General features: G+C 41.1%; 9 protein-coding genes, 1 long non-coding RNA gene and 1 pseudogene across 12 annotated transcripts; 8 read left to right on the forward strand and 3 right to left on the reverse strand.

The window, feature by feature from the left end:
* The first annotated feature begins 1,625 nt into the window (after positions 1-1,625).
* LOC102720590 (chloride conductance regulatory protein ICln-like) lies at positions 1,626-4,635 on the forward strand. Its single transcript, XM_006651154.3, has 7 exons — positions 1,626-1,797; positions 1,886-2,009; positions 2,629-2,746; positions 3,381-3,440; positions 3,513-3,599; positions 3,680-3,762; positions 4,119-4,635. Exons 1-7 carry the CDS (start codon positions 1,637-1,639, stop codon positions 4,185-4,187), a joined length of 702 nt encoding a protein of 233 aa, XP_006651217.2. The 5' UTR covers positions 1,626-1,636; the 3' UTR covers positions 4,188-4,635.
* A 264-nt stretch (positions 4,636-4,899) lies between these two features.
* Positions 4,900-7,961, forward strand: LOC107303864. The gene is made up of 4 exons (XR_001549832.2): positions 4,900-5,403; positions 5,644-5,754; positions 6,873-7,016; positions 7,411-7,961. It is a non-coding gene; the product is annotated as an uncharacterized LOC107303864 (long non-coding RNA).
* Positions 7,962-8,746: 785 nt separating this feature from the next.
* Positions 8,747-10,626, forward strand: LOC102720866 (40S ribosomal protein S20-1-like). The gene is made up of 3 exons (XM_015834799.1): positions 8,747-8,973; positions 9,584-9,697; positions 10,242-10,626. Exons 1-3 carry the CDS (start codon positions 8,847-8,849, stop codon positions 10,382-10,384), a joined length of 384 nt encoding a protein of 127 aa, XP_015690285.1. The 5' UTR covers positions 8,747-8,846; the 3' UTR covers positions 10,385-10,626.
* Positions 10,627-12,640: 2,014 nt separating this feature from the next.
* On the forward strand, positions 12,641-15,851 carry LOC107303961 (UDP-glucuronate 4-epimerase 3-like). The gene is made up of 2 exons (XM_015835747.2): positions 12,641-14,470; positions 15,252-15,851. Exon 1 carries the CDS (start codon positions 12,974-12,976, stop codon positions 14,432-14,434), a length of 1,461 nt encoding a protein of 486 aa, XP_015691233.2. The 5' UTR covers positions 12,641-12,973; the 3' UTR covers positions 14,435-14,470; positions 15,252-15,851.
* Positions 15,852-17,733: 1,882 nt separating this feature from the next.
* LOC102708316 (peamaclein-like) lies at positions 17,734-18,688 on the forward strand. Its single transcript, XM_006649682.2, has 4 exons — positions 17,734-17,801; positions 18,120-18,161; positions 18,240-18,270; positions 18,428-18,688. The coding sequence occupies exons 1-4, from the start codon at positions 17,751-17,753 to the stop codon at positions 18,607-18,609; spliced, it is 306 nt and encodes a 101-aa protein (XP_006649745.1). The 5' UTR covers positions 17,734-17,750; the 3' UTR covers positions 18,610-18,688.
* A 4,071-nt stretch (positions 18,689-22,759) lies between these two features.
* On the reverse strand, positions 22,760-23,585 carry LOC102708596. The gene has a single exon (XM_006649683.3). The coding sequence runs from the start codon at positions 23,397-23,399 to the stop codon at positions 23,007-23,009; it is 393 nt and encodes a 130-aa protein (XP_006649746.1). The 5' UTR covers positions 23,400-23,585; the 3' UTR covers positions 22,760-23,006.
* Positions 23,586-24,901: 1,316 nt separating this feature from the next.
* Positions 24,902-27,573, forward strand: LOC102708876 (transcription initiation factor TFIID subunit 11). 3 transcript variants are annotated; one of them, XM_015835507.2, is made up of 6 exons: positions 24,902-25,319; positions 25,665-25,751; positions 25,831-25,911; positions 25,995-26,120; positions 26,202-26,272; positions 26,970-27,573. In XM_015835507.2, exons 1-6 carry the CDS (start codon positions 24,996-24,998, stop codon positions 27,262-27,264), a joined length of 984 nt encoding a protein of 327 aa, XP_015690993.1. In that variant the 5' UTR covers positions 24,902-24,995; the 3' UTR covers positions 27,265-27,573. The 3 variants fall into 3 exon arrangements, with proteins under 3 accessions (XP_015690993.1, XP_015690995.1, XP_006649747.1); XM_015835509.2 differs by having other exon boundaries at positions 25,998-26,120; XM_006649684.3 differs by having other exon boundaries at positions 24,907-25,319; positions 25,986-26,120; positions 26,970-27,570.
* Positions 27,574-27,686: 113 nt separating this feature from the next.
* Positions 27,687-31,391, reverse strand: LOC102709156. Its single transcript, XM_006649685.3, has 5 exons — positions 30,931-31,391; positions 29,133-29,429; positions 28,803-29,021; positions 28,590-28,718; positions 27,687-28,404 (listed from the first exon to the last, which is right to left on the reverse strand). Exons 1-5 carry the CDS (start codon positions 31,231-31,233, stop codon positions 28,189-28,191), a joined length of 1,164 nt encoding a protein of 387 aa, XP_006649748.2. The 5' UTR covers positions 31,234-31,391; the 3' UTR covers positions 27,687-28,188.
* A 1,416-nt stretch (positions 31,392-32,807) lies between these two features.
* On the reverse strand, positions 32,808-37,011 carry LOC102709442 (HVA22-like protein i). Its single transcript, XM_006649687.2, has 7 exons — positions 36,759-37,011; positions 36,624-36,668; positions 35,640-35,738; positions 35,498-35,554; positions 35,349-35,412; positions 35,054-35,272; positions 32,808-33,628 (listed from the first exon to the last, which is right to left on the reverse strand). Exons 2-7 carry the CDS (start codon positions 36,653-36,655, stop codon positions 33,092-33,094), a joined length of 1,008 nt encoding a protein of 335 aa, XP_006649750.1. The 5' UTR covers positions 36,656-36,668; positions 36,759-37,011; the 3' UTR covers positions 32,808-33,091.
* A 12,462-nt stretch (positions 37,012-49,473) lies between these two features.
* LOC102721436 lies at positions 49,474-50,420 on the forward strand (annotated as a pseudogene).
* Positions 50,421-53,387: 2,967 nt separating this feature from the next.
* LOC107303747 (glycine-rich protein 5-like) lies at positions 53,388-54,152 on the forward strand. Its single transcript, XM_015834347.1, has one exon. It carries the CDS (start codon positions 53,388-53,390, stop codon positions 54,150-54,152), a length of 765 nt encoding a protein of 254 aa, XP_015689833.1.
* The last annotated feature ends 7,935 nt before the right edge of the window (positions 54,153-62,087 follow it).

Genomic DNA, 62,087 nt, shown 5'->3' on the forward strand with positions numbered 1-62,087 from the left:
ATTGTCTTACTCAAAAAATTATGAAAATATTATTTATTTTGTTTGTGACTTACTTTATTATCAAAAGAACTTTAAGCACGCCTTATCATTTTTTATATTTGTCCTAAATTTTTGAATAAAACGAATGATCAAACATTATAAAAAAGTCAAACATCTTACGCTATGAAACGAAGGTAGTATTATTTTAGAAATCATGAGCATGAAAATCGAGAAAAACCGAGAATAGTCTTAGAGCAAGTTCAATAGTACAGCCAACTACTAGCTCCAATTTATTTATAGTCAATTTAATAACCAATTCATACAATAGTTAACTAGTACAAAACATCAATACGTGGTCCCACATACCATATACATATTTTATCTTGGAGTTCGTGTGTAGCTGGCTACAAATTAGTAGCTCACTTCGCTTTTCTCTCCACTCTTTATCTCTTTAAAATATACTTAGAGCAGGTACAATAGCAGGCTATAAGCCAGCTATAATTATATTTTAAAGAGATAAGATGGGAGAGAGAAAGGAGATGTGCCACCAATTTGTAGCCAGCTGCACACCGGCTCCAAGATAAAATGTGTGTATGACATGTGGGACCATGTATTGATGTTTTGTAGGTAACTATTGTATGAATTGATTATTAGATTGACTATAAATGAATTGGAGCCAGCAGTTGGCAGTACTATTGAACTTGCTCTTAGACCATTCCCAACCCAAGAATGACTAGGATGATGTCCATAATATTAAATAAGTTGTCACCTAGGATAAAAAAAATGGTGTCACAAGTGAACAAACGAGAAAAGAGAATGAAACCATTCTTGCATAAGACATGGATGCAAGATATAGTTTGTACACAACATCCAGGATATCATGTGAGATAAGTAGCATTAAATTAAAGTATGGAATAGTAGTGTTTGCATTGAAAGAGTAGTGTCTAGTACTAGTTTTTTGATGATGGGGAGTTTATGAAAACTATATCTAGTCTTATGGGTTGTGAATGCCCTTGGAGCAGGTACAATAACAGGCTATTAGCTAGCTATAAATATATTTTAAAGAGATAAAAGGGGAGAAAAAGAGAGGTGGCTACTAATTTATAGCCAGCTGCATACCGGCTCCAAAACAAAATGTGTGTATGATATGTGAGACTATATATTGATATTTGTAGGTAACTATTATATAAATTAATTATAGATGAATTGGAGCTAGTTGGAGACTATACTGTTAAACTTGCGCTTAGCGGGTGAAAGGGAGCCGTGTTCTGGATTGTTCCCGTGGATCCAACGTCTGGAAATCTGGAATCGGCCGTGTTCTGGATTGGCCGGTTGATACGTGCGGCCGTAAGTTGATGAGCTGGCGGCTGACCGTTAAATAGAGAGACCATTCCAACTCCCATGGCGTGAACACGTGCCGCCTATAAAACGCAGCAAAAGAAGCTTTGCTTGTTGTCTCCGATGACCCGAATCCCGAACATACAGTCGTATGCACGCTCGCACACGCAGCTCCCCCAACACAACTCCGCAGGCCCGCAGCTGCCCATCCACCGCGGCGCTAAACCCTTTCCAAAGAAATCCCCAAATCCCCCCAGGCTCCAAACCCCGAAACCCTAGCGTCCCCCCCCCCCCCCCCCCTCCGCGCCCACTGTTCGCCATGGCGCCAGGGCTCCAGCGTTTCACCGACATTGCCGGGGACGGCGGGCCCCGCCTCGACGCCGCCTCCGGCGAGGAGCTGCTCCGCGTCGACCGCGCCGCCTCCGTCGCCCTCGGCCGCCGCGCGCCGGAGCCCCCGGGCACCCTGTTCGTCACCACCAGGTAGCGAAGCTGATGGTGCCGCCTCCGTGGCCATCTCTTCTTTCTTATGCTTACCGTCTCGTTCGCTTTGCGCGCTTCTCGTTTCCAGGAGGGCGATTTGGCTCAGCGAGGTGGAGAAGGGCCAAGGCTATGCGGTGGACTTCCTCGCTATCACGCTCCACGCTGTGTCCCGCGACCCGGAGGCGTACCCCTCCCCTTGCATCTATACTCAGGTGATTTGGGAAACGAGCTCTCCTTGTTATCTCTCTTGTGTGATTCTTCTAATTGGGCAAATGGTTCATTAAGTGTGGTCCTTTTATTTGCACACTTGTGTTTTGTCTAATCAAAAAAGTGTTTTAATTGGGGTGGGTGTACTGCTTGGAGCCCTGCACTGATCTGGAAATGGTCTGTTCCAGTCCTCTAGTTGGCTGTTTTTAGTTTGGTAAGTAGCGGCGATGGTGGTGGGAATGTGCTCTTTTGATCAACAAATATTATTTTGCTGCTTCCTGTGTACTAGTGCTATTTCTAGAATATCTTGCAGCTTGAGGGACAAGAGCTTTGTTTTGTGAGCCATGAATTATCTGGGATATATAATTTCATTGAGTGTATGATTGGTCTCACATGTCACTATGTCAGTGTGGTCGGCCTTAAATCAGCCCAAATCTTGGAAAAACAAACGTAACTTCTGTTTATGCAACGTTTCATTACGAAGCGTCTTGATTCCTGGGCCATCACGAATTTGCTCTTTGTTGTCAGTGGGTGTACAGTAGCATCTGTCTAGTGTCTTACTTTTCTGATTGATCTCTCTGATGGCAATCCTAATGTCTGATGCTCTGTTTGTTTAACTTGAAGATTGACACGGAAGATGGCTCTGGTGAGGAGGCTGGCGAATCAGATTTGGAAGCAAGTGGTGATTTGCAGCTAGCAAAAATCCCTGAAATGCGCATTATACTGTCAGACCCTGGTCAACGTATCCTTAACAAGCTTATTTGTCACATTCAGATAATTTTCTTTGTCACATTTTTTATCTATGTTGTCTTCTTTCATGAGTTTATATGTCAGCTTATTTATTTTTCAAGTGCTAGAAATATACTTCAAATTTGTTTTCCGGAGAGCTAACTCTTTTTTATAGATCGTGTAGATTGCACTTCTAAGTATTTATTATGCTTTCTCATATAAGTTCAGTTCTTCCCATTACCACATCAATTATTTCATCATTGATCATTTTATCCCTACGTATATGGTTTACAAATAATAACCTGATTAGAGAATTAATTGGAGTTCACTGCTCCCCTGAAGTGTGACAATTGTCTGCCCAGTCATATTCAAGGCGTTTAATAGGAGAAATGTGAATTCGTACAGTTTATTCTTATGAGTTTCAAGGAAAAAAAAGCTTTAGTAGCAAGGCATAACTTTAATCGCTAGGAATTTGAACCTATTTCATGAAAATGATAATACAAAGCAACCTCAAACAAATACAGGTTGTGTTTATAAAACCCAATTCAGTTTCTGTTTATGTTAGCACTTAGCAGAAGACTGGCAATTGTTCCTGATACATCTGCTATGTTTCCCCATATGTTTTGGATCCTTCACAAACTTTTCAGTTGATGCGCTTTTTGATGTCTTCTGCCATTGTGCTGAACTGAACCCTGATCCTAATGCTGGTAAGTATGTAAACTACAGTTAATGCTTAAAAAGAGCTCTCTGGTAAGTTTTGCACTATATTGAATTTCCAGGGCACAATGAAGACAATAGCTGGTTCGGTGGTGATAATTTGGCTTTCGGTGGCGGCTGGATTCATGGTGATGAAGACATGATCGATGGTTGGTATCCATGATAGTACATTTTAACTGCATTTCCTGCTGATGTGCAATGTAGAGTTGATATGTTATCCTTCATGTAGGAAATGATCTTGAAGCCGACATGTTTCATACAAACCTTATAGATCAAAATGGTCTACATGACCTCAATTGTTCTGTACGTGAGGTATGCACTGAATTGGTTACAAGTTTAGTCCATGACTAGGTAGCCTGATGATGAGAGGTGATTCCTGGTTTTATTCAGCTATAATTTTATTCATTTATTGACCTTGTGGTAACACCTTTGTTTAAGATGGTTAATTTTATAGAACTCTTTATCTATCTTGTAATTCAGTGGTACTGAGTACCGACTACTGTACATTTATATATCCGGTTTGGCACTACATGATATATTGTACTGTTTGTCGTTACCAATATTGTCTCATGTTGTCTGTTCTGATTCAGTTTTAATTACAAATCTATTACTGTCTTAGTGCCATTGATTAACTCGTGTAGCATTGTTTTTTTTTTTTGGCTCTGCAGCTTGAAATCGATGACCAGCGTTTTGAGGATGCAGAGGAAGAACACGAGATCCAAGAAAATGGACATTAGAGGCATAATGTTCATTTTACTTACTGTGTTCCTTGAGAGGACTGTCATTGGTTCGTCTGTAGATCACTATTGATGCTGCTTGGTTCGCCTTATACTTTTCTTCCGCTTCTTTCCCCCTTGTTCTATAGGATCAACATCTCTAGGGAACCTTAGAGTTGCATCGATGGTAACTTTTGTGAGAAAAAGGTCTTGCTGCTGGTCAAGAATGTAACTTGTAGAGCATGATGGAGAATCGAGTGAAATTAGTTCGATACTTTTGATCTGACAAATAGGAGGGGAAATAGGGAAAAGGAATTAATACTCTTTTCCCTTGTATATCATGGCACTATTGTGTTATCATTTTAGGATTTCAAGATTTAAATGTTAAACTGGGTGGAAATGGGAAATATTGCTACATCCCCTATCTTAAAATCTGAAACATTGGGTTTCCGGTCCACACGAGGGACTCTGTCGAATGTCATGTGATTATGTGAGGCCGTTAATTATTAGTGGTCCCGAATGATTAACCGAAAGCCTTGACCACCTATATCTATATCTATACTAATCTAAAAAGGAGCAGTTGCTATATCTATACTAATCTAAAAAGTCTAAAAAGGAGCAGTTGCTATATCTATACTAATCTAAAAAGGAGCAGTTGGTTCCTCTAAAAAGTCTAAAAAGGAGCAGTTGCTATATCTATACTAATCTAAAAAGGAGCAGTTGGTTCTTTTCTAGATGTATCAAAAAAAAAAAATGCACACCGAACACTCCAGTGTTCATCAACCGTTAGATCTTTTCATCCGATGGTCCAAAAAAGATGTAATCATCTGTTCTTGTAATGCTTCGATGAACACACTAGATATCCTCTGCCCTCCACACTAACACCGCCACCCATCTTGCTATCCCGCGGCCGTGACATCCGCCCCTACCATAACATCGCAGCCATGAAATCCTCTCCCTGACGACTGCTCCTCCCAAGCATCACCTCACCGCTTCCCTACACACCTCGCTGCACCGCAGCCATCGCCACTCTGTCGCCTATCTGGTGTTGCCTCCTGTGTCCTCCCAGCTGCTGTGTGCATCCTCCCGCCGGGCAGCTCGTCCTCTTGCTGCAAACCGCTTTCTCCCGTAGTAAATGAATTCCTCCGCCATCGCGTTGCTCCGCACTTCCGTCAGCTGGTTCACAGATCAGGTCATGCGTCTGGTGTTGTCGCCGTCGTCTTCGATCACTTTTCTGGTGAGACCTAATTAAGATCCAAGTGACGATCATAATTCCCCATTAGTGCTCTAATTGGACTTTGTTGTTCAGCTGAATGGTATGCGTATAGATGTTAATTTTCCCCTAATGGTTTTGTGTATCAGTTCTTCACCTTGTGCCAATATTTTAATTTAAGCATAGTCGAATATATGATGATAGATAATAATTTGAGTATTATAATTTTTGTCTGGTAACTTTCCCTACATTCTAACACTGCAGGTGCAGGTCTCGAGCAATATCTCGCACCGCCGCAATCACTGTCTTTTATTCTTCCTCAGTTTACTTGAATGGATGTAGAAAGCCCTAGACCACAAATTTCTGCAATGACAGGTAATTAGTCATATGTTTATAGTGTTGTCTGTTAGTTTTTTCTATATATATATTTGAGCACAAATCTGAATTTCTCTGTCTTTTACACTTCTAGATCGAGACATGAAAATTCCTAAACAGTAAATATGTGGTTGGGTTGTATTAGTGTAAATTGTAAGTAATCACTATATTTATCAGTGAAAATACCAATGTTGCTGGAGACCTACAGTTGGTGGTCTGACTTTTGATCCTTATTTGCATATGAAGGTTTAATGTGTCTTGGTGTTTCTGTGAGATGGAGTCAAGATTGTGTTGTTCGAAACATGTAAAAATTTGGATGTCTTGCATTGGTCATGTTAATTGCTCAAAGGTCAAGAAAAGACCATTCTCAATGCTAGAAGGTTCATCGCCAATTTTTGGCTTGATGTAAACTTTGTTGAAATGACCTTAGAACACCATAATTAGTACTGAATGAAGTGGTAATAACCCAAGAAAAAAAATCAAATTCAGAGATTAAAGGAAACTGATGGGGCTTAGTTCGCTCTATGTCGACAGCAAAAACTTTACACTAGATTGGCTCAGGCAAACATCAGTGATGTTCTGTAACAGCTGCACTTTAATTAGAACGCTATATCATACATTTATAAAAAATGGTAGGAAGAAAGCAGGACATAGTAAACTGCAAAAATAACCATTCAAAATGCCAATTATGGGGCTCTCTTTCCTGAAACAGTCATGCCTCTTTTCTTTTGCTGAAGCAATCATCCAATTGTTTTTATTTTTTGATATCAATCAATGATACAATAAAATGTTCAATGGATAAAGAGATAAATATAGCAGTATTGTTTACCGTGTGCATAATGAAAGACCCAAAATTTCATCTGGATGGTCATTACTTACTAATTAGAGAAATCTTTCAAATAGGAAGCAAAATTATCAATCCCATGCTCACATTTCCAAACTCCATCATTTCTCCTGTACACACTTGATATAGAGTAAACAATTTTTCTCAGATGGAAATTCCATAATAAGAAAAGGCGGGCAATGAAATTCATATATATATATGTGTGTGTGTGTGTTTCTATGAGCAACACTGTAACACTGCACAAGTGGTTAAGTAATAACCTGTTTTTTTCCAGTTTACGTCCAAATAGCAGTAGAACCTATCATGGATATACTACGAGGACAAGCATCCAAGCAAGCGTAAAGATGTTTGATTCAGTCGGAAGAACTCAAAAGAGGTTATCCAAACAGGAAATTCCAAATCCTTGCATAATTTCGTGGTGAGTAATTTCCATGGACAACCTATAGTAATGTGCTTTAAAACAACTTCACTGACATCAAGATTTCCTTTATTGCAAAATCAAGAATTGGTTGATTGATTTATTTACACATATGGTTAGATTCTTCTTTGATATCGGTGATGTTAGCTACAGTAAGGAGGTGTGAACCATAAATGTTCAATGACATATATTAGGAAAAAAGAAATTTCAGCAAACATAGCAATAGACTGCAAAAAGTTCTATGGTTTACGTCGTACACAAACATATTAGAACAGAGAAGATGAACAATAACACATGGACCAACAGTTGGTTCAGTTAGTTACCAATGCCAATATGTGGTTCATGAGAAAAAGAGGAATAAAGCGATGGCGTCACTTGCTTGGCGACCTTGCAGTAGCAACGGAATCACGACGGCGATGGCTGCGGGCCGGGATCACCGAAGGAGACGGCCAATTGGGGGTGTGGCCTTCGGTGGAGCACAACGGCAGAATGGAGGGCGGTTGCGTCCGCTGCGGCAACATGGAGGGCCACGGGCCCGCGACATGGAGGGCAACAACGGCACCAGTGGTGTGGGAGGAAGAAGGCAGTTGAAGAGGTAACTTTATCGCGCGGAGATTGGTCTACTAGAGGGCTACAATGTGGAGCCTTTTGTCTTGAGTGGTAGCACCCGTTCGCGGCATGAATCGGGAGTAAGATTGCTACAAAGAAATTTTTATGGATGATTTAGGCCACCAGATCAACTCATGCGTATATTATTATTGGTTGCTACAGAAAAAATTAACTCCTCATTTTTATATCAGTGTAGATAATCTCTCTTCAAATTACACTCCGTCTCCGTGTATTATTATTATACATGATTCATATGTGCACGTATTATCTGTTTGGTTAAGCACAAGCGGTTTGATCTTTTTACACATTGAAGGGTTATAACTCCTTAATTTTATATTAGTGTAGATAATCTTTAATTCTTCAAAGTAGACTCCGTGTGTTCTTGTTATACATGATTCATGATTCATATGTGCATGTACTATCTGGTTAAACACACGTGGTTTGATCATATATACACACTGAACAGTTGATATCATTGTAAAGTTATGTTGAAGCAAGTAATGATACGTATAACGTGTATTGCACGTGCACGATTTCTAGTGTGCAAAAACACTATAGTATAACAACACGATAGCACATTCAATAATTTATTTAAATTTGGTCCTCTGTATTTTTATTTGAATGCCTATCTTAAAAAATATTTTTCATCTATATTTAAATGATACCTGAGCTTAAAAAATATTTTTCATCTATATTTAAATGATACCTGAGCTTAAAAAAATATTTTTCATCTATATTTAAATGATACCTGAGCTTAAAAAATATTTTTCATCTATATTTAAATGATACCTGAGCTGATCGTGTTTTAAAAAAATGAAGAATGTGTTGGAGGAAGGTCTGTTGTATCTCATTTTTTGGATATGCTCTCATTTTTTGGATATGCTCTTACAGTAACAAATCAGTTACTGTTGGGTACACGGTATCAATGCACAAGTATTAAATATAAAGAGCATTTTCTAAGCAGTGAGCCCACGATAACAATCTCAAAATCAATGCAGAAGATTGAAAAATAAAGAGCATTTTTTTCTTTCTAAACGGTGAGGTGAAACATGATGGGGGTGGGCCAAAACTGCAAGACTTGGTTTCAGTTGGGCCGAGACAACTAGTGGCGTGTAAAATACTCTCGAACCAAACCCACGGCGGAAACCCTAACATCAAAGCAGCCGACGCTCCGCGCAGCCGACGGAGACCCTTCGGGACTCGGGAGAGCGCAAGAGCAACATGGCGGCGGCGGCGGTGTACGGCGGCATGAAGGGCGGGAAGCTGGGCGTCGAGGATGCCCGCGAGCTTCAGCTCAACCGCATCCGCATCACCCTGTCGTCCAAGAACGTCAAAAACCTCGAGAAAGGTAAGCCTACCGGCAAACCCCCTCCAGCTTCGACTCCTATGATCTTATCTCGTGAACTGCTCTTAATCAGCCCCGCTGCTTTATTTGCTTATAGGGTGATAGTTTGCTAGCTTTTGTGCACCTGTAGTTTTTTATGAGAATTATAGGTTGGTATGAGAATTGTATGAGTTAACGGCTGTGCTTCGGATCTACGAGTATTTGCCAAGTTGTTCCATACAGTGGTGTAACTGCTGAATTGTAGAGCATGCAAATCTTGTGTAGCTCTCTGTCTCGTCTTGGAGTTTGGTATGCTGATTCCCGAGTGCTGTTCATAATATTCTCCATTGCAAATTGGACCAAGTTGTCATGCGCAATTTTGATGACTTATGTATTGCCGAACATTTTGTTTGTTGAGGTCCCTCCAATCATGGATTGGGCTAGTCATATTAGGACTGATTTGGCGTTTTCCTCACTGTCATTGTGAATTGTGATCGAATACCCTATTACCTCACTGTGTGTGTCCAAAATTTTTGTATAGATGCTTATGTAAGTTTGTATGATATACTATAAAGGTGCTCTGAATTTCTCCTCAGGACTTGATTTGTCATTTCATATATCTATGTATTTGCAGTCTGTGCGGATCTGGTGAAGGGGGCCAAGGACAAGCAGCTGAGGGTCAAGGGGCCTGTCAGGATCCCCACCAAGGTGCTCCACATCACTACCCGCAAGTCCCCCTGTGGTGAAGGTATTATATTATATGATTTCAGCTTCTACATTATTGCCTGTTGTTTTGGGATGTTGATTGATAAGAGTCTTAGGTTTTTTAGGAAAGAAAATAGTCTTAGACTCTTAGTTACTGTCATGTTACTAGATTGAATGATGACAGCATGAACTCAGGCTATAGTGATAGATTATCATGATTCTAACCTTTTACCAAGTTTCTAACATATTTTTGGTGTAGTCTTCCTGTTTTTTATTCTGTAGCTGCCACTTCTTTATTACTCATAATATTCATTGATCGTGTGCATCAATGCCCATTTTGTTTCTATGTGAATTCTGTATTGAAAAGTTTTGGTCAGTGCCTTATGGTCTTCATACAATGCTCTATACCTTTTAGTTGTCCATGTCAAATTGCAGCCTGCTCTCTACTTTAGGCAGTGCTTGAGCTAGCAATGCTGTTTCTAACATTTGTACTTAACCTTCTTGTGAATGCTGATATTGTACGCTTGCCCACTTCGAATTCTCTGGTGTCATGAAGTTGAGCAAATCGCATCTTTTTTGTTGATCAGGAACAAACACATGGGATCGGTTTGAGTTCCGCATCCACAAGAGGGTGATTGACCTTATCAGCTCGCCGGATGTGGTAAAGCAGATTACCTCCATCACTATCGAGCCTGGTGTCGAGGTCGAGGTGACAATAGCAGACGTGTAATAATTCACATATCGCGGTAGGCTATTTATCCTGTCTCTAGTTTTGTACACCCCGTCACATGATTGTAATAGACTTCAGCATTCCAGACTGTTTGTTTTTTTGTGTTTCATGTTAAATTGATCCTTGTACAACGACACTTTTTTTTTTGTTGATCGATCTGTGTTGTTTTCAACACACTTGGAAGGAATCTGACAATATGGCTCCCCATCTTCCGGAATGTGCCGTTATCTAGAGCTGTTTGGTGCTTTAGTAGGATATCTCATGTAGAATATCTCTCTAGTAGGATATCTCATGGCTACAAAAGTGCTCGTGAAGTTGTTCCGATGTGGAGATGATTCTATGCAATGTGAGTGTGACAAGACATAACTGTCTATGAACATAGTAACAATGGATCGTGACTTCGCCAGTGTGGTAAAGTACTGCACAACACAGCCACAGTGTTTTGATTAGACCCAAATCCCTGAACAGGAGAGCAAGCTTCCCATTGGTTATCACTGATTGCCCAGTTGCCATTGACAATGCCGCTGCTGCCATTGCCGTCGCCACGGCGAATTATCTCCACTCTTCCGTACTTCCACAGGTAAACGATGGTGTCTTGCTTTCTCGCCGCGGAGGTTCGTACGGGGCCAATGGGGCCATGCATACGTACCAGCTTCCTTCCTTCCTTGAGAGCGTCGAGAATTCCAGATGCGTTGCCACGGATGTAATAAAGGAACCACGCCGGACCGGGACCGACGTGATCTCGGTGGAAGCTATTTCAATACGCGCGATCCGATCCAGACGATGTGATCTATCGTGGAACTCGGGGTTCAACTTGCTGTGCTGTCCATTGGCATTGGACATCGGCGACGCTTGATGCTCAAGGCAGACTCAAATGGCTTTTACTTAGGCTTGTTTAGTGTCTAAATTTTTTTTCCAAAAACATTATATCGAATTTTTAGACATCTAAATAAAGCATTAAACATATTAAACATAGATGAACCAAAAAACTAATTGCACAGTTATGAATGAAATCTTGAGAAGAATCTTTTGAGCCTAATTAATCCATAATTAGCCATAAGTGCTATATTAACCAACATGTGCTAATGATGGATTAATTAGGCTCAAAAGATTCGTCTCGTGGTTTCTAGGCTAGCCGTAAAATTCGTTTTTTTATTCGTGTCCAAAAATCCCTTCCGACATCCGGTCAAACGTTCGATGTGATGTTTTTACCAAAAAAAATTTTGGCAGCTAAACACCACCTTAGCCTTGCACTGTACTCCAAAACATGACGCACACATTCCATTCCATTTCATTCCCCCCCCAGTTGCATGGAAGAATTTTTAACAACCCCCCCCCCCCCCCCCCCCCCCCCCGCGTCCGTTTACTTCTCCTGTGTTTTTTTTAAGGACGAAAGCCAGAGCGATTGATCGACGCAGACGAATCATAAGAGAGTGTGGTTCATCCGGTTTTAGGGGCATAAGCCAAAGAAAAGAGAAAAGAGCTACCAAGATAAAAGGAAAAAATATATGCTTAGCATTTTTCGAAATAAAAAAGGCCAATCCTTATCTCCGCATCAGCGGCCATCAGGAGAGAGGAGAGCACCATCGTCGGCTCTCCGGGCTTGTGAAATCTCACCAAACGATAACGATTTTTTTTTGAACGCAAACGATAACGATTAGCCTAGCCCAAGAATTTGAGCAAACGGAGCCGTGGCCACAGCCGAGCTCCCCAACAACCAAACCCGCACCAAAATATCACGGACTGGTAGGTCCTCTCGTCACGGTGCCATCCACGGCAAGGCAACCGCAGCAACGGCAAGTCCGCAACTGCACCTGCGCGTATAGTTTCGATTTCGCATCTTCCACAAATATGTTTGACTTTTTGTTACAAAGTTTAACAATTTATTTTATTTAAAAAATTATAAAAATATTATTTATTTTGCTTGTGACTTACTTTATTATAAAAAAACTTTTAAGCACGATATATTATTTTTTATACTTGTACTAATTATTAAATAAGATGAATTGTCAAACGTTGCAACAAAAGAAGTTAAACATTCTACGTTACGATGGAATGGGGTAGTAGCAGTGTATCTGCAATTGTTTTGCGAGGGGCATGGCCTTGTCAGGCTACATCCACCGTGATCGTAGGATCTCACTACTCGTTGTGTATACAACAGCACAAACCTATTTTGAACTGTAACTGGTAATGCTTTTTTAAAAGAATGTAGATATTTGCAAACTAGTTGTAATTTCGATCTGCGAAAGATTTTAAGAGAGGGAGGAATTATTCGGCGAAAGTGCGCGTGAGACACCCACGCATAGAACCGGATCCTGAGAGAGATCTGAAGGGAAAATTGAAAAAAAAAAGAGAGAGAGAAAAGCGCACTATTTGTCCCCAAATGTAGCAGCGGCCGGAAAACCAAATCCCAGCAAACGAAGACGGCGGAACAAATCAAAACAAACCATCGCCTCCTCGTGGCAACGGAGGGGAAAAGCCCTTCAAACACGAGTGCCCACACATCATCCCCAACCCCACCCCGTGAAGGCAAGTCGCGAGATCCGACGAGAAGCCTCTCCAATCCAGCCACATTGCGGCAGATCGGAGATGGCGCCGCAGCTGGCCGGCGCGCCCGGGTCGGCGGGGGCGGCGGGCGGCGGCGCGGCGGCCGTGAAGCCGCAGTTCCACCACTTCCACCACCACCGCCTCGCCACGCGCCACCACCACCACCCCCCCTCGCCGTCGTCGCTCCTCTCCAAGCTCGCCTTCTGGTCGGTCTGCTCCCTCTCGCTCCTCCTCGCGTTCCTCCTCCTCTCCCCCTCCGCGGCCCCCGCCCCGCGCGTGGCGCCCGACTCGCCCCGCCGCTCGCTCCACGCGTCCTCCCCCTCCGCCGCCACCTGGGGCGGCGCAGCCTGGGAGAAGAAGGTGCGGGCCTCCGCGCGCGTCAGGAGGGCCAACGGGCGGGGGCTCTCCGTCCTCGTCACGGGCGCCGCGGGCTTCGTCGGCTGCCACGCGGCCGCGGCCCTCCGGCGCCGCGGCGACGGCGTGCTTGGGCTGGACAACTTCAACGATTACTACGACCCCGCCCTCAAGCGGGGCCGCGCCGCGCTCCTCGCTCGCTCCGGTGTCTACGTCGTCGACGGCGACATCGCGGACGCCGAGCTCCTCGCCAAGCTGTTCGACGTCGTGCCATTCACTCACGTCCTCCACCTCGCCGCGCAGGCGGGCGTGCGGCACGCGCTCGTTGACCCGATGTCCTACGTGCGCGCCAACGTCGCCGGGCTTGTGGCGCTGCTCGAGGCGGCGCGCATGGCAGATCCCCAGCCGGCGATCGTCTGGGCATCGTCGTCTTCAGTGTACGGCCTCAACTCCCATGTGCCTTTCTCCGAACATGACAGGACGGACCGACCTGCGTCTCTGTATGCAGCGACTAAGAAGGCCGGCGAGGAGATCGCTCATGTCTACAACCACATCTATGGGCTCTCGCTCACGGCGCTACGATTCTTCACTGTGTATGGACCGTGGGGGCGCCCCGACATGGCGTACTTTTTCTTCACCCGGGACATTCTTGCTGGCCGGCCAATCACCGTGTATGAAAGTGCAGGTGGAGGCGCGCACCAGACCACCATTTCCCGGGATTTCACCTACATTGATGACATTGTGAAGGGGTGTATTGGGGCATTGGATACAGCAGGGCGTAGCACAGGCAGTGGAGGCAAGAAGAGAGGGCCGGCACCATTCAGGACATACAACTTGGGGAACACATCTCCCGTGCCAGTGACGCAGCTGGTGGATTTACTGGAGAAGCTGCTCAAGGTGAAAGCTGTGAGGAGGATTGTCAAGATGCCAAGGAATGGTGATGTGCCATACACACATGCTAACATCAGCCTTGCTCAGCGGGAGCTTGGGTACCGACCATCAACTGATCTTCAAACAGGCCTTAAGAAGTTTGTCCGGTGGTATCTTGAGTACTACATGCCTGGGCTTGCTGATAAGCAGAAGCAGCATGGCAGTAGCAATGGCAAGGCTTCACGTGGTCGGAGTGGCAGCACAAGCAGCGCAAGATGATTGGATACTCAATTTCTTCATGGCCTTCTTCTGACGGTGTGTATCATTGTTCTAGTTCCAGTGCTTAACTCATCAGATCTGAGGGGCTCGTTTTGCTGAGCACATCCTTCAAATCAAACAAAAACAATCATTAATTAGCTTGTATTGAAGAAACCGTCCGCTCTATTGGCTTCCCATAGCTGAGCGTTCAAATCCTAGTTCCATTAGTTGGTTCTTAGGATGACAATGGTAGGAAGAATTGGGCTGGATTGGGTTTTGGGGGCAGGCTGTGAGTTGCAAAGACTATGATAGATTCTTTTAGTGGCATTTTGTACCACGGGACAGGAGAGAAGGAAGTACATCATGACTGTTTCTTTTGTTCAATTGAAATAGCTCTGATCAACTTGCAACTCTCTGTACTTTGCATTGTCATGTTACTTTTATAGATGCTCCTTAACTGTATTTACCTCACTACCTGGGCTATTCTGATATTATGCATGCTTTCTCCCCAAAAATCTTTAGAAGGTAGTGTTTCATTTGTGATGCAATGAACTAAAATTTCATTTTATGCGGTAGCAGACATCATGGTATTGAATTTAATGGATTAGTTTATCTGGCCATAATGTAGTTCACTTTGGCTGGTCATAACTATCATTGCTAGCGTGACAAGCTTTTGTGAAGTGGGATAGAATTATTCAATCAATATTATCTGATCTAGCTTTCTCATCAAGTGACTCCAGACCATATTTTCTGATCTGTCAAATGAGTGCTTCTGCTTTTGATATCTTGACTTGTTGAACACTTGAATGCACTAGTTTGAGAGTTGTCAAAATTACAGAAATGCCCAATCAGAGCTGGAAGGTCTTTGTGGCAGTGGCAACTGAGATGATTGTTATGCGTTGATTAAAACACCAATGCAGGTTTGTCATGCTCTGTTTTGAACTATTGATGTGTACAAAACGATATCATGTACCAGAATACCTGTAATGTGGTGCCTTTAGCACTCTGTAACAGAAATTTTTGCAAGGGACGGTAATGCAGAAGATCGTTGTAACAAGGCTCTGTGAAAGCACAATCTGAGCTCAAATCAAAAGTGTTTATACTTCATTGTCATGGTGTAGTTCCCTCGTTGTTGCTTGTATGATGGTCAGGCTACTGAGTAATAAGACATGGCATCGCAATTGTTGCTGATATCCCCCCATGGTTTCATGATTGTGAGACTTCAGGCATGTATCTTCGGGTTGTGTTAAACAGGGTCCGTCTTTCAGACGCCCTTATCCAGCATCTTATGATATGCAAATACTATATCAGCTCCAAGTGTTTGCCAGGTTGCGTGAATCGTATGTTTTATAAACAGAACAAGAATGTGTGTATGAATCAGGTCATGTATGGGCAGCTGCTTGTTATCAAGACAACATTGTGCCAAACCTATGGTTCCATCCTGAACAATTGACCACCAGGAGAGACAGCTTTACTGTATTTCTCAATTGCTTGTTTGCTCTGCCCATTTGCATTGTTCTTTATATGGTTTGTGACTGACACGTGCAAGCCGATTCCATATGGATTGTACACCTCAGCCGTGACGTCTCAGTCGAAAGTAGCACGCTGCTCATTGCAAACACGAAACATCAATCGGTTCAGAGAGAAGATCAATAAAAGCATGCGAATTAGATTATCTGAACATACTGAATAACCTCAGGTCTGATAATGCGCTCTTATTTGATTACCACGCTGCTAATCTTCTAATCCATCCGTCTCAAATGTAGTTCAATTAACTGAACTACACAAGTTAGATGTATTTCGAACGGATGGAGTAGAGCAGTAATGAAAACAAGCATAGATAGAATGATTAAGAAATCATCAAAGCATGATAGAAAACAATAACCTAGCATAGATGATCTAGAAAGCATTTGAAATCCTCTACAGTTCGGCTAGGACATGGACATCTACTAATTTACATGGGCCCCGATCTTCTCTAGGACCATATGTCGGCGACCTTTGATGACACGAGGGGTTGATTGTTTGACTTTTTCATAAATAAAACAAATGATGTATTTGAAAAAAAATATTTTGTGAATAAAAATTCTATATATGTATTTTTAGCGATCTATCCAAAGCTAGAAAATAAGCTCCGGTGAAAAAACTGCAAAATCAACTCTAAATTTAAGCTTGTAAATTCAAATATTAACTTATAAGCATAACCATAAGTGAAAAGATGAGGGTGGCAGTGATACTTCAATGACATGGTGATACTGCAGAGGATCAATAGAAGACTAGATAAACAAGTAGAGCTAGAGAATATCAGATTTATTATCTTGTCTTTTGTCTTCACCATATCCATATGAGATTTGTGCCTTAACATGACTAATGCCTAATGGTCTCATGTTTTACATGCCAGTTAGATTCTTTTACGAAAATTTAGTCAAAGCTTACGCTTCAGATTCCAGGTACATACGGAAGTAAATAGCCAATTTGTATCGGATCCCTTTGTTCTCTCCAGCAAATTCAGCTTTCATTACTAGTAAGTCTCGATCAAATTTTCAGGTAAGAGAAGTAGACAAAAATTGACCATCCTAATGTTTAACCCCTCTACATGTTTCTATAGTACCAAAACAAAATGTGATGTCTTCAGTTTGAATCCTAATCGACACAGTTAAATAATAACTTCTACAAATGTGTGAGGCTTGATCGCTTAAGGGAAACCCATAGCTCTACATGATGGATAACTAACGTTGAAATATAAGTGGATTGCCGGCCTTCCCACATTAGTTTCAGCCTTTTGAATTAATTTGGATGGTCATACAACTTAATAGTTAGGTGGGGACACCATAATACAAACATTTCGACATAATTCTTTGTTTTTAGGATTAGACGGAGATGCACGCGCATTAACAACACAATGCACGCACACTACACTCACATATCCGCAAGTGGACCCTCCAACACAAGCTACTTTTTGATAATCTGAACTGAATTAAATTCAGATTAATTTCATTTGGACAACTACTATCATTTAAATTCATTGTTCAGACCTACCGTTTAGTATGTTTCTGTATCCATCCATTAGCATTTAGCAGGCTCTTAAGGGTATATGGACTCCGTTGATAGTCTGGTCCCGACTAATTTATTTGGACAATTACTACCATCTTAAATTTATTTTGGAACGTCCCGTTTAAATTTTCGGTTTCTATATTCACCCGTTTGCTATTTTTGGGCGTTTCGCATGCTAGAGAACTCTGAACTAGACAATATATATATATATGTCGGTCAGAAGCAATAGTTTCTCACAAGAATCACTCTGCAGTAAACCAGTATCTAGTTCAACAAGGAAGCAGCTATGGCTCGTTTTTTCTCCACCATTTTGCTCTTGCTCGCGTTGGCACTTGTGGTAATCCACAGCTTCTCTTTTCGGTTCTTTGAAAATGAAAATCATATTTTCTCCAATCACAAGATATGTATCTATCTTCTGGCTGTTGTTTAAGCTTATAAGCCAAAATTTAAATTTTTAACTTTAAATTTAGAGTTGATTTTAAAGTTTTTTATTGTAGTTTATTTTCTAGGCTTGACTTTTAGTTTGCTATGAACACTATACATAAATGTTTTATTCGTAAATTATTTTCCATTTGCTAACATGATGTATGACCTTTTTACTCAAAAAAACAAAAAGATGACTCCCATTGACTATTTAGATGTGTTTATTTTTCAGGCTGAAGTTTCTGGGAGCACTAATGGAGGACCTTACCAGCTGGTAAGTTATTACTAGTATCACTATTGCCAATTTCTTGCAGTTTTATGATGGTTTGACGTATGATTTTTTGCAATGTAGACTTCTGCAGAAGGCTCTGTCTCCATACAAGGTAATAAAACACTGAAATTCCCGTTCCCTCGACTTGCAGATTATTTGCCAGGGTTTATGTATCTTCTTGTACCATCTCATAATATAATGTCAAGACTCAAGAACGTCAATTACCTCTTACTTTAAATTCTGAATTCTCTCCTGCGATGTATGAACAGAATGCCCACAGAAATGCGACTACCGTTGCTCGGCAACGAAGCACCGGGAACCATGCCTCAAGTACTGCAACATCTGCTGCCAGAAATGCTTGTGTGTTCCGTCCGGCACGTACGGACACAAGGAGGAGTGCCCATGCTACAACAACATGAAGAGCAGCCAGGGCAACCCCAAGTGCCCGTGACGTAGCAATGAATCATAGTTTTTTTTTACCACGTATTAATGTACACAATGGGAAATGAATAAAATTGTTGACGCTGGGCTACAGAATTGTGAAGAGATTTGTGTTAACGTCAGTCGTCAGATCACCTTGCCTCATGAAAGGCTTGAATTCTATTTACCAACAAACCTTTACTGCAATATATCTGTTGCATGTTATAATATATTATTAGCCTCCTCTATATTTATATATTTATATGAATGTTAATGAATAAATCAAACTAGAGCCAAAACATCTTCGGCCCCATCTGTGTTGATCTTCAGTACTTGATTACCACACAATTTTGTTACTGTGCCTAACTGAATTTCTGACGGATGCTATGCCTTCAGAATTTAGATGAACAATCACAGCTGTTTAGATCCTCCAGCTTAGTACTAATATATACTGAATACGTGATTGTGTTTTGAGTACAAATAATCACCTGATTGTCCAACATTATGCTCTTTGTTAAACATGCATTTCCGATGTTTCTGTGGATAGTTTCCAGGGAAATTTTATAGCTAGGAATCCTATGACTCGCTCAACATCAGCAGTTCAAGATCAGAGAGGAATTAATCTGCACTTCCAACTGTGCATCATTAGCCGAGGTCCTCCTTTTTCTTTTCGACGGCGAGTTCAAATAATGCGTAGCTTTTACATATTTATCCGAAAGAAGTAACACAATACATCCATTATTTTACCTATATTTTACAATCACGACTTCACAGTGATTAACAGAGATGGACATTTGGAGCTAGCTCTCCATAGGACAGCAGGTACATCTGAAGTTGTACTCTTGCGTTACACAAGTACTGAACACATACACGGCATTACGCCAGTACGGCAGTATTGACATACACTTAATGTAATAATGTTTCAATAATTTATAGTATAGAAATATACAGGATTCAAGATTTTCTGTATAGTGTTTTTTTAGCTTTAAATACTACCAGGCCTCGCCCATTAGTTTAAATTTTATAAAAGGAGGTAATGTACAATAAATACAAAGGAAAAGAAAACCAAAATAAAATTACTTGTATCCAGGAAGAAACCGAAACGTTGAGATTTCCTTTCATCGAGATGTAGGAGAACTTCTTGCTTAAAACTCCCAAACCAACTTTCCACCACTGTAGGGATATTCCTAAAGATAAGAGCATTTCTCTGCCTCCAAATATTCCAGCAAGCAATTGAAACAATTTTCATAAAGTCTTTTCTGCCAAAAGAAACCCTAGACAATTTCAACATCTGATGTAGTTCAACATTATAGTCCCACTGAAAACCAATTTTATACCAACATGCCACACTAAAAGGGCAACTGAAAAAAGATATTCTCTTGTTTTCCTCAAATTTCTTCTAAACATAACACAAGACAGATCATCATTTTGTCCTGCACATTTTTTCCATTCAAGCATGTCCTTGTATTAAGCATTTTCAAGCATTCTTTTGGTAGATTATTCTTAGCTTTTTCTTTGATTTCAACTTTTGTACGCACGATTTCTGACCGACTAAACGAGGCTAAGGCTGTGTAAAGTATTAAATAACTATTAAAAATCAGATAATACTTTGGCTTTCATCGACTAGAACACACAAGGTTCCACTTCCCGTTTCTACCTTCCCTACCGCAGTAACCATTAGCGCGGTTACCACACATAACCACGGATGCCTTAAATACTACGATGAATTTAAAAATAAAAAATTTAAATTCAAAACCATGCGATAATCGCGGTTACCGCACGGTAACCGCAACTAATGCTTGCCGAAACAGCATATGAGAACGACGGAAACTGTGTAAAACCGCGCGGTTTTGGCTGCGAAAACCGCGGGAGAGGAAGATTTAAAAACAAGAAAATTTGTGAGAGAAGATTTGAAAACAAGAAAATTTGTGAGATGTCAAATGCAAAAAAAACTTTAAAAAATCTGCAAAATACAAAAAAATAAGAAAATATTTTTTGGCTATATTTATAACATTTAGAACATGTTATATGGAAAATAAGAAAATTTTGACATGATCTTTTCTAAATTCTTGACATTGCAATATACAAACATACATCGTCATATCCCCTTCACCAAATAATTCACATCAATAACGGGTAACAACAACTTCATTTTAATTGTTACGTCACAAATATACCTACTGCTCATTATTACAAACAAAATATGTGTGTACTAACATGCACATATAATTTTCCTTCATGCATATTTTTCCTATATCCAGCATTGTATATGTGTATTTTAACATTATGTACAACGTGTGTCTAGTTCAAATTAATTATAACTCAAAAACAAAATATTATTAACCATCTTCTTACGAAATATTATTTGCAATAGGCTATTTTTTAATTTTTTTCCTCCGAAATTTTCGGTTATGATTTTTAATTATGCCGAAAATACACATTTTCATGAATTTCTTTGACAAACTATACTATATATCAACCTATACAACATATATTTTTTCTATTAAATTTCCTTAAAAACTTTAAATTCTTCTCAAAACCGTACCTCCTGCGCTTCGCATCAAAAAAGGGAATGAATATCTTTCTTGCCTACATACATATGTCGGCCGCACACGGCTTGCCCAAAAGAAAGCATGGCATGAAGCATCATCCATCCACACCAAAGGCATCCGATCCCTGCAGAAAAACTTAAAAAGGCCTTGACGGCCCAAAGATTCGCCAAGACACGGCAACAACCGAGCGGGAGTCCTTTTGGCAAAAGCCTTGCCCTAATTACCGTGTTTGGTGGGCACCATCATGCGTCGTGCTCCCCTGCTCTGCTCTCCGAATCATTCCAAGTGTGCAACCGATGATCCAAGCTTACATGCTGCTGGGTATAACTTGATATCGCTGCTCGCCGTTTCGGCCCTCGTCTGTTGTTCTGCCTGGCAGACAACGGTACCTGCTCAGCTGCACAATGGTATCTCTGCTAAAATTCGTCGCTGTGTTCAGCAGACGTTTCGATGGACGTGCACAGGAAGTGACAGGAGACAGGTCGATGGACACCAATCACGTACGGGAGATTCCTGGCAGAGATGAGGTCATTTTCACGGTGCAACAGCAACCGGCTGCCGGCCCATCGCCCCGGCTGTTCGATCGACCACAGCGCGGCGATTCCACACCGAACGACCCGCAAGCTAGCTGCTGCAGGGTTTCGTGTGCACCGGATTGAATTACGCCACGACGACGACCGTGGACGGCCCAACCACCCTCCCGTCCTCGAGAAATTTAATTTTTTGTCACTATTATTACAAGCGATTAAAATAGATTTATCACCCGCCGCTGTCTATGTCATGTGGACCCTCATAAATTTATAACAGATAAGTCCAGTAGCAAATCTGTTATAAAAACATATGAAATTGACGAAAAGTTAAAAGCCCCATCTTCACCCTTGCTTGCCAGAGTGGCGTCCGCGTCTTTCTGCACACGAGATGGACGACACGACAGGCATGGGCTGAGGAGACGCATCATATAGGAGGAGTACTTCGTTACGTAGCTCTCGACTCTCGGATACTCCCTCTTTCAAAAAAAAACAATTTTTTGGTTTCATCTGTTTTATTTAAAAAACTTTTAGAAAATTAAAAAAAATTAGTCAACTATTTATGATTTATCATCTAATAAAAACAAAAATATCATCAATTTTTTTTAATAAGACGAAGAGTCAAAAATTAAATGTAAAAAGTAAAAATTTGGTTTATTTTGAGAGGGAGGAGTACTCCACTCTACTACTCCCTCTCTTAAGAAAAAAGTGGCAGGACAAATAAACGAACAAACAATTAAGTGCCATGATTGCCTGCGTTCGAACTCTCCAGCCTCATCTAAAACTCTGCAGTATCTACTTCTATCATACCAACACTCTTTGTAATATTGTTCATTGATTCCTGTACTCCTATGCAGTATGATTGCTCCTGTCGCCATCCAAGTTTTGAAGGGAAGGATCGAGTTCCATACTTACATACGCAGTAGTCTACGGTACGCCAGTACTCGATTCATCCCTTCATGCCGAAGAGAGCAGCACCAGCTGACAAAGTAAAGAATCTCCCACATGTCGTCATTGACATGTACTATTAAGTACCATTTAACAAGGAGGGAGAGAATCAATAATTGAGTGACTAGAAGAAGAAGAAGAAGAAACGGAGTGATAATAAGAGAGAACAAATTCGATCCCGAACAAAATCCAAACCTGAAGTTGAGACGAGTTAATTACAAAACCGGATTAACAGTCTTCTTTGAGAACTCTCAAGCTCGATATCTTGTATTATGTACAGATAGATAACTAATTAACCGGCAGGCAAGGAAGCAATCAAGCAAGGTATACGTACACGCAGAGAGACCACACGTATGCATAGGCCGGCGTGTGTAACCGAAGACGGGTGGTACTACTAATCATCAGGGCCTCCACATGTCCTGGAAGGTGGAGTGGAAGGAGGCGAGGACGAGGAGGAGCAGGACGACCATGGCGACGCCCCAGGGGGAGCTGCCCTCGGCGGGGCCTGGGTCGTAGCGGTTCCAGCGGCGCTCGGAGGGGTAGAAGCTGAAGTAGCCGTCGAAGGTCTCGACGGAGGAGATCCAGCGGATGAGGAGGACGAGCGCGACGGGCACGAGCAGCAGCGCCCAGCTGAACTGCTCCGCCGCCTCCTCCATGAAGTCCTCGTACGTGAAGAACCACGACGTCCCGAGCAGCAGCATCACCATGAGCAGGATCAGGATCACCGGGTACGGCAGCGGCGACAGCGTGAACGCCTCCACGATCGACGACGTCTCCCCGCGCTGGTACGCCATGATCGATCGCACCTCGCCGCCGCTTCCTCTTCCTTCCGCTTCTTGATGTGAATCGCTCGGGAGAGGAGAAGTAGGGGAAAGCGAGCGAGGCGAGGCGCGGGGTGATAGGGGCGGGTAACTACCAAGGTGCGTAGTGGGGGAAGTGGCCGCGCCGCGCGGGCGAGGAGATGAAATGGCTCGCGTTCGCGTGGACGAACCAACGGCTCGCGCGTGGAGCGGTGGACTCGGGCGCGCGGCCTCGGCGGCAGGTGGTAGTAGAAACGTACAAGAGGTGGAAGCAGATCATGTATGTGTCACACCGTCACTGGCTCACTGTGCGTGCTTAGACATTGCAGGGCAGTTTCTTCTTCCAATAAAACGATGACATCAACCAGTTTGAGGGCGGTTTAGGTAATCAGTTAAATAATATATTTGTAAACGAAAAATAACTTATAAATAAAATTATATATATACTTTAACGGTGTAAAAGTTAATAAAAAATAAACTTTAAATTAAAATTAAAATTAAAATTTTAAATTTTAACTTATAAGTATAAATAAAAATAGCAATGTGGTAGCGAGGAAGAGACACGTAGATTAAGGGGGGCGTGGCTGCGGGTGCTGTCGCACTGGAGCCATCTCTCGTCTAGTCAACACGGCGGTGTGTGGGGTCCGCAGCAGGACAATAATCGAACGCCAGATTGTGGATCACGCTAATTAAGCTCAGCCCTTAATTTGGGCCTAAAGGTGAGGGAAAGCGAGACCTAGCTCGGGATCTTCTACACCTGTACCACATGGTTGAGGGCCTGATCTGAACTCTGATGTCCACATGCAGAAACACGATAGACAACGTATTAGAAGGAAAAGAAATCATGCTTAAAACATATAGTTCTTAGTGACTTAACGCCCATACTGAAAAGAAACTACGAAATATCAGAAACAATTCCAAAATTAATATGTTAGTGTATTAGGCCAAAAGAGGAGAGCATGAGGGCCTTCCATTGCCTAAGACCAAGTTGCCCGACCATATCGCCAGGACTCCGCTTTCTCAGTCAAACGATATAGGAGTATTTTTGCTGTACATGGTTGGCGTACACCAGAGTATATTTTTTGATATTATGTTATCTGGATACGCAAGTTTGCTTTTGTCTATATGGGTCGAGTTATTTAGGACAGCTTTTTCTCAGGTTTTGTCTTGGCTTTTATACGTATGCTTCCTAAACCACTAAATGGTGCATTTTTATCAACGATTTTAAAGTAGATTTTTAGCTTCATAGGAAGTAGTTAATTCCACATTTATATCATTAAATAACTATCACAAAATCAAATAATATATCTTTTCTCATCGATCATATCCAAAAGAATACGTCCATGATTCAGCATATGTATCTGTATATGGGCCGCAAGTGTCCCTCTGAGGAGAATTTCCCAGGAAAGGCCCAAATAATACGAGACTTCGTGTAAAAGGCCCAAGCATAACAGTAGCAGCACAAAACTTTCGGAGCCCAAATAGTCATCAGAAATCCAGTGGTCTCCCTGTCTTGCTCGGGCTCGCGGTCTCGCGTCCTCCCCAATTCCAACCGCGAAACTCCGAAAACCCTCGCTCCCAACCCCAGCGATGGCCGGAGAAGACGCCGCCGCCGCCGCCAAATCCGCAGGCGCCGCGGCGGTCCAGAGGGCCCCTAAGATGAAGGAAGAGGACGACGATGACGACGATTTCATGCCGATCTCGCATGCCCGGGGCAGGAAGAAGGCGAGCGATGCGCCCGCTTCCAAGTACAAAGAGGAGGAAGAGGAGGATGACGACGACGAGGACAACCTGCCGCTCGCGGTTTCTCGGGCCAAGAAGGCGGGCAATGCGGGTGCCTCCAAAGCCAAGAAGGAGGAGGAGGATGACGACGACGACGGTGACTACCATGTGCCGCTCTCGCGGTCCAAGAAGGTTCGATCCGGTCCTTCCTGGATGGATAGAGATATTAGTGTAGTGGCCTTTGTTGTTTAGATATTTTGTGCATATTGCGCGCAAGATAGGATTTTCATGGGTGCTCATGATTATTTTGTTCTAGGGTTGCCTTCGATTTAGAAATCTCTTTTAGGTTTTTATTTATTATATGGCCAATATTCGTACACTCATAGAACGATTTACTCAAGTTACATTTTGTAATTTGAAGCATGCATTGTTTCCTACCTTTTCCCACTACCAGATTGATGTTCAGTCTGCTGATTTCCCTAGATTTTTTTTTTCTAAATTCCTGTACAGATATCGCCTCATTGCTGTGTCTTTCAGGGAAGTGAGAAGCAGAAAAGCACCGCTATTAGCAATACTAAGGCTAAGGTTAAGAAGGAAGAAGTCGATTCAGATGATGAATGCAAGGTTGCAATTAATCTTCTCTTTAATCCAGCTATATATTTTCTTCCTCTGTTTTTGAGGTTAGTACATGTGAAAATTTCAGCCAAAGTCGCAAAAGAAAAGTAATGCAAAGACCTCAAAGGTTAAGAAAATAAAAGATGAGGACCTGGAAGATGATACCAAGGTATTCAATTTATTGAATTAAGCTTCTGTTGCTTGGTTTCTAAGTTAGTTCTTTAATCGGTGAATGATGAAAAGAAAATAAAGAAGAAGGCAGATACCAAAAAAGATGAAAGGAATGGTGCTGCCACCAGAAAGGGGGATGCAGAGAAGGTGAAGAAAGAGAAAAAGGTGTATGATTTGCCAGGGCAGAAGCATGATCCTCCTCAAGAAGTATGACCATTCTAACATTTTTCAATTGGGTTAGTTCTAATTTATTTCATACGGAAGTGTTTAGTCTATATTTCGCCGCAGAGGGATCCACTGAGGATATTCTATGAATCACTCTATGAGCAGGTGCCCACTAGTGAGATGGCTGCAACCTGGTAAGACATCTCTCTGCAAATATGGAATGATTTCAATTAATCACAAGATAACCAGTTGTAGCCTTAGCTTGTTTGGTTTACCTTCATACCATTATGTTGCTTGGTGATCATTAGACACCACTTGAAGAATGAATGCAAGATTTACTAGGCATTTGTAGATATCTTTCTGGATTTTGATTATATACTTGTTACTACAGTTACCACATGGCTAGGGTAACATTCTCTGTATCTTCATGCCTGATAGTATAATATGATGCTTGAGGAACTTTAAGACTGCCAAATAGCTAAACTACTTCTGAATGCTAATAATCATGTTCTACCATTTGGTACACCCTATCCTCACGTAGTGATTTTTATTCGACCTCCTTGTTTACATTAAATAGGCTCATCTTTCACTATTTCAACAAACCTGTTCAGTTTTCAGATGGTTTCCAGTGGTGTCCTAATCAAATAATTTTTTCAGCAGTTAGCAGATCTCAAATTGTTTCATTTTCTACTCCACAGCCCCAGCACAACAACCCAGTAGTTAACATTAACTGCATAGCATTAACTGGTCAGACGACATTTTTCAAAACCCTAGTCACTTGCAGTTGTTAAATCATTAGTTTAAAAGAAATTCAAAAAAAAAAATTGAAGCTGGGACTTTCCTCTGTTTTAAGAAAAGTAACCTCTTCATTGACCATTTGGATGTGTATAGGTTGATGGAATGGGGTTTACTCCCACCAGATGTGGCTCGAAAGGTCCTTGAGAAGAAACAGGGCCAGAAACTGAAGTCACCAGTGAAAATAACCACTGCAAAGAGAAAGCCAGACACCCCAACCAAGAAAACACAGTTGTCATCTGCTACAAAAACCACCTCAGTTGGCAAGGATTCTGCAAAGACTACGGCGCAGAAGAAGAGGAGGGCAAGCAGTGACACTGATGACGACGACGACGACGACGACTTCATTATTTCTAGGACGAAGACCAAAAGGCAAAAGACTAATAGCTAGTTGTCTCATCCTTATAGTAAATGGGATGTTCTTCATTTATCGTTGGCATTATGCTGAAGCAGGGAACCTTAGGGAATAATGAGAGGTTTCCCTTTCCATGTATTGACGTGCATGAGCTCTGGATGCTGAAGTGAAGTAACACACTGCTTAGAAGCTCCATTGTTACTGAATTCTGGAATGACAATGGTTTTCCAGACCAGAATGAATAGTAATGTTTTAAATTGTTCAGTTTGTATCATTCTTATGCAGTGTTTGCAATTTTTTTACAAGGAAAAAGTATGTGTTGAGGTTGAGGCTGTCCACATGCCAATTTCCAACCGAAGTTCTGCTCTTCACCCGCAGGTAATAGCAGAGCAAAGTTTACTGACTGAAACTAGTAGTATGTTCACAAAATTATTCCTGAACCTGTGATTTTTCACAATCTCATTTCTTATGTCAAAATGGATGGAGATTCTACGAAAACCTCGAAGAACCGTAAAAGCCCCAGTGAGCGAATAGGCGGCTTAACATAACTTAGCTAAATATAACCATTGTTGTCTCCAATCCAGAAGTTTGCAGAAAAACACAGCTGATTTGTTTCGTATATAGTATATCTATCATTATCCTCTGAACTGAACGTATATCGTAACATTATCATTGTTCTCTGGACTGAAGAGTTCCTGGAGAACAGGCAGTCCCCCAAATCCAACCGATGCAAACTGCAAAATGGTTGCATTTGCCATTGATCAATCTGTCTAGCTTGAAAGGCTTATTCCAAACTTATACACCAATCAGGCTAACAAAGTTGACGAAGTGTGTCTTTACATCTCGTCAGGTTGTAGCCAATCTAACCATGCCCCGCAGTGCGTGATCAGACAAAAAGCAACATCACGGCACTGCTGGTAGGTAGACCTTATGTCCACTATCATGCACATTACGTTTAATTTACTCACTCGGCGATGATTTCGATAACAGTGTGGATGAACTGAACAATGGCTCATGGACTACACTGCTGGTGGAGACGAAGATCGGGTGTTCGTTTAGTTGCATCATCACTGCTCCAAGGACATCTGTCAGTAGTTTCTTGAATGCAGCCTCATCTACCGTCATTCTGTCATCAGCATTAACCATCTTAAGCGCCTCATTCACCACGGCATCCACCTAAAGACATGTTCAGAATAGCCAAGATTCAGTTCGATCTCAAAAATACTATGGTCTCATATATTGTTGGCTAAAAAAAGTTGTAGCCTTTGATGTCTAATGCTTTGACATTTGTCACTAACAAAAGCTGATTTGTTTAAGAAAATAAAAGAATCTAGTAAAGGCTGTGCGCCTGTGCCTTTTACCTGATTAACAGCACCGTAAGGTGGTAAGCTTGCTGCATCAGCCATCTTATCTAGGGCGACTATCAGGTACTCCTTGGATACTTTGTTCTTATTTTCTATGGGTACATCTCTCCAGACAGAATCCAACAACTAGCACATAAACAAGGTGATGCACCATATATCAGTATTGTCAGTGACCAATAAACTGTATAAGAACATAAGGATGAACTATACCTTGTCCAGCTCGAATTTGTTGTTCAGTAGCCTCTTGACGCCACTCCCGTCGAAGGTGTTCTCAGTGTGTGCCACAATCACAGGCTGCTCCTGAAGCCGTTCAGCGACGTTGCTCAAGAGCTTCTTGAGCTGCTCCAAGAAGACATCTTGGGAGGTCGGTTGCTCAAGCTGGCCGGCAGGGAGTTTCTGCAATGCCGGCTCTACAAGGTTCTCCGCAACCTGTTAATGCCACGCAGATATATTTTCTCAATGACATCTCCATGATTCGATTCACACGGCTACAATTTATCGTTGTTAATATCAATATAAAAGCATTCACTTTTGACTTACCCAAGGGTCAGATGCTGGTGGCATTCCATTGTCGACATTCAGCAGCTGAAGAGCAGATAGCAGGCACTGACGCAGAGATACATCTTCAGAACCTATCTTGGAGAAGATGGCAGCAGCTTCTGGCTCATACCTGGGGCTTTCAACAAACTCCCTCAAGTCCTCGCCGTCGATGCGCAGTATGACAATCGGGTCCCTCTTGAGCCCAGCCGCGATGCCGAGGAGGATATCAGACAGGACCTCCTGGAACTCTGTCCTGCTCACCTCTTCTTTCTTGCCATGAGTGAGCTCGCTGATGGCCTGCAAGCGTATCAGGTTTGTGCTGTGTGTAAGAGCGGTGTGTCATACTGTCATCCCACAGGAGAATGCTCGGTCACTAGTCCACTAATCAGTGAACAGAACAAACAAATGGGTCGACAAAATCTGAACTTTTCCATGGATCCAGCCAGTGGCTGCCGTCGGCAGAAGATGCTGCCAGTGGATTATTCAAGAAACATCAAACGTGACAAAAGGAAAATAGCAAAATTTACCAAAATGCTACTATTTGCGTGGTTGCACAAGTGTTCCTGTCTGCTGTTGGACTCAGCATCTACGAGCACGTGAAAGCCGACAAAAGAAAGTTTTTGAAGAATTAGCTGGGTGACTATTAAGAATTGATGTCATTGCTTCGGAAAAGATATTGTAGGATTGGACGGTGACGTTTTAGGTTCTCCAATGGCATGCTTAACTCAAGGTGAGGGCATCTTGACATGGACCTTTGGGAAAACCCTCATCCTGCATTGCATGGTAAAGTCTATTTTCTGCCAATCTGGAGTTCAGGCAGACAAAAGCTTTATTACTCAAGAAGAATAGATATCAACAAAGATCTAGACTGTTACCATTTTTTTTTACATAATGGATCCTGGCCTTTGCTTCCACAGACGCTACATCCACTTATTACATAGGCCGCGTTCGCCGACAGGAGGTAAGTTATCTTACCTCCTCGTTTTTCACTCGCACGTTTTCCGAACTACTAAATGGTATATTTTTTGCAAAAATTTCTATAGGAAAGTTGTTTAAAAAATCATATTAATCTATTTTATATTTTTTAATAATAAATAATTAATTAATCATGTACTAATCTATTACTACGTTTTCCGTGCCGGATAACTAACCCTCCTTATCCCACAAACGAACGCGGCCATAGTAATTGAAAGCTTAAAAGATTGCTAATAAAAGAATACAAAAGACTGTCACCATATGATCGACCTGCTAAATGTATCAGCCACAATTTTCCTATCCTCATTTTCCTTTGCGATAAGACCACGTCTCTTTCTGGTTCTCTGATAGTACTAAATACTAGTCCTTGCAATAATTGAGCAATTATTTCTAGGGAAGCAATAATACTAGAATTGACCCGTCTACTTGTCAAAAACAGTTTCTACTTTCTAGACGAAGAATTGCAAAGATTTGCTCAAGAATAGCATTACATGAAAACAACCGTACAAGGTGCATATGTATTCACATGTACGATTCATGAATACCGAACTCGGTAGAAAATAGCCTTACAAGAAGGTAAGCAAGAACACGACTTAGTAATAACTTTTGTATTAATTGTGCAACTGTTAGCATGCTTCATTGAGGTTTCAAGTTTCAACCGAGAGCTTTGATGCTAGAAGCAGCACCCAAAAATGTTTAGGCTGTTTATCTTAGCGAGAAAAGCTTAACGAAGTTGTTAACGAAACAGTAGGCAATCTGTTCCAACGTCCAAAGAAGTGGCCGGAGGCCGGCGGCGCAGATTTTCGCGGCGTTATATATGTACCTCGGAGTAGATGTGATCGGCGTTGGGAGAGGACCCGCGCGCCGGCAGCCCGAGCTCGGCTCCGATGCCCTCCACCGCCGGCTGCAGCTCACGCACGGACAGCCTGCCGTCGGCGTCGGCGTCGAGCTCCCGGAACTTGCTCTCCGCGAACATGCCGAACGCCTCCCTGTCCTCCACCAGCTCCCGTATCTCTGACCCGTCCATCACCACCTTCTCCTCCGCCTCCGCCTCCCCGCCGCCGCCGCCGCCGCTGCCTCCCCGCGCCTTCCTCCTCCTCCTCCCGAACCAGCTCCTCCTCTCCATCCGCCGCCCTATATATACGCACCCACGTGCACGCACCGATCGATCCGGAGAGGAAGAAGAAAAAAAGTTGCACCGGTCTCGTGACGCCTCCGCCTTTCTCTTCCACTAGCTAGCTCGCTTTGCGTCTTGGCGTTTGGTTGCGCGCGCCGTTGGGGGGGGAAGAGGAGAATAAAAGCGGGGAACGGAAAAGGCACCGGCCGGGGAAAAGGTCGACGGGGACGTCGGCGTCGGCGTCGGCGTCGGCGGCTGGATGACGCCCGGGGGCGTGGGACACGTGTAGGGGGGCGGCGCCCACTTGCTCGCTCCCCCTCCCCGCGCGGTGTTGATCGTGACGCCGACTACGCCATTGTCAATTTGCCATGATGAATGATGGCGGGTAATCACGCGCGCACTTGGTATTTACGCGGGAAAGCTTAAAATCAACTTAAAACCATTGGAAGTGTATTGTTGGTTTGGTGATTCGTCATCAACGTGAGAAGATGATAGTGTTAGACGGCTGATTTGTTGTTGTGTTGGGTTGGGTTGCTTCTTCCGTGGGAGAAGGCATCATGGTCGGTGCGTGTCCCGTCGAGATGACGGCGAGAAAAGAAAGGAAAAAAACAAGCGACGACCAGCTGTGTCGCCGAACAGCTGCAAAGATAGGACACGAAAAAGTTTTCTTGGATGAGATAATGAAGGGTTTGACAAACCGATGGACTGCAAGCCTCTCAAGTCTCGTCACGCTTTTGGCAATTGACACCTGCTCCAGATCATCTACACTGATGCCTAAAAGGAATCTTGGGTGCACGAGTTTATACTGATGAAGTCCTCCTAATGTTGTTGTAGTACAAAGGCCTAAACTTACCTCATCAATCAATGAATCAATCATGCATATGCAGCGGTTTTTGGATTAGTGTGAACTTACTTGGGCTGGTTCCATGCTTTTCCTGAAAGTGTCCGTCTGATAAGTACCATTAACCACTCCATCAAGCCCTGTTCATATACAGAATAAAACACACTTATGTTTCCACATGTGACGTAGCTCTGAACGCGTGTCAGCGCCGTGAGGTGTACAGGTGGAAGATCTAACTGACGTAAGATCGTTTGTCTTTCAGCCTCATGCTCAACCTCGCCTGCTCCAGAAGCATCCCAAGTGCTTCCCTGATGTTGTTGGCCGCACTAACCTTTTGTTCTTGGTAGCATTAGGCCGGCCAGGCGGCCACGGTTGCTCCGCTCAGACAAAAGAGCATTCGGCGGCCACCGATTCTGTCAGGTCCAGCCACTCGTCTAACCAGAATTCAGCTTGAATTCTTAGAGAGAAAAGAGAGCACTCCCACGCTGACCATTTGACTCCAGTACCTTCAGAAAATCAACTCATTGCAATTCTCGATTCTTCAGTGTATCTGGTATTCTGGAAAGCGAACTGGATGGAATGCGCATAGCTCAGACACAACCCCAGGGTAACCGAAAACAGCAATTTTATCGTCTTTGAGAATGCAAGTATACCATACTTTGTAACTCAGGTTAAATTTTGATATATAGAGGTAATTTCTCCGTAATGGTAAAATTGCTCAACAGACAATAGAGACAGGGTACTGACGGAATGGCCTGATTGAAATGTCTTATGTTTCAAGATAACATGCATTCCTTGCCATGCCACCAATCGATATATACATACATGCGGTGTTATTTACAACTTCCAAGCACACGAACAGGCTAGCAGAAGAAACAGGAAAACAGCACAGGGAAAAAAAAATGGCAACTCTTGAACAACAGAAGGATCAATTAGACCAACACATCTCCCACATGCACCAAGCAGCATGACAATCTAAAAATCAAAAAAGATGAACACAACATGCAACGAAAGAATGGGTTGCTGTTAATTTCCTGCAGGATCCTCAGCAGCAGCACGCCTCCTTAGCTTGGCGCGTGTCACCCGAATCGTCTCCTCCATTGGTCTCTCTTCTACTGTCTCCCCTGGCACAGGATCAAGCTCCTCTTCTGTGCCCTCTACAGCATCATCAGCCTCGTCAATGGCCATCTTGTCTGCTTCTTCTGCATCAGGGAGTGGAGCACTAGGCTCAGATGTTGGTGCATCGGCATTGGTAGCTGGAGCTCGTACTTGCAAGGAAGCTGGTGTCGCCTCGTTTTTCTTTGGTGAATCGGCATCAGGTTTTGTTGCTGACGGAGCTGCAGCTGCTGTTGACTTTGTCGATGCCACAGGTGCAGCTTTTGCTGATGCTTGACGCTTGATCTTGGGGGAAGATGGAACCGTCTTGGCCTCCTGAGACTGCTGTGCCATTGCAGCTTGCCGAGCAGCAATAGATGCTGATCTGCGCATAACAGTTGGTGCTTGCTTTTGCGGTTGCTGCTGCTGTTGTAGTGGTGCCTGCTGCTGTTTTGGCTGCTGTGGCTCCTGCAGGGAATCAGAGCATGAACTTAAGTACATCAGCTGTTGAAACTAAAAGAGCAAGAAAGAAAGTAAAGAGTGGGGAACACACGTGGATAATGGATAATTAGTTAATTCTACTTCAACATGTTTAATCCTATGACATGAGACGAAAATGAGTATCGATTCACATGAATTCGGAATTCAAATGAGAGCAATGTTTGAACTTGTCGACATAAGCTTGAGACTTGACAGGTAAGTGCCCACAAACTATTTAGCACATGATAAGTTCAAAATATGTTAGGTGTATAACAGATTCAGTACATTCATACACCAAATACTGCCCACCATTCATGTAAGAGCAAAACGAAGAAAAAACTAGCATTAGTTGAGTTAGTCATACTATGCTCACTTGGCTCATGAGGATAGTATGATGCTACCGAACCTTGTAGAAAATATAGTAGCCAGTCTGCAGGTAAGATTTTGGTTTTCTTTAGGGGGCATTAAATCTCAGATATTAAGCCTCCAAAGATCATACTTTCAACCAGTTTCTAACTCACTATATCCAAAGTATGAAAATAAAAGAGGGAGCTGTTATTTCAGAAGCTAATGCAATGCCAAATGGATTAAGTCATACTAATAACCCCCAGTCAAATAGGACAGATGGACAGGTGTTTTATGAAGCAGTAGAAAAAGGCAGACATTATTGCATTATTAAAGTGCAGATATTGATATTCCAAACATTTTGTATTTGGTAATCCCATGTATATTGATATTCCCAAGATTGTGTATTTGGTAATCCCATGTGCGTGTACATATTAAAAAAATATTATATATAGCCCAATGAAATCATGAAGTTTTTATGTCACCATAATATTATCTAGGAATTAGGATGGCATAACTGAAATAAGAGAACCTAGTAAATCATACAAGATTTCAACATGTTAATATAAAACAAAATTTAGCACAAATCAATTGTGGCTCTACTGAAAAGTTCATATGCTCGCACCCTTATATGTGTTTGCAATGCTCATGTAATAGATGCTCAGAGACCAGAGACCTCATATCAGGATGCAAAATGGACTTTCTGCAAGGTTTTGGGTCGGGGTGGGTTGGGGGGGGGGGGTTGCAAATGGACTTATTTCAGTTATTCCTGTTCCTATAGTCTACGCAGAAATTAACTGCGAAGTGCAGACACCAAGTCAATGTGTGATAGGTTCATGGCAGTGCTGCAGTAGTAGTAAAATCTTCTTGCACACGAAAAACATAGTTAACAAACTAGCAAGACAACATAGTTAGAGTTGCTTTAGAAGAACACGTAAAAAAACTTGAAAACTTTAGTGACTACACAATTATGGTGAATTCGATCATTTCTCACAGTTAAAATAAACATGGTTGGTTCAGTGTACAGCTTTGAAGAAGCAAAGCATGATACAGTGTGATGGTTAGTACCTGAGAAGGTTGTTGCCTTGACTTCTGAGATGGTGACTGCGAAGCAACATACTTCAAAACGTCAAAGAAAGTATTCTGTCCTGCAGTAGCAGCCTTTTGAAAATAAAGGACAACAACATCAGTGGCCCGAGCTCTTATCTCAAGCAAATTACGGTCGATTTCATTCTCATGCTGTGAAATATAGGGCCTAAAGAAAGTCCCATAAATGTAGGTAGTTCCCTACAATGAAGGCACATGTCAATACAATGTACAGAAAAACATCTAAACCAGAAGCTGCAAGTGACAAATTTAGTACCTTTGTCTTAGGGTACCACAAGTATATAAAGAACATCAGCTTTGCTTCTGAGTAAAACGGTAACCTTCAGCACAAGCAGTGCATGATACAACTAATGTCAGAGTCTGTTAAAAAGAGGGATAACAAAAAGGACCATTTGGCAGTCTTACCATGATATTGTAAAATCTCCAAATCTCTCCAAAACCGTCATCAGAGCTACTAGAATCCTAGACACAATAAACAAAACTAAACGTTTGAAAAATATTCATGAAGAATAATGTCATGATCATATATTTGAAAGAATCATCTTACCAATACTGACACCAAAATATGAGCTGCTCAATCTCTGGTTTGTTCAGTTCGACAGTCTTGTAGCACTCGTATGCAGGATAGGCATAGCCAAAGGCCAACCTATATGCAATTGGCATAAGCCAGATCATAAATGGCATATACTTGTTCTATTTCTATCCACACCATAAACAAAATGCTTATGCTTTCTTTTAAGTGATATTATTCAGAGTAAAAGAATGTCTTTCTAGTTATTCTTTTTTCGCTGAGCTCCAAAATAATCCACAGAAAGGAGCAGTTGACCATTTCGAAGATGCATTTGAAGTTTGAACATCAGCATGTTCTTGGAGAGGTAAATTTCCAAGGCACTTACATTAAAGAGGAGAAGTTAACATACATACGCATCCTGATCTACGTACACCAACAGGCTTAAATTATAGAAAACTGCGGATGAAGCATGCCAAAAGGACAAAAATTCGGGGTATATTTGTCCCCAATCAGAGCCTAAAATTGAGCTTTGGCTAATGCAGAATGTGAGAACCATTATCCGATTCTTAGATTCCGATAGACACGATCGTGAGACAGCAATCTTTTAAAAAAAGAATCAATCTGTTAAGAATAAACGAGAGCCTTTGACCGTTGTGCAATGCATTGAAAATTTGGTCCCATCCTCCTCGAGAACAATAAATATTACATATTTTTTGAATGCGTTGCGTGCTCTCCCCTCCCGATTTCAAGCCGAAGAATGAGGTGAACAAATCGACACAAAGAAACGCATCTCGCGAAATTTTTTACCCAAACAAAACAGCATATATACTATTAAGGGTGAAAGAACAGAGGACAAACAAAGGAGACTGCGCCCCCGGAATGGACACACGTGCATCCTCGTCTCAAGAAAACAAAAACAAAACTGGAGACGCATGGCTTTAACAGCTTCCATCCAGGCTCAAAATGTCAACTTCGCAAGAGCACGTATCAAGATTCAGGGGGGGGGGGGGGATTGCTTACAGGAGAACCCTGGAGAGGAATCCGCCCATCATCTTCGCCGACCTCCTGCGCACATTCAGAACCGACACGAATCAGAAACACATCACCGCACACCAGACAACCAAAAGAATCTGGAACAGGCACCCGCAAAAGAACCTCTTTTAGGAGATGGATCCGGGAGGAAGACGACCGAGGAATGGCGAGAGCGGAGAGAGACGGCCAGGAGCTCGCCCTCTCCCGTTCCTCCGCTTCCTCTGCGCTATCCCTCCCCCTCCTCTGCCGCGGCTTAACTAAATTTTGCCGGTAATGCGGTGGTGGTAATGCCGAGAGAGAGGAGAAGAAGAGGCGAGCACGTCGCGGCCGTCAGCTCGGCTCGAGCTCCAACCAACCCGACGGTCCCGAGCCCTTCTCCTCCTCTGTTTCTTTTTGTACCTGAGAGCATTTCTTTAACCCAATATAAATGCCCCATGTCTCCTTCAGTCCCTCTCTCGTGTAACAAAAAAAACTGAAAAACAATGTTTCAACCCGCTGTATTTTAACCCTGTTTTTTTTTTTCACTCCAATTTGACGATGACGATTTCGTCTCATGGACCTTTCTCATAACGTAATAAATTTATAAATTCGAGCTTGACAATGCAACCGTTGAAGTACTTGTTATCTGTTACTCCCATCCGACGATTTACTCTCATGAACCTAGAACCTTTCTCCTGATGTAGTTGTTATGCACTCGGCAATGCAACCGTTGAATCATTTGGTTTTAGTTATTTTTTTCTTTCCTTCCCTAGGGTGAATGCCATGGTTATGTATCAATGATTGCCAGTGAATCTATATACCTACATGGGTGGGGCTTCACTCCAGCCGTACAATCATGGCGCTGATCTCATCGGTAAGCTTTTCTATTTTTCCCCTTGATGACCAACTGCATCCCTGAATTCCTGACCCGTGAAAGGCTAAAGTGGCAAAGTGGTTAAGCCGGTGGTGTAACCAGAGGCAGCTTTGAACACACGGCTCAGATACAGGGATCGCATAGTGTAGCATGGTGGTGCGCCCAGGTTGGTGGTGGCCGTAGTCGGTTGTGGGTCATGGCGCACTGCGAATCTGAGCAAACCTCGGCCTCGCGCCGTGCAATTTGGCTCGATCGGTTGGACGCATCGGCCTCGGCCAACCCGTGCACGAGAGGATGGGATCCTCTCCACAAATACCATTACATTGTTATCATTGCAATTAGGAAATAGTTTTTATTACACGGCTGCTGTGCTCGCATGTCATCTAAATAGTCATTAAAAATATATAAAAAAAAGACAAGATAGATTAATATGAGTTATGTCACTCCACAAACATGCAAGTTTAAATTCAACGTCTACAAATTGTAGCAAAAAAACAAATAAAACTAAAAAAACAAATAAAACTGAAACTAAGTATACGGATATTTATAATTGTTTCTGTTATTACAACTTGTAGAAGTTGAATTTAAACTTGCATATTGGTGGAGTGATATAACTCATATTAAACTATCTTGTCAATTTTTTATATTTTTTAATGACTATTTAGATGACATGCAAGTAACGGATGTACATATACCCGTGTACTAAAAAATATCTTCCCATTGCAATTATGTTATTATATCATGGAATTCTATTTTTCTACGAATATGGCAGAGGACATGAATCCTGCACGAGTTGGGGCGTGGCCTAGCCCGGCTGGCTCTCCTGCCTGCGCGGTGCGCGCACATGCTGGCGGCGATCACCCGGTCGAATCCGGCGAAACACACATGCGCGCGCAGTGCACCACCGCCGCTCGCCGTGACGGGACGAGACGAGACGAAACGAGGGGGTTTGTCGGTTGGAGGTGCACGCGCGCACGTGAGCGTGCACGTTTCGGGCTTTTGGACGGGCATCCATCCCGTCCCATGATTTGCCGTGCATGGGCGACGAGGAGGGCCGGCTCTCCCAATCTGGACTACTGACTACCTACCTGCGTCGTCCTGGCTACCTTTTTATGCCTCGGTGTATCTGGTACCCCCGACAAATACATTACCGTGGTGCCCCTGAAATCAGGACATGTGGATGGATCCGATCGATCGCGATCGGCATCGCATCTAGTAGGAGGAGCGAGGTGCGTGTTTGGTGCAGTGGAACTCCTTTGCTACAAAAATACTTTGGGAAATCATCATGTACACCGTGCTTTAGTTACCTTTATATATTTATATATAAAATTATAAGAATGTTCAATTCGCATCTTACAGATAACCCAAGGGAGAGTCTACAAATGATGGGATTAAGGATAGCAATGGGTAAATACTCATTGGGTATTGGTACCCTATATTCATACCCACCATTGAAATTTAGACCCACTAAAATCCTCATACCCGTCACGGGTATAAAAAAATTCTCCATACCCGTACCCGCCTGGGTAAGCCTCACCCGCTAGTCACCTATTTACCCGTCAAATTTGACATGACAATAAAAATAACACAAAATATTTTGATCCAATTGTAGCAACCAGCCAACGACAAGACATCTACATCAGTCACACAATACCATAAATCTCATCAAGTAGTACTTAAATAGTAAATAGTAGTAGACAATATATAAATCCACGTAATTTCATATATGGGTTGAGGCTTAAATACTTAGGGTTTCATATTGGGCTAGCCTAATTTCATATATGGGCCAGAATGTTCATTTGGGTTTCCGGGTATTTATTACCCACGGGTAAACGGGTATAGGTATCATATGAACGTTCTTGTACCCACGTACCCGTTGGGTGAAGGTATTTACCTGTTTATTTACCCACGGATAATACATTTAACCAATACCCGTACCCTAATAAAGTAAATATCCGTCAGATCTCGAGTCGCGGATCCCCGGTCTAGATGGGAGTCTTGCAACTTGCAAACCGCCAGCACCATCAGATCCTTTATTAGCGAGCTATTAAAGAGATTGTTATGCCATGGATTGCTGAAATACGTGCGTGATGTCAGATTCAATGTCTACTACGATGCTCGGAGCGTAGCTGTCAGCTTATCTGGTTATGGCACCCATGTTCTCTCCGTAATACTGTACACTTCTTTTGTCCTACGTTATGTCCTGTGTGTCTGGGTGTCTCGCTGCCAGTAACAAGTTGGTACCAGCATCTCCATCTACAACAACGGCTGTAACAAATGGAAGCCAATTGTGCTATATGAACTCTGCACTGTACACTGTAATATTTCCCTTGACGTCAACAGAGAGGAGAGGAAGTTGAGGACGGCTGATGCAGATCTGTTAATTTCCCATTGTTTCTTCGTCCTGGTACTCATCATTTTTCTATCGATAAATAGATAGATGGGCCTCTGGAATCATAATTGGTAGGTGAGGGGATAGGCAGTTTAGTGATCGGTCACTAATGTCATGGATGCATTGACACTGATATGTTTCATCAGGGTTCAGTTGGTTGGTTTGTTCTTATGTCACGGCAACCTAACCCTACTTTAATTATCTTTATTATTTTATCATAATTGCTGCCATTCCCCACTCCCCCCCCCCCCCCCAGACAGGCAGTGGCCACATCATGTATGTACGAGCTTCACAAACAAAACTGTGCAAATAATTTCTGTGAAAGGTGTGGAGATCAACATATATACTTTCCACTAATAGTGGTTATTAAAAGTTGACCAATTACAGACCGAATGCCAGTATATAATTTCAGGCAGTTGGTAACCATGTAGCTCATGTGTGTACTGTCACTTGTCCAATCTTTGCTCACTTTGTCAGTGTGAGATCATCCGTGATGTATAATGTCAACAAACCGGCAGAAATTTTTTATATATATATAGGCTCATCTAACTGCTCTTTGATGGTATTGTTATACTGTTATTTGGCATATAAATCCAGGAACATCAATCTTATCCACCAAATTAAAGATAGCCTAACACACCTATAACCCTGTGGAATAGTTAATCCCTGAGTGATGGATATAATCAAGTTTCTGATCTCAATCCAAACCAACTCAAACTGTCCACATTTCCAGGACTTAGGCCACCTGATTTTTAAACAATTCAAATATTGGATGGACTGGTAAAATTTGGAGCTGATGCCGCCTGCAGCTGAGGAATATCTGAAAACGTTGATTACATATATAAGACATCTCGCATAGTCTCTCCCTCTCGCCTACATGTCGTTCACTCATATACGGCCCCGTGTATCATTGTGACAATGTAATTAGAGTAACCATGTTTAGCACCCCATCTTTTTACTTCCAAAATTTGAATTTTTAACCTTAACTTTGAAGTTGATTTTAAGTTTTTTACTGAAGTTTATTTTCTAGACTTTTAGATCTCTCTAAGCATACTTACATAAAAGTTTTATTTATAACTTATTTTTCGTTTGTAAATATGTCATTTGGCTTTTCTGTTCCTATAGAGTAGCAAACCATCATTTTTAAGAGGATGCAGACTTCATGTGTCCAATAAAGAATTGAGTTATTTGACGTGAAGGTGTTAAATAAAATCCCGCATTAATGAAATCATAATTTATAAGGCTAAAATGAAGTATTAAAATTTTACTAAGAAAACGATAATCGTTCACCAAGCAGCATAACAAATAGGGCAATGTTATAGTATATTTTACTAGCAGAGACAGTAGCATAGTAAAATTTAGATTTACCTATTTATTTTTATAACTATATTAAATATTGTATTCAAAGCTTTTGGTACGATATATGTACCAATTTACCTATTTTAATATGATATGACACACAAATTTATCGTAAAATTATATATTTTAGTTCTAATTTTACCATTATGAAAATTCTACCGCATATACTACCGGTGATAGTATAATAAAATTAGATTCATTGAAATCAAAACAATGAACGGCTCGTGATCATTATTCAACGGTACCTAAAAAATCCAAAAAAAATAAAACATAGCACGTGTTATCACAATATTAAATCCGATACCATGCATTTCTCTGACAGAAAGAAAAGGAAAAAAAAAATCCGATTCCATCATTGCTAAAGGAACCAACAGGTAGACCGCAGACCTAAAAAAGAAGCATATTTTGCGCGAAGGGAGCCACAAAATCACAAGCTTTCTTTCGTGAAACAAAGCTGCTGCATTAGCACCCCCTTTTGATTTTTCTAGATTAGATCCATCTCACACTCATAAACCGCTTTACTGCCCCGTATCAAGGACGCAATCAGCTTTGTAGGAGATAGGCCATTTAGGCCCTCACCCACCTGCCTTTGCTGCTAGCTTCAGAAACGGATAACGATATGTACTTTAGTCTTAAAAGGATTAATTTCATCTAAGCATCGAGCTGAGACCTGGAGAACTAGCTATACCTCTCAAACTCGGAAGTTTGTTTGGTTGCTGGAGCTCCTTGAATAGACCCGGCCGTTATCCACCATTCTGTCTGGCTTCAGCCAGATGAGCCATCTGGTTGCTTGTATCAACCATACTTGCATACTATAACTGTTACTCCCTTCTTTCGTATTATGGATTATGAGTATCTTTTTAAGTTTAACTAAGTTTTTAGAAAAATATATCAATATTTGTAGCTCACAGTTGATATGGTATAAAAAATATTAAACAATGTATTTAATTGAGCTAACTTGACGTCATAGATATTACTCCCTCCGTTTCGTATGTAAGTCTTTCTAGCATTGCCTATATTCATATAGATGCTAATGAATCAATACACATATATAAATTATATACATTCATCACTGAATGAATTTAGACAAGACTAAAAAGACTTACAATATGAAATAAAAGGTAGTAATATTTTTAAATGTAAAGTAAGTTACGATATGAAACCGAGTGAGTAATCCCTACAACAACTGCATACAGTGAATTTGCTTAAGCCCCTTTGATTTAAAGAAAATTCATAAAATTTTAGAGAATTTCAGTTCTATATGAATTTTTTTTCTACATAGCCCTTTGAATCAAAGGAATGAACTTTATGAAATCCTATAAAATTTCTATGGAATGTCTCTTCCCATACAAGTTTTGGAGGAAATTTAACGAGAGGTAGAACCTTATGGAAAAAATCCCATAAGTCTTTATCTCTCCTCAAATTTCTGTGTTTTTTTGTCCAATCAAACGGTCATTCCTATGTTTTTCTTAAGTCTTACCATCATTTAGTTTACACTTACATTTCTATCAAAATCCTATGTTTTTTTATTCCTTTGCTTTTTTCATTACTATGATTCAAAGAGCCATTACCTCCTTAGTTCATCTGATTCAAAAGACCCTTACCTCCGCATAGGGCAGTGATATTACCACCTGAAAAAAAAAATTAGGATTGGAACATTGCTACGCGTGCCTAATCCTTCGCTGCTCTGTTTAAATTAACCAAGTATCTGTGGTTAATTAACATTGAATTAGTCAATGGAGCATTCTGTGCTGCGTAAACCCGTAGATTTACTTGTAATTGACTGAATTAGTACTCTGCTACATGTATAATCTAGCTTCCAAACGGTATCATTCAGATGAAACAAGATTCCATTAAACAGTTGTACCAAAGAATTAAATACCATGAGCGTACATATTAATACTGCAAAAGGTGCGATTACCTCTTTTATCTTTATCTTACGCCTCGTTCTGTCAGAATGAAGTGCAACATTCAGAGAACATAGACTGAGCAGAGTTCGGAGTTCAGACTGCTTTGTGTCCGCTTGAGATGGGCCTACGAGGCTACGAAGTGAGGCCCAACCAAGTTGGAAGACGGCCACATCAAAGGCAGAGAAGAGAAACGTTGCAGAACAACCATGTTGACGTAGGAATTTTTGAATTTTGAATTTTATTTATTAAATAATTTTTAAATTTAATTTTGTATTTAAAAAAAATACAAAACTAACCTCCTATCGCCCTCTAGAAGGGTAGAAAAAGTGACGTGACAAATGGCCTATTGGTCACGACGAACGGCCGGAAACGACACCACGGCAAATTTTATGTTTCTAGCCGGCTTGATCGATGTTGGCATGAAGATGCCGTAGTATTTATAGCCTACGAAGCGAAATTGATACATAGGTGAATGGGTGGATAACAAGCCACATCGGCTCGTCAAGAGTAAGCTTGTTTGGGCTCATTATCTTTAAAAAAATCAGTTTGACTAATTGACTTGTCTTGTTAATGAGGTATATATATCTCATTTAAATTATCTATACAAGTTATTAATATATTATTATATCATATATTAAAATAAGAATATATACTAATTAATAAAGAACCCACTAAATATAAATATAATAGTTTGGACGTGATTATAAAACTAAAAACTAGTGATATTTTATATTTGGACCGATTGACTGATGGAGTATATGGTTTATTCTCTGTACCAATTTTATCATTTGTATGCTTTGGGCTTGTTCCCAAGAGCGCGTGACAACCAGTCACGTCAGTGCACGGAAAACAGAAAAAGCTATTAGCACATGATTAATTGAGTATTAACTTTTGTAAACTTAAAAAAATAGATTAATTTGATTTTTAATTAATTTTCATATAAATATTTTTGATAAAAAATAAACCGTTTAGCAGTTTAGGTAGCGTGGGTGTGAAAAAAAAAGAAAAGTTCGTGTGGTTGGTTACTTGAGAACGCGCCCTTTAAGAGTTTTCTTGTTTCCAAGAAAAAAAATTCTTCACCAGCCAAAGATATGCACATGATTGCAGTGGATAATGGGGTCATCTTTTCGCTAATTAAAGAAAAGAGCCAATTGTAAACGAAAAGAATAAAAAAAATTTATACTTTTTCTTACCGATCTAAAAACCGAGATTAAAAAATAAACAATGAAAGATTTTTAAAATCAACTTTAAATTTAAGGTTAAAAATTTAAATTTTGGCTTCTAAGAATAAGCAAGAACGAAGAAATAGAGGTGAATGAAAGATACACACGTGACCAGATGCTACATTTAATCCTTTGGTGCAAAGGTATGCAACTCTAGAGTACGAGTAATTTTATAGTTCTTGAGAAGGTATCAGGAGCTACCAAAATTTTAGCGTAAAATACCTAGATTTTACACTAAAATTTTAGTATCTTTCACTCAAGTATTGTAAAATTGCTCATAGAGTATATATATGTTGCAGTACAGCTAGTATATGTTACAATCTGGAGCTTATGTTAGTTGATCCCAACCACCTATAATCCTACATGATAGTGCAACCCAAATAAGTGTTCACTGTTTCGGTCTGAAATTATATAAGCTGGTAGGATGCACACGCTACCGGCCAAATATTTTGAATTTCGTAATTTGAAAAAAAAATGTCAAATTACAATATTTCCAATCCGGTTTTTTCAGAGTTTAACTTTCGGAATTTCCATCACCCAAACATGTTTCTCTGCGTTTTGAAACAGCGAGCAGCTGAGCTCTGGTACAAAAATGAGAAATTGTCCATATGGAGAGACAACACAAATATAAGATCAAACTCAACAGATCAACTGCAACTTTTATTTAACATTACATTATATTATAACTTAGCATAAGATTGGCAACCAGTCAACCAACCAAGCTAGCTAGCACGTATATACACCGGTATATATACATGCAGTACGCTGGTAGTTGACTAGTAGCATCACGCTGCAGCCTGCAAGACTGAAAGTAATTACGAGTTAATAAACGCATGCAGCACACCATACACTAAAGGGTGGAGTACTACGCCGTAGTATTAGATGCATGCTTATTTATTCATTAATTAGCTAGATCAGCTGGCTGGCTAGCTAGGCCTGGCTGCAGTCGACTGCGACGGAGTTCAGGGGAGCCCTGTCACAGATCTTGAGGATTCCGCCAGCGAGAGTGCTGGTCCCGTTAGAACCGAGAGAGAGATTTAATCCCAGGAGATTGAGAGCGGCACACACGCATTTGGCGGCGACGTTGTTCTGGAGCTGAGCGATCGGCGGGCAGCAGTCTTGTTGGAGACTACCGGATCCGATCCCGACCAGCTGGCCAAGTGGCCCAAGTGCAGCACGAGTGGCGCACCTCGTGAGATTGGCCACGACTCCGACGACGGGGCACTGAGCCGCCGGCGGCGGAGGAGTTGGTGAAGGCGGTGGCGGTGGCGGTGGGGCGCCAGTGGTCTGGCCGCCGGCGAAAGCCAACAGGAGGAGCGCCGTTGCGAGGAAGAACGCCGCGGAGGCCGACTGGGAGTGCGCCATTGTTAAGTTGCACTCTCGATCTCGAATCGAGCGAGAACACGGGCGATGATGATTCTGTATAGCTTAACCTGATGATGGCGATGCAATCTGGCATGGAATTGTGTAGTATTTATAGCCAGCCAGCCAGCCAAGGTTGCGTCGAATCCATGCATGATATGATGCATGCCAGTACTGTACGTACCAAGCTGCACCTGGTGCCTAGCCTTGGTGCGTTGTACGTGCTGTAGTTTCACTTGTACTTTGCCATATCGCAACGTTCTTCTGCAGCTAGTGTGCCGTGCGTATGTTATGTAGGTTAATATATTATAATATATGTGGAGCAATTAATCCCTCAGGTCAATCAGCTTTGACGAGTACAGTGCTGTAACTGTGCTTGATCCAATACGGCAAATTAAGACTTTTTGTTACTACTGTACCAAGCTAGCTGCACCCTAAATAACACTGGGGTTTAATCGTGCGGCAAAAGAACTCGTGTCATCGCTGGTGACCTGGTGTTGGAGCGCCTACACACCGTGCTAATTACATGGTCGGCGGTGAATAATTTGTGCCTAACTCAGCCGGTAGCAGGTAGCTACATGCACGGGGATGTACTTACATTGTAGCGCTGCAAGTATGAAACAATTAAGCAACGTACATGCGCGTGCGTGGACAAAATCACGAAACGTAGACACCCTGTATTTTCGTTTCTAATTATAGTTATAAGACAAAATTTAAATTTTTAATCTTAAATTTAGAGTTGATTTTATGTTTTTCATTGAAGTTTTTTTAGCATTAGCTTTTAGATCACTAATAATACATATAATAAAAAATTATTTATAAATTATTTTTTGTTTTAGATATGTCGTTCGATTTTTCTATAGAAAACCATGCAATCATTCATAGAAATAGGAAAATGTGTGGTCACAACTAAGCATGTTCAAAATCAACAGGACCCGGCCCGAAAAAGCCTTAGCCCGACGACCATGGACCAAGTCGGGCCTAGGCTGGATGTTGAAGCACAAAACCAAAATAATCTAAAATTTTTGAAAAGCCCGAGAAAACCTAGAGAACCCCTACCCGGCCTGAGAAAGCCTGGAGGTCAGTCTAGGCCCAAGCTCTATTTTTGCTAGAAATATCAAGCTCGGGCCTAGGTTTTCTGACCGGGCTTTTTATAGGCCTAGTATTGGGCCTGGCCTGGCCCTGGCTTTCAACACGCCTGGTCACGGCCCATGTAGCATCGCGGCTTTGCGGGAGGCCCAATAGATTAGGCCCAAGAGGAAGAATGAAACATATTTTGAGAAGTTGAGACCACGTGAAAACGGTGGAGTATATATAGCTCAAGTCTTGAACATGTATGTAGAGTGCTTCTGATGTTATACGACCACTAAAAATTATTCTCTGCTTTTTTTTAATTTCATGTAGTTGACTTTTAGGTCTACGTTTGACCATTTGTTTTTTTTCAAAAAATGATTATTACTTATTATGTTATGATTTGATTTATTGAAGAAACTTTGGAAATTACTTATAATTTTGCGTATTCGCACAAATATAGATCGCAAAGCAAAAAGGATGATTATTTGGCTTTATAATGAAAAGACCAAACAATATATTTGCAAACGAAAAATAATCTGTGAATAAAATTTTTATATACGTATTCTTATTGCGATATAGGACCCAAGGTTGAAAAATAAAATTTAGTGAAAAAAAACCCTACATCGACTTTAAATTTAAGGCTAAAACTTTAAACGTTCGCTTATAACCATAAGAAAGAAGAGGTCTTGCGCTAAAAAATATAGGGTGAACAGTGCCAAATAAAAATTCGGAGAGAGTACAACAATAACGCTTGTCTTATTTCCATCTCATCCGTGCATATGCATTCCACATGAAAATGGAGTGCTAGAAAGAAGAGGTCTTGCGCAGGAGGTAAGTAAAATCTATATTCAGGAGGGAGCAATCCACCAATATGAAGAAGTGAATCAGGCACAACACAACAATTAGTGGAAGTGTAGGGGTCCACTTTCGAATTCGGATTTTTGGGGCTTAACTTAGGGGTTGTTTAGATGGGGCTAAACATTTTAGCCTTATGTCACATCGGATATTTAAACACTAATTTAAAGTATTAAATATAGACTAATCAAAAACCTAATTTCATAAATGAGAGCTAATTCGCAAGATGAATTTTTTGAGCCTAATTAATCTATAATTAGCAAATATTTACTGTAGTATCATATAGGCTAATCATGGATTAATTAGGCTCATTAGATTCGTCTCGCAAATTAGTCCAAGATTATATATGGGTTTTATTTATAAACTACGTTTACTATTTATAATAAGTTTTTAAACATCCGATGTGACTAGGGGCTAAAGTTTACCCCCTAGAAACAAACAACCCCTTAAGTACTCTGTACCAAATCTAGAATTTTAGATAAGCATATACTATCACGCCCCAATTTTTTTCCCCTAGCCTAATCAACAAAAAATAAATTGTTAAGATAATTCATTTAATTTAATAAGGAGCTAAACCCCATTTCAAATTATCTAAATAATTGGAAGTGACTTGTCGGAATATTTTAAAATATTCCGTATGTGTCAAAATGCACTAAAAAGTTTTTAAGTATAAATTTCAGTTCACCGAGAAAGGTTAAATCCTAATTAAAATCAGAAAAGGAAGATTAATTCTCCACCTTTTTCTTTTTCTTCCATTTACCCTCCTCTTTACCGGATGGGCCATTTTCGGCCCATCTCCTCCCGCGGCCGAGCCTCCCTCCCCTCCCTCTCTCTCCCCCTCCCCGCCAGGCCGGCCCAAGGCCGTGGCCCGCTCCTCCCCGCCCCGGACCACGTGAAGAGACACTACGGTCACAGTGACATCATAATTCAGCAGGGACTTTTATTCAGAAGTACATTGTTATTAAATAACGGACGACACCCGTCAACCACCAATCTAGCACACGGATGCTATACACTGGCAGTGGATTACAACCATCAAGCTAGCTGCAGGACCCAGATTAAGTTATAAGCACGTATGAGTAACCTATGCAATTACTCGCACATACATGCAGCACACTATACGATTCAAAGACTGTCAAATTTTGGTGCTAGACGCCCGCGTCGCTCCCACCCAGGAGACACGGGCGACCAAACCCTAGCCGCCTCCACCCCGGCCTCCTCTCCCCACCTCACTGCCGTCCGAGCTGCCGCCGGCAAAGCCGGCTAGCTACCATGATGACGGTGACAGAGCTCTATCCTAGCCAGGTTGCGTCCGTTGGTGGGACCAGGGGAAGCCAAAGGAAGGGGGACGTAGCGGCGGCGTCGTCGGCGGGCCTGAGGGCGTGCGGCGGCGGCTGCGCGCGACGTCAGCAGACAGGGCGCGACACGACGACGGGCTGGAGGCCGAGCGCGTGGTGCCCGACGGCGCGTAGCGGGGCGCAGCAGCGAACGGCGGCGCCTGGCGCGAGGAGGCCGGAGGCGCGCGGTGGCGGCTGCCACAGATCTGAGGCGCGCGCCGGCTGCCCCAGATGACCCAGCGGCGGACGGTGGCGCCTGGCGCCTCGCAGGGGCCGAAGGGGCGTGCAGCCGTGCCCAGCAGCAGGCCCAGAGACAGCACGGTGGCACCCAGCAGAAGGGACCGACGGTGTGCGCGGTGGCAGCGGTGGGGCTGTGTCGACCGATGACCACCGAAGGAGCGTGTGCGGCATGGTGGCCGGAGGTGGGTGGGGGCGACGCCGTGCTTGGTGGCGTGTGGACGCGGGTTGCCGGGATGTCGTGGGTGGCTGGCACTGACCGGAGGAGTGCGAGTAATTGTGGAGGGTTGGATGGAAATCGTTGGTAAAAGCCATGGTTGGTCTTAACCAACCTGCCATCGACGACGCCTTAGGCGCCATTGCTCTCTTTGGAGGCAACGTTTTTAGCGTCCATCTACTGGTCTCATCTCCATATGAAAACCTTGTCCTCTTTGGATAAGCGGTGGGGGCACCGTCTTTGAAGAAACTTACCTATGCAGTGTCGGTCTTCTGCCTCCCTTACGTCGTTTGGGTAGCCTAGGTTGTTCGGCCAGGCTTTCATTGCCCTAGTCTCTCCCTATCTTTAGCGAACGATCAGCTCTCATGTTTGGTTGCTGTTAGGTGGAGTCGAAGTTATCTTGTTGTTAGGGGTGCAGTGAGGCTTGGCAACGGTAACGCATTGTAGCTTCCCTGCAAGGGTGTTGTTGTTTCCTAGGTCTAGGTTTGGTGTGGCGAGGCTTGGCAACGATAACAACGAAGATCTCACCGGCATCACGCCGGTGCCGAGGGGCGCACCGCAGATCGAGGTGACATTCGAGGTGGACACGAACGACATCCTCAGCGTGAGGGCCAGAGCGTGAGGGCCGGAGATAGGGCGACCGACAAGTTGGAGAGGATCACCATCTCCGGCGATGAGCGCAAGATCAGCAAGGACGAGATCGAGCGAATGATCCACAAGGCCGACGAGTTTGCCGACGAGGACCGAAGGGTGAAGGAGCGCGTCGACGCCCGCAACAGCCTGGAGTTGTACGTCTACAGCATGAAGAACACGGTGGACGACAAGATGGGTGACGCCATGGAAGGCGGCGAGAAGGAGAAGGTGGAGGGGGCGGTGAGGGAGGCGTATAACTGGCTGAACGGTAACCACGACGCCCGGTCGCCCCCGCCTCCGGCCGCACTCTACAGAAGCAGGGAGAAGAGATGAAGAAGAGAGAGAGGAGAGGAAGGGAGAGAAGGAAAGGTAAAAAATATGACATGTGGGACCCACCGAATGCCCCCCATCAACAAACCTAGTGAAAAAATTAGTCAATACTGTCCAAGATATCTTTTTTTGAACGGATTTATAAGTTTAGGGGTATATATTTCTGGTATTTCGGTTAAGGAAAAAAAACTCGCCTTAAATTGAAGAGACCTACGGTGTACTTTTTACTTATCTTTATCACTGGTTTTATGAAGGTGGGCCAGCCAACCGCCTGTTTAGGCAGTAGGCCTATTTTGACCGGCTGTGTAGACTTTTTTTTTGGTTGATGTGAAATAAACATGCACCAAATAACCTTTACTAAATGAACTCCATTCCGGTGCTTTCTACCGATAATAAAATTTAGTCAACACCACCAATCTATTTTTATTAAATGGTTAGAATTAAATTATACTATTAATGGTATTAGTAGTAGAAGAAACTTGGAGAAGTATTATCGTTTTTTTAAGTTATGAGCCTATAAAGTCTGGGATATATAGGCGCACGCCACCGTTGATAGCAGCCTCGTCACCGTGGAGATGCCAAAAGTCAAGTATGTATTGCCTTTCTATCTGAAAAAAACTAAATTACAAAATACTATTAATTAATTAATTAATTAATTAATTAAATACTAAAATATTATTTTTAATCAATGACTTAGATTAATTCTACGTACTAGCATACTACTACCAGATAGCACAAAAAAGGGACCATTACTTAATTATTAATGGTTTTGTAGTAGTATAAATACGGTGACGGTGCCTTGGTGGTAAACGTATAGTGCTGCATTTTCGCCTGGACTTTATTTGCTTTACCGCAATTAATCTTGTCTTCTCAAGGTTTCATACATACCAACGTAGATTATATATGTGGAGCAGTAATTAATCCCTTATATGCTTATGTGTCCAAAAAAAATAATTACTCGATCGATTTCCTCGACAAATATTGTACTGCGGCTGATTAGGTGATGACCGTTTGGCTTTTCGAGAGAAAAGACGAAAAAACGTATTTATAAAGAAAAAATAATTTCTAAACAAGTTTTTTATATATACATGTTATTTATAATCTAAAAATAAAGACTAAAAAATAAAATATATAATAAAACCTCTAAAATCAACGCTAAATTTATAGTTGAAAATTTAAATTTTAGCTTATCGGTATAAACTTATCGAGATTTTTCTTAGCTCTCTTAGATTATATGTGATCGTGTGGTAGGAAAAAGAACTATAGTCACAGGCCGTGACGGATTCAGGATCAAAGTCTAAGGACCGGTTATCTTCTCCTTCCTCCGATCTTCCTCTTATTTTCCCTCTCCTCAGCCCCTGCACCGGATCAGCCCTGGTCACAGGTGATGGACCACGCACGTAGTCAGGAGCAATGTGCGCCTAACTCGGGATGTACATGGGGCACGCACGTACGTAGGGATGCAAAGAGTCTGTGCTGCGAGTACGAAACAATGCAGAAGTCGTCTTCACTCTTCCGTACTGTGCTGAACTTCGTTAACGTCATTCCTGGCCTCCTGGACCCGTGTACGCGGACGGAACGTGTGGACACGGCCGGCGCACGGCGTACACGAAGCGTCACGGGAAGGAGCTTGAAACCCGGGCCCAGGCCTACCGGGGACAAACTTAGGGCTTATTCGTATAGAGGAATTTTAATCCGAAGGAATAGAAAAAAAAGGAAGAAATATGGATGTATGGTAACGTCAATCCATAGAAATTTTTTCAAGAGATATGAGTGGATGAAAATTTTTCTATATTTTCTCTCTGTATCTTGTAGGAAGAGAAAATTTTCTTTGATTTTTCTATAGTTTATTCATACAAACCAAATGACTTTTGAACGAATTCAATTATTAGGAATTGAATTCTTTAGTTTTCCTTCAAAACAAATAGACCCTTAGAAGCATAACTTGAAAAATTGTGTTCTTTTTTCCAAAGATAAACATGAAATGTGAAAGATTATATGATTTTTTATATAGCTATTTAATGGTGTAAACAATAGAACAGTGTAATTAACTACTTTAAAGTTAAAAATCTAATTTGCAAATGTTATGAAACTTCTGTATAGAAATATATTAGAAATTATTATTTGATGGTTCCAAAAATATGTGCATAAAAAAAGAGGAAAAATAACTAAGAATAATCTGGACAGAAAAACACAACCTTTATGCGAACGTGGGAATCTAGCTTTGAACATTTAGTAACAAAGATGATACCGGCCCCTTCCAGTCAATTATATTGTTTATTGGAAGTATTTTACAATAAGTAAATAGCAAGTCTGTAAATAAAATTATAGGAGTTATATTGGGTTCTTGATTTCGTTTGCGAGATGTTATCAAAATTTTAGGCTTTCGGTCTCTGCCCTTAAGATCTATCATTTCTGGTTCCACGATTGTAGCTTGTGCTTGTGGTATTGGGGGATCAGTTTTCATCGTCATCGTGTAACCAATTGAATCGAGAGAGAGAGAGAGAGAGAGAGGTTTCGCACGTGAGTTATATAGGTTCTAGTTAAGAGGAAAACCAGGACATATAAGTAACACGCCCGTACCCGGTAATTAATCTGCATTCAAAGAGTACACAAATCGATTTTTTCAGCCGATTACTTGTATGATATAGCTAGGTACGAATAATGGCATGTGCAATATGATCGAGCCACATACATATGCAGACATATACGTATACAGCACAATTGCAGAGACCGTAACTTATTCTTGAACACATTACACATATCAAGACGTACCCCTACACCTCCTTGAAGCATGGCACGTATGCGCACGCATGCTGCTCGCAAGTTTATTGGGTCGTCCAAATTTAACACGCACGCATGCATACACATGCATATGTTCATGCAAGCATGCATGCACACATACTGTCTCAGACGCAAACGAAAGTGGATGCCATAACCTTGCCACATACTTTAATGATGCCCGTGATCATGGCGGTGATGTCTACGTTGACGGGGATTTTACCCCTGAGGGCGTTGCACAGGCAGTTAGCAGCGGTGTTGCCTGGGAGGCTGGACATCTGCGAGCAGCACTGTTGTGACAACAAGGTGTTGCCCAGACCCACGCTAAGGCACAGGTTGATGTTGGAGAAGACTATTGGGCACTTGGGAGGCGGCGTCGGCGCCGGCGGCGGGGTTATAATAGGCGGAGACGGTGGCGACGATGGTGGTAGACTGGGTGGTGGGACTGTGGGTGGAGGTGTTGGTGTCACGACAGGTGCTGGTGGTGGCACGGATGGAGGTGGCGACGATGGTGGATTGACTGGGGCAATGGGAGCCGATGATGGCGTCGGGATGGGAGTTGGTGCCGGTGCCGGGATTGGTACGGGAGTTGGTGCCGGTGATGGTGTCGGGACTATGCTAGGAGTTGGTGCCGGTGATGATGTCGGGACGGGAGTTGGTGCTGGTGATGGTGTCGGAACAGGAGTTGGTACCGGCGACGGTGTTAGGACCGGAGTCGGTGACGGTGACGGAACAGGAGTTGGTGCCGGCGACGGTGCCAGGACAATGACTGGCGTTGGCGCGGGTGACGGTGTCGGCACAGGAGCTGGTGCTGGAGGTTCAGTCGGGGCTGATACTGGCGGGGCTAGGCATGGGTTAGGCAAAAGGTTTCCATTGACAGAAGAAGCTAAGATGAAAAGAATTATTGAGAAGAATAGAGCAGGATTTCTTTGTTTGGTTGCCATTGTTGCCTAGTTGTGTGTATTGATGCATTTTAGATACGAAGCATTGGAGTATTTATAGGCACCTAGCAAAGTTGAGCTCATGTCAATAACTCTGAAATATTTTTTTTCAACATTAGAGCTCTAGTTAATAGCTAGGTGCTCGATCACATTTGTTTAAAATAGTACAACTGATGCCACACACACTCTGCACATGACCAATAGACTGCAATGCACTGTAGTGCACGTGACAAAGAATTTTGAACATCCAAGAACACTCTTTTTCATTGGGTAAACACCATGTGGGTATACTCTAAATAGCAGCTAGTGTAGTTTCAAAAATATCATATCGAATCTTTATACATCTAAATGGAGCATTAAATATAAATAGAAAAAACTAATTATATAGTTAGGAGAGAAATTGTGAGACGAATCTGTTAAGCCTAATTAATGTCTGATTAGCCACAAGTGCGACAGTAACCACATACGAGTGACGAATTAATTAGGCTCAAAAATTCCTTTCGCGGTTTTTATGCGAGCTATGAAATTCGTTTCTTCATTCGTATCAAAAACTTATTCTAACATTTGGTCAAACGTCCGACGTAGCACCCAAATTTTTTTTTTCACGAACTAAATACACCCTAAATGTGACATATGTCAACTCTAGGCCGGTGTGTGAAAATAATACGCACATTCACTAGGTCAACCTTCCATTTGAATACATGTAACTGCCGATTTACGACTTTATTTTTCACTTTTGTTTATATGTATAAGCTAAAATTTAAATTTTCAACCTTAAATTTAAAATTAATTAATGCTTTTTATCATATTTTTTTCAACCTTTTCTTTTACTTTTAATAACTATGAATACTTATTAGATTTTATAAATTTATTTTAGCATAAACATGCTTATTAGAAAGAAGTTTGATTAAATTTTATTCTAAATGATAAATATTTTTACCAGGGAGTATTTTGTAATATCACAAAGATACGAGAGTACCATAAACACAACACTGAACAAAGTCGGCACACAAAAAAATTATATGAATGAGCGTTGACTACCATTTTATATTCCTCCGATATATAGATCTGTAAGCGGTAATTTCACCAAACAAGCCGGTAAGAGCATCATCAACATCATGTCTAAAGCCGGTAAGAGCATCATCAACATCATGTCTATCTCATCATCTATCTTGAAAATAGAGGATGAAAGGTGAAAATTAAGCTTTAACAGAACATGCATCCATCTCATCATCTATTTTTAGATGTCATCCATATTAGAGGAAAGAAATTCTATATTTGGATGTTCTCTCTATCATCTAAAGATATATGAAGGATTTCATATATGGATGATCTGCTGGAGCATAAAGATTTATAAAAGATAAAACTGTTTTAGTGATCATCCAATAAAGATATGGATAAACAAATTTAGATGAGTTGTTTAGAATACTCTAAGCTAGACCCTAAAGCCGGTGGCATGAGCTTATCATCACCTCATAAATTAACGAGCTTCTCCATATCTTAATCAAGGATCTTGCCATCATATAATTGCCACTAACAAAGAGGTATACAATCCAAAAGAATATAAACAAATCTACTTCATGAATCCTTTGGAAAGCAAACTCTAGACTTGTAGATTTATACCTTGAAAGACTATATATAAAAGAAAGACAAAAATACATACTCTCTCCGTTCTATATTATAAAACTTTTATATTTACCTAAATTTATTTATATATCAATGTATATTTTTTATATATGTGTATATATTCATTAGCACATATATAAATCTAGACAAAACAAAAAGTCTAATAATATAAAATAGAGGAAATACTACTCAAGAGACGAATCGCTCGTTGCCATTGCTAGTGCGGATACCAGTGCAAGAAGAGGAATGTCACTAAAGGGTGCAGTCACAAAGGCTTTATGGCCAATCATGAGCCATCAAATGTGATATGTTTGTGAGGCTAAGTTATGAATAACTTTAGTTTTATTTGAAAGGAATTAAGATTTTCTGACTTATATAAGTATCACCGAATCTGCTGCAATAATTTGTATTGTTTAGATATTTTTTTTAAAAAAAGACATGGATGCTGAAACCTCCTCAAATAGGGCATTTAATTTTTATCACTATTACAGTATCATGTTTATATATTTATCACTCGATGTGTCTATTACGTGGATCTAGGGTCTACATATCTCATGGACACATCGATTGAATATCAAATCTAAGGGTGACAAATAGTTAAATATCCCCCTCAAATATAGCATTTGTATAGCTTGATTTGAACTTATATATTCCATACGTTGATAAATCATTATATAATCTACATTGTCAAACTATTTTGTTATTATTCGTATTGCTGGCAAGAAATAAGGATGTGTAGACACTGTGTGTTTCAACCGGTTCGTATATATAAACACCTTCGTTTGTTGAGTGTTTTTTTTAAAGAAAAAACACATCCTTTTATTATCCGGCTCTTCGCATAAGAGTTTGTTTCACGTACTGTTAAGTAGCCGTAACAGTGCGGTAACATTTAGATCCAACTATGTATTTTTATAAATGTACTCAATAATTTATTTGAAACTTTAGTAAGATATATTTATCAATTCATCTATTTTAACATGATATATGACACACGAGTTTATCGTAAAATTATATATTTTAGTTTTAATCCATATCAACAAACAACTCGCACTCATTTAAGTACCTTGATAAAAATCCAAACAACCGTTGCGTGGACCGGAGACTATATGTGATATGTACAAATTAAGAAGCAACGGAAACACGGAGGGACTGCCTAACAATAGTATACATGTATTCAACTTATGGAACTTGTGCTCAGAGACATTTTGGGATGATCCCAAGACTTGGTGCCTCCAAATTAAATCGGTCGCTGTTGTGTGCGATTGGGGGCTGGAGCAGATACATACGTCATGACATATATGACTTCGTTTATTTTTTTTCCAAGATTATATTGCTTGTCATTTGTGCGCATGCTTCTTGAACTTCTAAATATAATATGTTATTTTTATAAAGTTTCTACTTTACAGAGAAGTTGAGTTCTATATTTCAAAAGTATGCAGTATAATTAATTTCATCATTTACATCATAAAATATATATAATAAATCAATAATATTTCAAGTTCATTTAAAAAGAATGCATCAATACAAACCCACTGCATTCTTATAACCATGTTAGATCATACTACCTCCGTTTCATAACGTAAGATGTTTGACTTTTTAATTACAACGTTTGACCATTCGTCTTATTCAAAAGTTTAGTATAAATATAAAAAATGACAAGTCATGCTTAAAGTTTTTTTGATAATAAAGTAAGTCACAAACAAAATAGATGATATTTCTATAATTTTTAAATAAGACAAATGTTCAAATATTATAAGTAAAAAAGTTAAATATTTTACGTTATAAAATGGAGTGAGTTTATTATTGCAACAGACGAACAGCGCGATACCGACCTAGCCCGACCAGTGGACCTGAAGAAAAGGTTGCCGCTGCATGTATGTCACGTCCGCTGCTATGGGCGTCCTCAACCAAGTAGTTTTAACTGGTCTCAGGCTACGAGATAAATAGTAGGCGACGTACCTCTCGACCTAAAACAAGTTCTGACTATTACGCGTCACACAAATTATGATTTCTCATCTAAAACATTCATGAGACTCTTATCTTACTGCGAAGAGCTTCGAAGTCATCGTCCAACGAAGCCCGATTATCTCGGTTTTGAGTTGTTTCTCACCGTGATAATCGCGATAACCGCGATGAAGAAACCAGCGATTTCGGTTACCCCTGCTTGAGACACTAGAGCTCAGGAGCTCTGTGGAACCTAGCGAGACCACAGCTCCAACAGCCACGCCAGCTTAGGTAAGCAGTAGTCACTAATGACGCACGTCACTACGTTGGGCGTGCGCCGGTAATACTGGCCGCCTACGTACGTTCTTGCTGTTTGAAAATATATACTCCCTCTATTTTATAACGTAAGATATTTAACTTTTTTATAATATTTAATCATTTGTCTTATTTAAAAAATTATAAAAATATCATTTATTTTGCTTATGACTTACTTTATTATCAAAAGAACTTTGAGCACGACTTATCATTTTTTATATTTGTACTAAATTTTTGAATAACACAAATGGTCAAACGTTGCAACCAAAAAATCAAACATCTTACTTTATGAAACGGAGGTAGACCGCATTCGTTTGCTCCCCTAAGTTAACTTCCCCCTCATTTTCCACGCGCATGCTTCCTAAACTGCTAAACAATGTATCTTTTACGAAAATTTTCTATAGGAAATTTATTTTAAAAAATCATATTAATCTATTTTATATTTTTTCTAATAATTAATACTTAATTAATCATGTACTAATCTATTACTACGTTTTTAGGGTAAATTAAGGCCTTGTTTAGTTCCCAAATTTTTTTCCAAAAACATCACATCAAATTTTTGGACACATAAATAAAGCATTAATCATATATGAAAAAACTAATTGCACAGTTATGTAAGAAATCTTAAGACGAATCTTTTGAACCTAATTAGTCCATGATTAGCCATAAGTGCTACAGTAACGAACATGTGCTAATGACGGATTAATTAGGCTCAAAAGATTCGTCTCGTGGTTTTTAGCCTAGCAGTAAAATTCGTTTTTTCATTCGTGTTCGAAAACCCCTTCCGACATCCGGTCAAACATTTGACGTGACAGTTCTCCCAAAATTTTCTCAATCTAAACATAACTGACTTACCTTGCTTCACTTGAACGCGGCCGTAGTAGTTAATAAAGCAGGAGCAGCGCACAGTAAACAACCGGTACGTACGTGCGTGCATGCGGCAAGGAAGCGACGTTTGGTTGGGTGGATGGAACCACCCGGCGGCGAGAAATCGATCGATCGGCATGCGTGCACGAGACAGAGTGTTCGTTGAAGTTTCCCTCGCTTCTCTCCCGGTTTGACTCTCGCTGTGGCTGCGACGTATACGTACGCACGGCTTCGGTGGTAAGTGCGCGCGTACGTACGCACGTTGTTAGGTTAGAAGTTTCCTGGAAGGGGCCGGAGCTGCTGCACGCTAGCTTCTTACACCGGCGGGCTGCGGTACACAGGAGAGTGAACAAAACTCGAGGTATATAGGGGATCGGGTAAATTTTTAGGAGCATCAAAGAAATTTTTTAAAAGAATAGGCCATCCAAGATGCCAAGATTTATATTGTTGAAATATTTCTGAACAGAGTTTAATCTGGACAAATTTACATCAAACTCGAAGAGTTGTTCGACCGGTATAGCATGCTTACGGGGTCATTGTTTCGCTTTTTTAAGAGAAAAAAGTCAAACGGTATATTTCTAACGAAAAATAATTTGTAAATAAAACTTTTATATATGTTCTTAACGATCTAAAAGCAAATGCTAAAAAAATAAACTACGAGAAAAAATCTCCAAAATCAGCTTTAAATTTAAGGTTAAAAATTTATTTTTTTTACTTATAAGCATAAACGATGAGGGCGTTAAATTTCAAACTGATCGAGGTTATTGAGTGTTAGTGTAACACCGGGTTGGTACGCTTCCCTGATTTTACCGGTGCAGTGTACCTAAACCAGATTGCAAGTTTTAGAAATCACGTAGTGTATGTGTCCATCGTTTTACATCTTGAAGCCAGACATGCATCCATACCTATATCCAGCGATATTTCATAAATTTGAACCAAGAATGCAAACCTTGCATATAGACCACGGCGCATAACGTAGCTCGTCCTAGCAGGGTAGCATATATAGGACATGCATGGGGGTTGGACACTGGGTTGGTGTACGCGTCCCTCGTCTTAAAACTAAGATCTTTGAAACTGATATCATGGTAAATCTTATATTTTCTATACTTATTTAAGAGTATAAATGAATGGCATAATAATTAATACAAACGAAAAGTTCTTTGTAGAAAATTAATGTATTTAAGAAAAAGTTTTGTGTGATACACACCGTTTATTTTACATGCTTTCAGGGTTATATATAAACGGTGAGTTTTGTGAAATAAAAGCTTTATATATTTTTTTCTCGAAATACTTTTCTAAATCAACCTTTTAAACTTTTAGGAGTTAATTTACTCACTTAAAATTTTAAATAGTTATTTAAAAAATAAAAATCTATCGATTTCAGCTATCACAATGCACAAATAGAGAAATCTACACAACAACTTATTCAAATTCGGTGATCCATATCTTTTTTGAATGATCATCTAAAAGAGTTATCTTTTATATCTCTTTGTGCTCCAACAGATCATTAATATTACATTCTTCGTAACATACCAACTATATCTTATTAATACATAACAACTACCCACCTATGGCAATTTCATAGTAGAAACTAGTGTTATATGCAAAAAGAAATTAAGTAACAATAACTGAATTGAAGCTTATGTTTCTACATCAGGAAGAATAGTTCCAACAGAAATGTTGTTGAAGTCCACAAAATACAATTATACTACCAGCAAAATTTAAATGTTTCAACATTTAATTTAGAGTTAATTTTAGGTTTTTTCAATCGAAGTTTATTTTTCAGTATTGACTTTTAGCTCGTTAAGAATACGCATAAAATTTGTATTCACAAACTATTTTTCATTTGCAAATATATCATTTTGATTTTTTTTCTCAAAACAATCACCCCAACTGCAAATCAACGCTTGCATGCATATGCTACTTGTGGTCATGATGAAGCACGTAACCCAACATAGCGTGTGCCTAGGAGGAAGTATAACAGTAGACTATAAGTTGGCTATAAGCTAATGTGAAGAAAAGAGATAATGAAAAAGGAGTGGGGTTGGCTCTCATGCAAAAGCCAGCTATACACCAAGTCTAAAAAAATGCATTAAATGTAAATGTACGAGAAAGAGATAAAGAAATAAAAATTATAATCAATCTTATAGCCAATCTATTATATGTGTTGATTATAACTTAGCCTACTCCTCATGGGTTTATTTGCATGGAATGCAGCAGTTTTCTAGCCTAGTTTCTATGTTGATAAGAGGAAATGTTGAACGCAGTACTTAATTAGACCGTTCAATAGTCGTTTGCACCTTGAAAGGACACGACAAATGCATGCACCTGCTTGGGACCAATAATGTTATGTACATAGGAACAGAAAGTCTATGCAGACTTCACATTGTGTATGACATTGCTAATCAGCAGTAAAAAATCACTATTATCTTAGCGTTTTTGGGGTACTTCAGGAGGTATACCATGAGTAATAACAAGTGAAAAGTACTGGAGTATATAGAATTAGGGAAACCTATAATAGAACTGAGAAACTATTTTAATTTAGGGACACGACTGCTTTCTTATCTTGTCTTCCACTATAATTATGATTATACCCTTACTGTTTAATGATATCGGTTTCGCGTGAAGCAAGCTAGCTTGCGTTTTGTGATTCTGTCCCTATTTTAACATCAATCATTTTGATATGAATTTTGGCCCTGCTTTAACCTGAATTTTCACTAATTCAGTTAAAAAGAAGATGAGGACAAGCATAAGCTTGAAATGAATTTGGCCCCAATGCAACTGAATTTTAACACCGTTAAATACCATCTTAACGCTATGGGGACAACGTTCGGATAAAAAAATAATGGCAACATAAAAAAGTTAGAAAAGTGAGTATAAAATCATAATTAAAGTTGAAAATATGGTGCAAGAACGCAAATGTCCCCTTAATTCATTAGTGAAGATCAAAGTCTATTGAATGCATGCCGCAAGTCATAATGCTCAGCTTGTGAGGAGAGAAATCAAAATATGTGCAATACACTATACATCTGACCCTTGGGAGAAAGTCATAACATCTTGGTCAGAAATTCCAACTAATATATTAAAAGCAGTGGAATATTACTAAAAATACTACTTTAGAGCTTTTGAGCATACCTACATAGGGTATTGGTTTATAAAAACCGTCGAAGGCTTGGTACCCGATTACTGTATTTGT

Source organism: Oryza brachyantha, chromosome 3 (genome assembly GCF_000231095.2).
Source record: "Oryza brachyantha chromosome 3, ObraRS2, whole genome shotgun sequence".
Taxonomy (NCBI): domain Eukaryota; kingdom Viridiplantae; phylum Streptophyta; class Magnoliopsida; order Poales; family Poaceae; genus Oryza; species Oryza brachyantha.

Excerpts from the sequence above, each read along its gene's own strand:
- LOC102720590 (XM_006651154.3), top strand. The coding sequence starts at position 1,637 with ATGGCGCCAGGGCTCCAGCGTTTCACCGACATTGCCGGGGACGGCGGG. Across the intron at positions 3,441-3,512 it reads GAACCCTGATCCTAATGCTG|GGCACAATGAAGACAATAGC; the intron begins GTAAGTATGTAA and ends TTGAATTTCCAG. Across the intron at positions 3,763-4,118 it reads TCAATTGTTCTGTACGTGAG|CTTGAAATCGATGACCAGCG; the intron begins GTATGCACTGAA and ends TTGGCTCTGCAG.
- LOC102720866 (XM_015834799.1), top strand. The coding sequence starts at position 8,847 with ATGGCGGCGGCGGCGGTGTACGGCGGCATGAAGGGCGGGAAGCTGGGC. Across the intron at positions 8,974-9,583 it reads CGTCAAAAACCTCGAGAAAG|TCTGTGCGGATCTGGTGAAG; the intron begins GTAAGCCTACCG and ends ATGTATTTGCAG. Across the intron at positions 9,698-10,241 it reads CAAGTCCCCCTGTGGTGAAG|GAACAAACACATGGGATCGG; the intron begins GTATTATATTAT and ends TTTGTTGATCAG.
- LOC107303961 (XM_015835747.2), top strand. The coding sequence starts at position 12,974 with ATGGCGCCGCAGCTGGCCGGCGCGCCCGGGTCGGCGGGGGCGGCGGGC.
- LOC102708316 (XM_006649682.2), top strand. The coding sequence starts at position 17,751 with ATGGCTCGTTTTTTCTCCACCATTTTGCTCTTGCTCGCGTTGGCACTT. Across the intron at positions 17,802-18,119 it reads TGCTCGCGTTGGCACTTGTG|GCTGAAGTTTCTGGGAGCAC; the intron begins GTAATCCACAGC and ends TTTATTTTTCAG. Across the intron at positions 18,162-18,239 it reads ATGGAGGACCTTACCAGCTG|ACTTCTGCAGAAGGCTCTGT; the intron begins GTAAGTTATTAC and ends TTTGCAATGTAG.
- LOC102708596 (XM_006649683.3), bottom strand. The coding sequence starts at position 23,399 with ATGGCGTACCAGCGCGGGGAGACGTCGTCGATCGTGGAGGCGTTCACG.
- LOC102708876 (XM_006649684.3), top strand. The coding sequence starts at position 24,996 with ATGGCCGGAGAAGACGCCGCCGCCGCCGCCAAATCCGCAGGCGCCGCG. Across the intron at positions 25,320-25,664 it reads CGCTCTCGCGGTCCAAGAAG|GGAAGTGAGAAGCAGAAAAG; the intron begins GTTCGATCCGGT and ends TGTGTCTTTCAG. Across the intron at positions 25,752-25,830 it reads ATTCAGATGATGAATGCAAG|CCAAAGTCGCAAAAGAAAAG; the intron begins GTTGCAATTAAT and ends TGAAAATTTCAG.
- LOC102709156 (XM_006649685.3), bottom strand. The coding sequence starts at position 31,233 with ATGGAGAGGAGGAGCTGGTTCGGGAGGAGGAGGAGGAAGGCGCGGGGA. Across the intron at positions 29,022-29,132 it reads CACCAGCATCTGACCCTTGG|GTTGCGGAGAACCTTGTAGA; the intron begins GTAAGTCAAAAG and ends TGGCATTAACAG. Across the intron at positions 28,405-28,589 it reads CTTACGGTGCTGTTAATCAG|GTGGATGCCGTGGTGAATGA; the intron begins GTAAAAGGCACA and ends ACATGTCTTTAG.
- LOC102709442 (XM_006649687.2), bottom strand. The coding sequence starts at position 36,655 with ATGATGGGCGGATTCCTCTCCAGGGTTCTCCT. Across the intron at positions 35,273-35,348 it reads TGTGGTACCCTAAGACAAAG|GGAACTACCTACATTTATGG; the intron begins GTACTAAATTTG and ends CCTTCATTGTAG. Across the intron at positions 33,629-35,053 it reads CAAGGCAACAACCTTCTCAG|GAGCCACAGCAGCCAAAACA; the intron begins GTACTAACCATC and ends GATTCCCTGCAG.
- LOC107303747 (XM_015834347.1), top strand. The coding sequence starts at position 53,388 with ATGGCGGTGATGTCTACGTTGACGGGGATTTTACCCCTGAGGGCGTTG.